At 32.9% G+C, this 71592-nt stretch overlaps 7 protein-coding genes and 1 non-coding gene across 18 annotated transcripts in view; 2 read left to right on the top strand and 6 right to left on the bottom strand.

The window, feature by feature from the left end:
* Positions 1-2124, bottom strand: part of LOC133299498 (MLO-like protein 6) — a 5079-nt gene extending 2955 nt beyond the window's left edge. The window contains exons 1-7 of the mRNA XM_061498962.1: positions 2002-2124; positions 1803-1860; positions 1435-1679; positions 1099-1215; positions 942-1002; positions 614-702; positions 204-278 (exon numbers count right to left, since the gene is read on the bottom strand). Coding sequence (XP_061354946.1) covers positions 204-278; positions 614-702; positions 942-1002; positions 1099-1215; positions 1435-1679; positions 1803-1860; positions 2002-2124 — 768 coding nt within the window. The remainder of the gene's footprint in view (positions 1-203; positions 279-613; positions 703-941; positions 1003-1098; positions 1216-1434; positions 1680-1802; positions 1861-2001) is intronic.
* A 1350-nt stretch (positions 2125-3474) lies between these two features.
* TRNAP-AGG (transfer RNA proline (anticodon AGG)) lies at positions 3475-3546 on the bottom strand. The gene has a single exon. It is a non-coding gene; the product is annotated as a tRNA-Pro (tRNA).
* A 2909-nt stretch (positions 3547-6455) lies between these two features.
* Positions 6456-8706, bottom strand: LOC133299505 (uncharacterized). The gene is made up of 3 exons (XM_061498974.1): positions 8180-8706; positions 7594-7931; positions 6456-7294 (listed from the first exon to the last, which is right to left on the bottom strand). Exons 1-3 carry the CDS (start codon positions 8704-8706, stop codon positions 6456-6458), a joined length of 1704 nt encoding a protein of 567 aa, XP_061354958.1.
* A 17182-nt stretch (positions 8707-25888) lies between these two features.
* On the top strand, positions 25889-31950 carry LOC133299499 (auxin response factor 4). Of its 5 annotated transcripts, none has more exons than XM_061498967.1 (12): positions 25889-26762; positions 26898-26954; positions 27203-27388; positions 27499-27583; positions 27670-27760; positions 28145-28309; positions 29435-29554; positions 29650-29728; positions 30021-30183; positions 30301-31058; positions 31151-31341; positions 31541-31950. In XM_061498967.1, exons 1-12 carry the CDS (start codon positions 26421-26423, stop codon positions 31722-31724), a joined length of 2421 nt encoding a protein of 806 aa, XP_061354951.1. In that variant the 5' UTR covers positions 25889-26420; the 3' UTR covers positions 31725-31950. The 5 variants fall into 5 exon arrangements, with proteins under 5 accessions (XP_061354951.1, XP_061354950.1, XP_061354949.1 ...); XM_061498966.1 differs by having other exon boundaries at positions 30298-31058; XM_061498965.1 differs by having other exon boundaries at positions 30289-31058.
* Positions 31951-33737: 1787 nt separating this feature from the next.
* LOC133299502 (E3 SUMO-protein ligase SIZ1-like) lies at positions 33738-44526 on the bottom strand. Of its 7 annotated transcripts, none has more exons than XR_009749936.1 (19): positions 44417-44526; positions 44074-44191; positions 43427-43507; positions 42957-42999; positions 41954-42026; positions 41576-41738; positions 41261-41391; positions 40405-40473; positions 39822-39909; positions 39657-39732; positions 39361-39434; positions 39063-39170; positions 37525-37686; positions 37320-37424; positions 37148-37228; positions 35821-37048; positions 34457-34551; positions 34227-34343; positions 33738-34127 (listed from the first exon to the last, which is right to left on the bottom strand). XR_009749936.1 is itself a non-coding variant. In XM_061498971.1 (19 exons), the coding sequence occupies exons 2-18, from the start codon at positions 44167-44169 to the stop codon at positions 34223-34225; spliced, it is 2757 nt and encodes a 918-aa protein (XP_061354955.1). In that variant the 5' UTR covers positions 44170-44191; positions 44417-44526; the 3' UTR covers positions 33738-34127; positions 34205-34222. The 7 variants fall into 7 exon arrangements, 4 of the variants coding, with proteins under 4 accessions (XP_061354955.1, XP_061354952.1, XP_061354954.1 ...); XM_061498971.1 differs by having other exon boundaries at positions 34205-34306; XM_061498968.1 differs by having other exon boundaries at positions 34227-34306.
* A 10741-nt stretch (positions 44527-55267) lies between these two features.
* On the bottom strand, positions 55268-55693 carry LOC133299506 (elongation factor 1-alpha-like). Its single transcript, XM_061498975.1, has one exon. It carries the CDS (start codon positions 55691-55693, stop codon positions 55268-55270), a length of 426 nt encoding a protein of 141 aa, XP_061354959.1.
* Positions 55694-58173: 2480 nt separating this feature from the next.
* Positions 58174-60248, top strand: LOC133299508 (elongation factor 1-alpha-like). The gene is made up of 3 exons (XM_061498980.1): positions 58174-58228; positions 58559-59043; positions 59156-60248. The coding sequence occupies exons 2-3, from the start codon at positions 58582-58584 to the stop codon at positions 60035-60037; spliced, it is 1344 nt and encodes a 447-aa protein (XP_061354964.1). The 5' UTR covers positions 58174-58228; positions 58559-58581; the 3' UTR covers positions 60038-60248.
* A 6533-nt stretch (positions 60249-66781) lies between these two features.
* LOC133299514 (uncharacterized) lies at positions 66782-67515 on the bottom strand. The gene is made up of 2 exons (XM_061498986.1): positions 67346-67515; positions 66782-67260 (listed from the first exon to the last, which is right to left on the bottom strand). Exons 1-2 carry the CDS (start codon positions 67420-67422, stop codon positions 67056-67058), a joined length of 282 nt encoding a protein of 93 aa, XP_061354970.1. The 5' UTR covers positions 67423-67515; the 3' UTR covers positions 66782-67055.
* Positions 67516-71592: the final 4077 nt, after the last annotated feature.

Genomic DNA, 71592 nt, shown 5'->3' with positions numbered 1-71592 from the left:
ATGTAAAACACAAAATTGGAAAATGTAATAATCAGCTAATTTGGGCAATGTTGATTTTGTAGGTGAGATCATTTACAAAAAAGAACAACTAAGTTAGAATCTAAATCATTTTGTTCTAGAAATAAAGAGTAATATACCAAACAAGTATCAATGATTAGCTAAAGAAATGGTAGGTAAAATTGGTAAGAATGTAATGTTATTACCGTAATAAATCCATGCCTCAAGGTCAAGTAATCCACTTTGGGAACTGACCGTACAAATTGCCTGAAGAAACAAACCTGCAGATTACAATCAGGTAAAGGAGAGAAAATAGTCAAGTAAATATAATAAGAGGCCAAGTAAAAACCGTTGAATACGCTATCAAAGAAACTGTTGAATACATCGACAAATTCTTATTTTTCTTTCTGGAAATATAAAAAAGAAATACAGAAATTAGAAAATTTTGCTAGCTATAGAGCTTCATAGGTGTATATTCCTCTCTTTTTTGTGGTATTTAAAAAAAAATATATACTATACTGTAGTCCATTAAAATCGATTTTTAAATGAATACACTCACTCAAGGAAACAAAAAAAAAAAAAAAAAACAAAGACCATAGAAATGGGTTTGGCTTACAATCCAAATGAGGACAGGATTTTGGGTCCAGAAACTCAAGTGTCTTCTCCCAAACGACGTCTCCCTAGCAAATCTGAACCGTTCAGGATCTGTGATAAACACACAATGCACCTATAAATGTTAGTTCCCTAGCATTATATATATAAATATTATAGGGAAAGATCCGTTTACAATTTTTTTTTATAAATTACCGGTCATACACTATTGATTGAAATATGACCAGTCAGACATAGTGTAATTTATAAGAGTTTGTAAATAAAAAATTTGTAAATATAATTTTTCCCGTAAACTATATTTATATACATATGTATATATGCAGACGACTAACCCTGTGAAAATTGGTAATGAGATGTCTTGGTTTCCTCTTCCCATCGTTTCCACCTTCTCATCTATTGAATTACAATTCAACGAGACAAGTAATTCGAAGATGTATCCAAAGAGGTATAAAATTTGCTAAAAGAATATATATTGGAATGTGTTTTTACCTTAGCTGTACCCAGAGCCAGAGTGAGTACGCAGTATAGTACATGAAAAACAGCCAGAACGAAGATAAATATATGGATTTGATGAATAGCCTCTGATGACACAAACGGGACTTTACCCTACACATTTATATAATAACCAATCTGAATTAGGCTTTCTACTTATAAACTAAAAGATAAAATATGTTTAAATTAAATGAAAGGATATGCAGAATTAAATTAATAAAGGAATTAGAATCTTTAAAAACAAAATTAAAAAAAAATGATATTTTATAAATGAAAAACAAAAAATCTTAAATCATTCTGAAATAAAATTTAAGACAAGAGAGTTCAACCCACCTGGGCTGCACACATGTCACTTCCTCCCGCCACCAAAATACGCCGGGAATTTTCGCTGTCGGAACCAATGAACGACGATAGTAATCTCCGGCCAATGGTTCTATGCTCTGGCGTATGGTCTTCATGCTCTTTTTTGATTCTGCAGGGATGCCATGTCCCTGCAACCTTTTCTGATATACATATCCTTGATATTGGACCTTGTCCTACCGTTAGGAGCAAAGATATGAACCCCAATAACATAAGCTCTGCCCCAAACCAAACCAAATCAAAAATCAATATCTAACTATAAAGTTTTCATTCTCAATTCAAAGCAAAATAACTTAAACTTAATTTCATTAATTAGAGGTTTAGATGGTTCAAACTCACACCTGATTTGATTTTTTCAAGTGACTCGTATAGAGCTTTTTTGTGCTTCTTCTTCAACCACTGCTCTCATGCACATGGTGCAATAATTAGTGACAAATATTAAATAGTGACACATGTACATAAATGTATATACATTTGCATGCATATATATATATATATATATATATATATATATATATATATATATATACACACACATACCTTTCCTATGAGATGGAAGATGTGCTCGATGATGATAGATATCAAGAGCAAAACAAAGCAAACAACGGCCACGGCCCAAGTAGGTGTTTCCTCTAGGTTTCTTCCTTCGCCTCCACCTGCCATGGTTTCTTGCTTCTTAAGTTACAAGTTGAAGCTCTCTAATATAGAACGGAGAAATTTGAGTGAGAGACACTGTGGTGGAGCTTTTGTGGAGCATAAACTATATAAATATTATAATACTAGGGACTGGGGTGATGTTAAGACAAAGAAGGGTATTTCATTGTTTATTATACTTACATATAATAATGTTGAAAATACTTTACTTGTTCCTATCGATATTGGCTTAGTAGGAGCATATAATTATATAAAATATTCCGAAAGGGTTATCCGGTTATATAATAATAGTTGCAACTTAGTTGACTGATCTTTTACTCGTTTCCTATAGATTCCATGGCTCAACATTTATGAGGTTTAATTGGACCATGATTTGGTGAGATACTTCAATTCCATTGTTTAATTGCCTAATTAAATATTTGCAAATGCTTAAAAGTACCAAAGGAGTTTTCGTGAAACACACCATCATAAAACATTTTTTTTCTTGATTGTGTCCTAGTTATAAAATACTTGTTCTCGATCCCACTCAATTTATCTTAATTAGACCCAATGGGTGCAGCTCAGTGGGTTCCTTGGCGCTGAGTTAGTGGGGTTGGACATGTGTTCGATCTTCGCTGAATGCATTCTTGGGGAGGGGGCTGAACCTTTAGCCATCACTGACCCACGCACTCCGAATTAGTCTCATAGCCGGCTCAAAGAGTCGAAGCTTGTGGAGATACCGGAGGGAGCCAACTCGCCTCAAAGAGGTAATTAGGGTTGGGTAACTCCAAAAAAAAAAAAAAAATTATCTTAATTAGTTAATTATGATTTATAATGCTTTCATAAAATGTTATATATTTGTAGTAAATAATATTGCTCTTAAATATTATACTTGATAAGTATTCTATTTTGAGATATTGCTAGAATATTATTTTGCCTTGTCACGAGATGAAACGAGTACTTTTAACAAATCTTAATTATATTATATTTTATATATGAATATTTTATTTTCCTTATGCATATCTTATACATGTATAATAAATATTGAAAATATTTTTTTATTTTTTAAATATATTTATTAGTAAATATTGCTTATTTTATAAATATAGGAATCAAGCAGACTTGGAATTACTTATCAATCGTTAAAAATAACCGCAACTCCAATATGATTAAAAGCAAACAGGGGTGAACAAGGCCCATAAGAGCTTCTCATAAGATGATTGATGCATAGTACATTATCAATGAGCCCATACATGATGGCCTTGTCTTTCTTTCTTTCTTTTTTGGGTACAATATGACTTTGTATTTTTTTAATCACATGACTTTTTAAGGTTAGAGTTTAACATAGAAAAACGAGTAAAAGAAAAACAGAAAGCCTTGGGGGCATTCCGAGAATTGAACTCGGGACCTCTCGCACCCTAAGCGAGAATCATACCACTAGACCAAATGCCCTGTCATGATTACAAGATTAATTACTCTTTATAAATCTAAATTATTATTAAAAGTATTAAATATAAAATAACCTCGCTAAGCGCACGGGTAATTAATAATAAAATATGCACATCCAAAATATTTGGTACCTTACACTGGCCTTCCAATCAATTTCTCTATTAATCATTGGGAAGAAAAGTTCAGGGTTTGGCGCCAAGTTCTTCATGGATACTGATACCACACTGTAACGGCACAATGCACCAATTGCATTAAATTGATTTTTTATTTTATTATTTAATTGATCTAAGAATTTCTACATATTGCAACTTAAAAATTTCACTGTAATTTCCAAAAAAAAAAAAAAAAAAACACTGTATATTGGAAATGGCCCATTGAATTTGGCATTCATGCAGTTTGAAGTTATGTACAAGTTATATTGGCCCAAAGTACACTAAAGACATCGACCCACTTTGTAGCCAACGACACGTTTAACTTGAAAATCGAAAATTATATCCATTTAAAAAAAATCAAAAAAAAATAAAAATGCATAAAAATCATTAATACAATATAAAAGAAAGTTATAAAAATTGAAGTTGTATTTCTAATTCATCTAAGCTGTGATTTATTGAAATCCAAAGAATCAGTGAATAGAAGTATTGTATTTCTCAATCTATCTAAAGAATACAGAGGACTATTCTATTTATATCTAGACTAATCTGCTAACTAATCAGAAACTAACTCTAAATAAGTTACAAGTCAGTTATGGATAAATAATCAGCTGCTGCACACACATCTGCAGACTTGATATGCCCGAAGGGTTCCAACACCCCCCTCAAGTTGGATAGTGAATGTCTCGAAGACCCAATCTACTGACTAAATGTTTAAAAAGTCCAAGTCCTAATGCCTTGGTGAAGCTATATGCCAGTTGAACCGAAGAAGCAATAGGCAGAAGATGAATAAGCCTTTGATTAATCTTTTCCCGAATCAAGTGACAGTCTATCTCTATATGCTTTGTTCTCTCATGGAAGCTATGATTACGAGCTAGGTAAATTGCTGAGCGATTATCACAATAGATGGGAATAGCTTGTGTCAAATCAATCTGTAAATCAGCAAGGATATACCGAATCCATTGCATTTCACAAGCAAGGGCTGCTAGTGCTCTATATTCAGCTTCTGAAGAGGACCGTGACATTGTTGTCTGCTTCTTTGATCTCCAACCAACTAAGGATGAACCAAGAAAAACACAATATCCAGTGATGGATCTATGTGTATCTGGACAAGTTGCCCAATCAGAATCAGCAAAACCACATGGCTTCAAGTCATTTTTAGCAGAGAAAAATATACCAGTCCCTGGAGCTCCTTTCAAATACTTTAGCACCCGTACTGCAGCCTTCATATGGACATCTGTAGGACAACTCATGTGTTAACTAAGTTGTTGAACCATATAGCAAATATCTGGTCTTGTAGTTGTCAAGTATAAAAGTCTTCCTACAAGTCTCCTATAGCTTCTTGCATCTTCACACAGCTCTCCTTTACCTTGTTAAAGCTTCGTTCCTGGTTCCATGGGTGTTGAATATGACTTCCCACCTAAGACACCACCATCATTGATCAATTCAAGAGCATACTCATATTGATTAACAAACAAACCTTCCTTAGTTCTCAAGATCTCTAATCCGAGAAAATAATGCAAGGACCCAAGGTCTTTAATCTTGAATTCTGCATCTAAAAATCCCTTTACTTTCTTAATCTCTTCCATATCATTTACAGCTAAAACCATATCATCTACATAAATGAGCAATGCAGTGAAAGAGTTTGAGCTGGACTTTATGAGTAATGAGTGATCAGCCTCAGATTGTTTATATCCAATGGAAAGTAAAGCTGAAGTAAGTCTTGAATACCATTGTCTACTTTCCTGCTTCAACCCGTATAAGGACCTTTGCAACTTGCAAACTTGATTATCCTTCTCAGCTTTCATTCCTGGTGGCAACATCATATACACTTCTTCATCTAATTCACCATGAAGAAATGCATTGTAGACATCAAGTTGTTCTAGATGCCACCCCCTCGCAGTGGAAACACTGAGAAGAATTCGAATGGCTGTGACTTTAGCAACCAGAGAGAAAGTATCAAGGAAATCAACACCCCCAAGCTGGGTGTATCCTTTGGCCACAAGCCTGCCTTTGTGTCTTTCTATAGAACCATTTGCTCGGTACTTGACTTTGAAGACCCATTTACAACCTATGGGATGTTTGTGTGGGGGAAGGTCAGTGACAATCAAAGTATTATTTTGGTTTAAAGCAAGAAGCTCAGCTTTCATAGCATCCCTCCAACAAGAGTGTTCAACAGCATCTTCATAAGACTTTAGCTCAACATTGGCACTTAATGCACAACATAAGATGTTATGAGATTGAGGGCAGGTATCAGAAGAAAGCACAGATGATATGGGATATGGTGCTGTTGTAGAGGTAGAAGTAGAGGAAAAATTGCAATGAAAATCTTGAAGATAGGATGGCTGTCTTTTGGAACGACTGGACTTGCGTAGAGGCTCAATGCGAGTAGTTTCAGCATTAATAGGATTAGTAGTAATGGGTTCTGAAACAATAGGCTCAGTAAGAATAACATCAGTGCTAGTGGGTACAGGGTCAGATAAAGGGGTAGTTGTTGGTGTGGTGGGGTCCAAGGTAGGGCATGGGAGGTGGGTCAAGATCTTGGGAATTGGTAGAAATAAGGTCTTGGGAATTGGCATAAGGTAAAGTTAAGGGACTATCATTGTTGGAGGTCAAGTTGTGTAAGAGAAAGATCTATTCATGGAAAACAACATTGCGTGAAATCAGTATTTGATGGGATTGAAGGTCTAAATGCACATATCCTTTTGTACCTTCTCTAAAGCCAAGAAAAAGGCACTTTCGAGCACGGGGAGCAAACTTTGTTCAATGTGAAGACAATGTGCTTGCAAAACAAAAACAACCAAAAACCTTGAGATGTATTAAGGAGGGAGGACAGCCAAACAAGGCTTCATATGGAGTTCTATTATTCAGAACAGTAGTGGTAACTCTGTTGATCAAATGCACAACATGCAATATGCAGAATGACCAATACTTGAGAGATATCTTCGCTTGAAAAAGAAGGCTCATTGCCACATTGAGGATGTGTTGGTGTTTTCTTTCAACTACATCATTTTGCTGTGGACTTTCAACACATGTTCTATGATGAATAATTCCCATTTTATCATAAAAATCTGGCATCAAGAAGTCCATCCCATTATCACTGCGAATTACTTTAACAGAAGCATTGAACTGATTTTTGACAAGCATGAAAAAATTGCGCAAATGATTTCTGGTATCTCCTTTATTTGTCATCAAAATCACCCATGTGAACCTTGAGAAATCATCTACTATTGTTAAGAAATATCTATCACCATTTACATAGGGCACAGAAAATGAACCCCAAATATCTGCATGTACAAGTTCAAAAACTTTGGAAGAGTTGCTAGTACTGGAACCATAGGGAAGCTTTCTTTGTTTGGCTAAATGACATACGTCACAAACAGTCCCATTCTTATTGCAAGACACAAAGGGAAATTTACTACACATATTCTGCATAACAGTATCAGATATATATCCTAAACGATAATGCCATAGCATAGAGGTATCAACAAATGCACTATTACTTTGCCTAGTAAAGTCTACTTCTGACTTCATGAGGGCTTCTTCTGTTGAGTTCAAGACAAACAGTCCATTGTAAAGTTTAGCAGAACCAATCACTTGTCCTGAATGGATCTATTTGATGCAGCAAAGAGAATCACGAAAAATGAGTTCACATTGAATAGAATGTAACAATTTAGTAACTGATATCAGATTCACACAAAATTCTGGAACATAGAATACTTCAGACAACTGTAAAAGTGGAGACAAACGAACTATGCCAGAGTAGTGTGCTGTAACCTTATGTCCATTTGGAAGGGTAATGTCAATTGGCTTGATTTTATTTAGGGAAAGAAGAAACGACCAATGGAGCATATATGATCTGTTGCTCCTGTGTCAAGTATCCAGTGAGAAAGAGGCTTACCAGAGAATTGGTCTGAGTTGACATTGAGAGTCATGTTTTGTGGTTGGGCCATTTGAACAAAATTTGCATGATGGTTAGTTGTGGAGGGAGCAACATTCTGTTCCATCTTCGTTTGCTGCCAAAATTCAAGAAAATTCTTATAGTCTTGCTGTGACACAAGCACCTTATCATCATTCTTGTGTTCTTCAGTATTCACGATCAGATCAGAAACAGTAGCATTAGCTGAACTTGGCCTTGGTCTGTTCCTGAATCCAGGTGGATATCCATGCTTGGCGTAGCATGTATCTACAGTATGATTCGTTCTCCCACAATGTGTACAGAGTCTGGTACCACGTCCTCTACCAGCATTATTCTTGTTTTTTGTTGAACACTGAACGATTCATTTGTTGGTTTGCAATGAACGCCTTTGCATATGCTGAAGCTTCAAAATGAAATTCAAAATTCATTTGCCTCTCTTATTGTGCAACAAGTGAGAAGACTTTGTTCATCCCAGGCAACAGATCCATAAGCATAATCTGTGAGTGTACATGAGTGAATTGATCACTCAAACCTCTCAAAAACCGAATTACTTGATCATGTTCCCTACCTTCCTTTATCTTGCTTGATGCACCACAAAGTGCAATTCAGTAATGGTTGGAGGTTTTCCAACTCATCCCACAGTGATTTCAAGTGAGTGTAGAAGTCACTCACAGAACGCTCTCCTTGTTGAAGGCGTTGAATGTCCTCTTGTAAATCTGCGACTCTGAAGACATCCGATTGTGAGAATCGCTCAAACAAATTCTTCCACACTTCAAAAGCTCGCTCCATCCATAGTATGGATTTTGCGATGGATTCATCAATAAAACGATGCAACCATGATAGTACCATGATATTGCATCTCTCCCAAGCCTTGAACAAGGGATCAGTTTCTGCAGGGACCGTGTAAGTTCCATCAACAAAACATAATTTGTTCTTAGACAATAAGGCCATCTTCATAGCACGCACCCAGCCATGGTAGTTACGTCCATTCAATACTGGAGTAACAAGAACCAACGACGGACTTTCGCTTGGATGCAAATACAGAGGATTCGATGGATTTGACAAATGGTCTGAAAGAGAACTCTGACTCGCCATTGAAACCTTGAATCAAGGTAAAGAATAGTAGCACTTGAAACAGAGAATTTCGAAGAAAGAAGATGAAAAGCGAGATATCAGAGCTCTGATACCATATTGAAATCCAAAGAATCAGTGATTAGAAGCATTGTATTTCTCAATCTATCTAAAGAATACAGAGGACTATTCTATTTATATCTAGACTAATCAGCTAACTAATCTAACTAATCAGAAACTAACTCTAAATAAGTTACAAGTCAGTTATGGATAAATAATCAGCTGCTGCACACACATCTGCAGACTTGATATACATGAAGGGTTCCAACATGATTACTGCTTCTTCTTTTTTCTTTTTAGTTATAAGAGAGGGAAGTTGTGAACCAATTATGTTAACTTGATAAGTATATAATTTGCTAGTCTGGTTGAGTACGTGAAAGTTTAAACCCTTATTCACATCTTATGTTTAAGTTATCTCAGTATATATACTTGACCCTAGAAAATTGAGATTTCCTTCACCATTCCAATTTTATCAATTATATTCTTATATATTAAAGGGTTCATTTTTTCTGTAATTAATGTAAATAGTTATTTGCTTTGAGCCCGAAACGACGTAGTTTTGGGGCGGAAATCAAGGTATTTTTGTAATTTTAATTTATTTCAGGGTTATAATAGTCTTTCTAATTATAATTTTTTAATATTTCAACACCAAAACGACGTTGTTTTGAGAGTAAATACACTACAAATAACTTATCTGCAATAGCTGCAGAAACATTTTTCTGTATATTAAATTAAAATATAATATCTTAAAAGTGATTTAGTTTTTAGTTTATTCTCTCTTGATAAGTGATTTATGTCATTCTTATTTTTTTATTTTTATTTTGAATTTTAATTTATAATTCTTTTGAACTAATTATACATATATATATTTTTATCATTTTTAAATATTTAATTTTAAATTATGTTTAAATTAATTATATATATTTTATAAATTTAATTTTTTTCCTAAACTTTTTCTTTAAAAATATATATTAATTTAATAATATTCCTAAATTGCATAAAATGATTGCTAATCAGTCATGTTGCACAAGTAAATAAGTATGCCAAAAATTTATTATATAAATTTATTGCTTCTTATGCCATACTACAAGGACTAAGGACGACTAGGAAATGTTAAAAATACACATTGCCTTATTTGGTTGATCTTATCTTATTGGAAAACCTCTATATTCTTGGTGAACTTAGGAAACAAAAACATCCATCCATGGCCGTATAGTTGAAGATTATGACCCAATAGTGGACCGTGATTAACATTTGTCAGTTGCCATTAGATTTACATGTTCTAATGGGCAAAAGCACAGTAATAAGAAGCTTTGGTAAAAGATTATCCTTGTCAAAGCACTTTTGAGATGATTTATCATACTAATGTAGTCAAAGTTGTATGGTTCAGTGACGGGATCAGTCCCGTATGGATGGATGACGGGACCAATGGCCACGTAAAATCTGCAAGTCAGTCTCGTGAAATTTGTTGACGCCACTCAATGCCGTTGGAGGGGATGACGATACTAATCCCGTCAAAATGTATGAGGGCACTCTCTAATTTATGTTTTTTCCTCTGTCTATCTTTGATGTTCTAAAGCCTAAACCTTGACGTGGAAGAGAAACTGAAGCAATTCCATACAGAATCAGAGGGCATGGTCCACGTGGCATGTTAAGGGCAAAGTGAAGCGGCTCACTTTTGTTCAGCGACAAGCACAGTTTATTCATATTTTAATTTTCGTAAAAAATATTTTGCACCTAATAGCAATATTCATCCTTGAATAAAAAATTTCTAGTAATTGTTGTTTGGCATATACAATTTAATTTTATAACACTATAATTATGTTAATAATGAGTAATAAATATGTAAAAAATTATTAACAATAATTATATTTTTTGTAGCATGTATGATCATGAACTTATGTATATAGACTAACGTATGTTTTGAGATGTCGATGTATATATGTTGTATATGAGTTATATTCAGGACATGTATAAAAATAGGGAATGGATCCTCTCATGTGAAAAAGTGATCATGTGGTCATGTTATTTGATCACAATCACTCATTGATGATGAGATAAGAATGAGAAAAATATACAATTTTCAAATAAGTGGTTGTGATCAAACAACATGACCACATGATCACTTTTCTACATAAGAGGATTCATTCCCATAAAAATATATGTTGGTTATGAAGCCAACTGTTTGAATCCATAGATGGATTCTAAGTCTATTGATTGGACTATCTGGTATTCTGTTGGATTGGACTTTTCTAAGTTTCAAGTACTCTTTATATGGTGGGAATTATTTCCTGAGTTATCCAGTTTTTAGTTGTTATTCTGTCCGCAAGATTATATTCAAAATAATACAAGTTATCATATATAGAGAGTCATTAACCGTTAATTACAGCTACAGGATTAACAAATAAGAGTTCCGTACAAGTATGAGACTGTACAATTTAAGATAATACGAAAAACAACTTATGAATATCAATACATAAGAAAAGAAAAAAGTTAAGTCACATAATTACATAGAGTAATAGGGATACTTTTAGGGATATGTTATTTTACCTATCATTTTTTTTTTTTGCCTATCTTTGCCTACCACTTTAAAACACCTTTAGATCATAATCTTAACTAAATTTATCTTTCTCTCTCTTCTTGAGATTCTGATCTAACAGTGTTGGAGGGTGGTAGGCAAAGATAGACAGAAAAAATAGTAGGTAGAATAATCAATCCCTACTTTTAGATATATAGTTTCCGCAAGTTAATTTATTATCTTGCGCTTAATACTATATTGCATGTTAACTTACCGATTGCAAACGAGGCGTTACAACTAATATATACATAAGGTATACCGGGTTTGATTTGAGAAAAATTTCCGCAACATTTAAGTCCAATGGACTTTTATGTGAAGAGATATATTAGAAAAGTCTAATATAAATATCATTCTTGAATTTAAACTTTTGGATTGAATTAATTTTTTACAAAAATATCACTATATTTTGGTCTAATTTAGATTTCCCTGAGTTTATTTACACTTTTTCTCAAAATGTGAGTTATTATGTTCAATCATTGTCAGTAAATTACCAATCTAGATTTCATCCAATTCACTCAGCTCAATCAATATAAGGATTTAGGAGTCTTTTAACTCATCAAGCTGAAAAGAACCAGATGAGTAGGTCCGCTTTGATTAAGATAACCTTATCACGATTTAGTGGTAATGAAAGCTCTTGAAACATATCCTAAACCCCAATCCAATGAAATCTTTCATCTATAACTATGCGTGCTTAAAATTAATAATATATCGAAAAGAGAAATAATGACCAGAGGCACCTCTTTTTTTCTTGATGTTTAGTCCAAGCTCAACTTTGATAAAAGCACCTGTTTATGGCTGTGATGCCCCAATTGAAGATCAGTAATCATGGGGATACCCTTTGTCCTCTGTGATGGACCCACCGGCTTTTTGTTTTTTCAAACTAAGCAAAGCATGGGGCACCTTTACCAGGAATACAGTTCTTGTTACACACTAGTATCCACCAATCCTTGCCTAGGCCAGGGTTTATACGAAATATGGGACTAATTACATAATTAGCCATCCAATTATGTTACTTTAAGTTTTTAAATATAACTTGGGTATTCTCAGGCTGAAAATTGAAAATTAATCCTCTCAAGATGTAGAGATTATTGAAATAGATTTTGCATCTATCAACAAATTTTTTTTCATATACACGATCAGGAATCAAATTTCTATTATTATGTGTAAGAGACCCAACTATCTACCAACTGTACTGAATTTATTGATTGTTACTTTAAGTTTTACTTAAAAGAAGTTAGAGTTAATAAGAGCTACAGAAATTCCATATCATGTTAATAAAGTATTATAGTACTATTAGTATGATGCGGGTCATCTAAGCTATTCTCTTCGCTTCAGGTTTAGATTTGAAATTTTAACAATTCAAACTAGAGTTTAGATTTTCAAAAACTATTTATTTCTTTAAATTTATATCTCAGCAAGTAGATATAATTATGAAAATTCTTAGACGAAACATGCACCCACCAACGATACTGGAAATGAGACATGGACATATGATGAAGGGTACGATGAATGCGGGCGATTAATAAGATAAACACGAAACAGGGGAAAGCTGCTTATTGCTAGACAAAGACAAAATCAATCCACCAGACAAAGACACATTGATTAAAGTATATATATATATATAGAGAGAGAGAGAGAGAAAATAATGCTTGAATGGTTTATTTGGTATGCAAAAGGAAGAGAGGGAGAAAAGATTAATCTCGTAATGAGTGTACCCTACATGTTTTCATCCATCTTAATGTTATTATGTTTTTTCTTTCTTTTCTTTTTTTGGGTGAATGATATCAAATAAGGTGAATTATAACTTTCACTTTTTTTTTCTATTATCTTTTCTTCTTCTTTTTTATTATGTTGAGATATATAGTCTCACATTGGTTATATGAGCAACTAATGTGGAGTTTATAAGACCTTGGACACTCTCACCCTTTGAGCTAGCTTTTGGGGTGGTGTATCCCAAGGTTCTTTACATGGTATCAGAGCCTCGCCGCCCCCCACTTTCTCTTGTGGCATTTCTTAGCACAGGTAGGTTGGGCCTGTTGCATTGTCCACTCTTCAAGCCCAATAGGCTCTTGTGTGAGGGGGCGTGTTGAGATATATAGTCCCACATTGGTTATATGAGCAACTAATGTGGAGTTTATAAGACCTTGGACACTCTCACCCTTTGAGCTAGCTTTTGGGGTGGTGTATCCCAAGATTCTTTACATATTATGTATATGAAAATGGATCATTTCACGTAAAAATTTTAAAAATTCTGATCACGTAAAATTTTTATATCTATTTCTTTTTATTAATAATAATTGGATCACATTTATTTAATACAAATAAAAAGAAAAATATATACAAAAATTTCACGTAGTCAAATCATAAAAAAATTTAATATGAGAAAATCCATTCAATGTATACCAAACAAATCCTCAAGAAAAGTTACAAGCATAGCATAAGTCTCGATGGTGGGTAGTTTTTTTTTTTTTTTGAATACAGGGTGGTCTTCTTTTAAACTCATAGATATTGATGGTGATTACTACTAATTAGTAATTAGTGTTCATCCAATCCTACATAAGCCTTTCGAGTTTCACCTTGCACTGTTGTTTTTGGAACATAACTCACTCTCTCACATTCACTCTAACTGTGTTCACGTTTGCAATGAATTGATACTTGTGTCGTGGCTTTAATAAAGTCATTAACACATGTCAATGTCTGTGCAATTGTTACCTAGCTTTCTACTCAGAAAAAAAGTTCAGAGAAAACCACGGGGGGAAAAATAAGAGCATTTTACTGCCGGGCGGCCACGTGTGCTCCCAAATGGTGTGGAAGAAACATCCTTAATTTTCGAGAAAAATAAAAGCGAACAAATCCAAATCATGGATCAACTTTGAAATTATAGTTGTTTTATGGTATGCAGCGCGTCAAATTATGCATCATTCAGTGCTTAATTTTTTCCCCATGAATGATGCAATTCAGCATTTTTTTTAATTGTGCACGAATTGATTATTAAGCTTTTGTTAGAAAATTAAAAAATAAATTATAAGCACAAAATTTGATATGTTAAAGACTTGGTGTTTCTTATATTATTGGAGATAAAATTATTTCATATACATACATAAAAGTATATGGAGCCTATTTGGACCCATATGAAGATAAGAGAAAAAAAGAAGTATGTGCTCCACACATTTTTATAAATGTATAAAAGACAATTTTATATCTTATAACATAATAAACAATAAAACCTATGCTAAATGTTTTTTTTTTTTTTTGAAATATTTCAATCGGTTCATCGCTTCGCGACTAATCCGATTTGGGGCTGATCCAAAATTAAGGCTTTAAACCCCTCCCAAAAGTGGTACTGGAGAGGATCGAACACATGCTCTCACCCCACCTGCTCAGCTCCCATGCAATTTACAACCAACCTATTCACTGTTAATTTTCATCAATCTAATCCTACCTCTACAATTATACAAATCAAGAACTTACAAAATTGGAAGTAAAAAATATAAAGAAATGCAATTAAAAACTAAAATGTTGAATGCAGTTTAATATATATATATATATATATATATATATATGGAATTATTAGTAATAGGAAAGTAAAATTTTCTCTTGCATTAACATCGAAAATAGTAAGTTTTTGGGGGTTTTTTTTTTTTAAAAAAAAGGACCCACAGAACTTTATGTATCCAGAAAGACAGTCACGAACTTCTATTGCATAAAAAAATAAAAGTTATATATATAGGTTTCGATTTTCTTATACGGTAGGAGAAAATTTTCTTATGTTATAGACACATTTTATGTGGAGTTCACATCTATTAAAAAAATAAAAAAGATAAAGAAAATATTGCACGAAAATTGAATGGTCACTAGTAGGAGAAAATAACTCTCCTACAACATGAGAAAATATTTTCCTATATATATATATATATATATATATATATATATATATATAGGGATTTGCATTTATCATTTAACATGACACAAGAAAATTTCCTACACACACAACATTTTGTGGGGTCCACGCTTTTTGAAGCAAAAAAAAAAAACTACGGCACGCAAAATAAATTTTTATAACATTACACAATCATATATATATGTCATTAAAGGATATAATCATATGTCATTTTAGATCTTAACCGTTGATTTCTGTCAATCAACGGTTATAATTTATTGAATCAAAATTATTAATTTATTAATAATAAGTTTGGCACATTAAGTTTGACCCATTAAATTATAATCGTTGATGGACAGAAATCAATGGTTAGAATCTAAAAAGACATAGGATTATATCTTTTAAAATGATTGATGTTTATATATATATATATAACGAACTCAATCGTGAAAGAGTACAACTTTTTCTTTTACTTATTTGAAAAATTAAAAGAATTTAGCTTACCATCACTTGCGGTAAGAAAAGTTTCCTTAAATTGCAATATTCATAATTAGTTAACAGTTTTAACTTTAAATATAATCAATCCTGCATTGACCCCCTACTTAACTAAGAAAAATAATAACCTTAGAAAGGTGTGTTTAATATTTAATGACTTTTAAAAAAAAATTATAAAGGACGCATGCACTTTAAAAGGATGGAATCTCTCCAAGAAGACTGTTATTGTCAGTATCCTGATTCAAGATAAAGGCCCAAAAAATAAAAACGACAATTTAAGTATGTCCATTGTCCAGTACTGAACAGTTTATCAAGCTTTTGATGCAGGGGCCAGGGAATCCACAGTAACTGATTTTAGTTATTGCTTTCCTTCTTTTTTGCACTCTTTTTAGATGTATAGTTCATACCCAATTTTCCAAAACCATCTATACGTTCATAATGTAAATAATTTTAGGGTAAAATATTTCTCCGGTCATTGAAGATAAAGTTATCTCCAGTGAGCTCAAAATGACATCATTTTAAGCTGAAATCATGGTATTTTTGTAATTATAATATATTGCATGGTTATATTAGTCTTTATCATTATAATTTTTTAATATTATAACTCCGACGTCGTTTTGAGCTCACTGGAAATAACTTCATCTCCGGTGACTAGAGAAATACTTTTCCCATAATTTTAACCTGAAATATTAAAAAAACCGTATTTTTCATATTTTACAAAAAAAATATAGTAATTTGGGCGAGCATTATTTTAAATTAATATAAGCTACAATCTCAATATTAGTCATTGATCATCTTATATTTAACGGTTTTAATTTTTTAATTATGAAAATCATTGAATATAAGTGAATTAATAATACAAATAAAGGGAAGAGATGTAAAAATTAGGGGTGTAAATAGGCTAGGCTAGGCTAGACTTTGTCTTAAATAGGTTAAGTCTGTGTAAAAACATCAGGTCTGGCCTGACTTGTTAGATTGTGTAGGCTCCAAATTACAAGTTTAGCTTGACCTATATTTAAAAAATAAAAGCCTTGACCTAGACCTATTAGTCCTTTTAAGCCTATTAAACTTTCAACAATTAAAAGAATAACTAAAATAATATTACTTTATTATTCAAAATTATTAAAATAATAATTTTATTTATTTTATTTAAAATAAATAATATGATATAGGTCGGCCTGTAGGCCTATAGGCCCCATATGTACAAAAAAAATCTCCATATGTACAAAAAAAATCTATGGCCTGTTATCTAAATAGGTTTTTTAAAAGTCTAGGCCTATTCTATTTTACTATTTGTAACAGGCCAAGTCTGACCTAATATAGACTAGGCCGTAGGCACTTATAAGCTGGCCTAGTCCATTTACACCTCTAGTAAAAATAATATGTCCATAGTAATTTTTTATTCCGATATACAAAATGTTAACCGTAAAAATTTAAATATTTTAAGGCCAACTACACGAAATACTGAAAAGTATAGGACAATTGACTCATTAGTATAATTTTTTATTAAAACTAGTTCAAAATTAATTTGTGATAATTAATAAATACCATGTAATTTGATTTCATGTAAAGCAAATAATAAGATACTTCTTGTCGGTGACTCGTAATAAAGCAAAATACAATTGTGGTTTTTTATTTCCCATTTCATATTCGCATCACTGTTTTAAAATTTCACCCCACCTCCCGAGTTGACCCGGGTCAACCATGACCTTTCTCCTCTGAGGGTTGGGGTCACAAGTTGGACCCTATATGTACATCAACCCCTTCGACCCTCAAAACTCCGACCGGGTTTCAGTGACTCCTGGTCAGAGGGGTCAAAATGGGTCACTGCATGTTTTTTTTATAAAAAAATTCATGAAACAACTTCGTTTTATTAAAAAATAAAAAATAAAAATGCTTGCAAACCTATATCTAATAAATTTCTTCTCTCCCAACTATCTAGACGTGTTCAATCTTCACCTCGTTGCCGTGAATCTTTTAGAAAAGGAAATAATTTTACCCATTCAAATGAAATCCCTACAGAGTTACAGTCGTTGATGGAAAACAAAAACGCATTCTTACTTTTTTTAAAACTTCCTTTGTCAATGACCTTCTCAAAAGAGGCAGAACCGGGTCAGCGTAGTGACCCCATTAGAATATGAGTTTTGTACTTTGGTATCTTAATACTTTAATTAGGTTGTGTAATATTGACTTGTGATTGTAATTGGTGAATTATGTTAAGTATATTTTGAATCTTTGATGATTGGTGGTTTGTTTTTTAATATTTTCATATAGGATATATATATTTATAATTTTTTAATATATAAAACTGGGTCAGCATACTGACCCCCGGTTGAACCCGTGACCCCTGGCCTCGGCCGGGTCAATGGTCGGACTGGGTTTTTAAACACTGATTCGCATACCAAAAGAGAAATATCAAGTTAAAAAAAGAAAAAGAAAAAAGAAAGAGAAATATCAAGCCAACTCAAAAAAATTCAGTCAATCTATCCCCACTTTTGATGTGGACTAAACCAACTTTTTATGAAACTTGTATGACTTTAGCACGAGGACGGACAAAACTTTAAGTCATGTCCATATCTAGCTAATTGTCTACTATCCATTTGTAGCCATGTGAACATATATCTATATTCTGTGGGCATCTTTCAGAACGAAGTTAATGCTCTGCAAGAAATATGAGCCATTTATTTCCACAATCGAATGCTAAAATGGAAATCAATAGAGCTTGAAAACAAATTAATTAATTAGAATTGTTGTTACCCATTTAACTAAATATTAAGAAAAGGTCCCTGAGGACTTCGACAGCATCTTTTGGCGGATACTTGCAGCTTTTAGTAAATTGGAAGGGTATGTATAACTTTGCAATGCAAACATATTTTAAGCAAAACTCTGGGTATAAATGCACAGTACCTATACTATTTAAGGAAGAACACCCGTTTTAGATGTATTCCATTGATTTCCTTTTTTCAATGAGAACATAAAAAAATATAAACATCTTAATGAGTAATTCCTTCACATTACCAACTACTAAAACTGATAAGAATACAGTCTTGTTACATTGTTGTGCCATCATGGCTCTTAAGTACAAAAGGGACACAACAGGAAAGATTCATAATTTGAATTTATACTAACAACTAATTCTAATCTTATAATTATGTTAACAATTAATTATATTTAATGCAAAATATTAACATACTAATTATGCTGACAACTAATTCGAATCCTATGCTAACAATGCAAGATATTAACATACTAATTATGCTGACAACTAATTGTAATCCTATCATTATGTATACATTCGATGCAGACTATTTCCAAAATAATGTTTGTTCCTCTAACACTCTCCCTCAAGTTGGAGCATGCAAATTCGAAATGCCCAACTTGGATAAGATACTTTGAAATGAATTGCGGCCTAGTGCTTTAGTAAAGATGTCAACAGGTTGTTGACGTGAACCAATGTGAGTCGTAACTATATCTCGCTCCAATATGTGATCTTTGATGAAATGATAGTCAAGTTCGATATGTTTCCTGCGCTTATGAAAGACTGGATTAGCTGCTATATGCAAAGCAACCTGATTGTCACAATAAAGTTTAGTTGATTGGGAATGATTGACTCCCAAGGAACGTAGAAATGATTTGAGCCAAAGAACTTCAGAAGTAGCAGTAGCCATAGCCCTATATTCTGTTTCAACTGGAGAACGAGAGACCGTGACCTGTTTCTTTGTTTTCCAAGAGAAAGAAGACAAAACGAGAGTAACAAAATATCCAGTAAGAGAGTGACGAGTCACCGGACAGCTAGCCAAATTAGAATCACAATAAGCAAAAAGCTGAAGATCGCAATTAGAACGAAGAAATAAACCTTGTCCGGGATTAAGTTTTATATAAAGCAACCAACATTGTACCGCATCAAAGTGTTCCTCCTTTGGCTCGTGCAAAAATTGAGAGAAACTATGCATCGCATAAGTAATATCAGGGTGCGTAATGGTTAAATATACAAGTTTACCAACAATACGAGGATACCAAGAAAGTACTAAAACAATTTTCCCAGTAGCCAAGGCAAGACTGTGGTTTTGTTCCATGGGAGTCTTGGATGGCTCAGAGCCTAACATCCCTGAATCAGACAGAATTTCTAAAGCATACTTGCGCTGGCGCTTAAGACAAGACTGATGGATTACCAGCCACCTCAATACCAAGAAAATGTTTTAACTTGCCAAGGTCTTTGATCTTGAAACAAGAATGTAAATAAGATTTAACTTGTTCACAACAAGCATGATTACTACCAACAGCAATGATATCATCGACATAAATCAAAAGAGAAACAAAATTGGTGCCAAGCTTAAGTGTAAAAGGTGTATAATCAGCTCGTGACTGAACAAAACCATAACTCAAAAGAGAAGAGTGCAATTTTTCAAACCAATTGCGTGGAGATTGGCGAAGGCCATACAATGATTTTTTGAGCTTACAAACCATGCCTTTTGTATCAAAATGAAAATCAAGAGGACAACACATATAGACTTCCTCGGTGAGATCCCTATTTAAGAAAGCATTATTCACATTAAGCTGGTGAAGCTCCCAATTTTTTGCCACAGCTACAGAGAAATGTACAAACACTGACCATTTTGGTGGCAAGAGCAAACGTCTCATGAAAATGGACTTCTAAAATCTGATTATTACCTGCAATGACAAGTCTAGCCTTGAAACGTTCAATTGTCCTATCAGCCTTATATTTTATGCGAAACACCTATTTACACGGGAGAGCACACTTGCTAAGAGGAAGAGTAGTAAGATCCCAAGTACCGTTTTCTTGAAGAGCCTGAATTTTGGATGCCAATGCTTGCTGCCAACGAAGATCAGTCATGGCTTCTTTGAAAGAAGAAGGCTCTCTGTCAAAAGTAATAGATGCAAGAAATGCTGCATAAGGCTCTGACAGGTTTGTAGTCATATGGCCAAATCATCTTCCTTCAGCATCATACGCAATACTCAACTTCTCCAATGCAATGCGATCAATCCATGCTGCAATTTGTGGGCTTGTTTCTTTAAATTTTTCCAAACCAGCATCAAAATCTAATCGCGAAGTTGTATAGCCTTATCATTAAAACAAATATGAATTACATTTGTAACATGTTAAAATTGACACCAACAAGAAACATATATTGCACAAAAACCATACCTCACATTCTTAAACTTATGATTGAAATTACTCGCAAGATGTCGAAGACAAAACACATGGTAAGATTTTGGTGGTTGCCACCCTACCTCATCATTATTGACAGTAGTCAAGATGCCAATATGCCGATCTGAAACAAGACATATTTCGTCTTTCTGAGTGACATGGATTCGCAACATAGCCAAAAACCAAGACCATTTATCAATAATTTCTCCAGAAACAACAGCGAATGCAACAGGAAAAACATAATTGTTACCATCAACGGCTGTAGCAATCAATAGCGTTCCGCGATATTTCCCATACAAATGTGTCCCATCAATCTGCAGCATAGGCTTGCAATAGTTAAAAGCATCACAACACTGCTTGAATGTCCAAAATACCCTTTTGAACACCTTGTGCAAACCATCGAGACGACCGTCAATCCTATTATCATTCACGTCGAGTTTATAAGCACACCCTGGAGAAAACAACAACATATAATCTAACCATCTCGGAAGAAATGCGTACGGCTTATCTCAATCCCCAAAAACCCTAACAATTGCCTTTTGCTTTTCTTTTCATGCCTTTCTGTATGAGATATGAAATCCTAGACTTGATGCAATCCTTTCCTGGATTAGACCAATTTTAACACTTGGCTCTTCCCGTATCATTTCTGCATTTTTTGTCAAAGAAGAATCATTAGCAATGCAGCAGTATTATTTTTATAAACACAAAAGCTAGTTGACTTACCGATGATCAATGAACAAATGAAATTTGAGTCAAGTTGTTTGTGATCTTGAGAAAGTGAATGACTAACACATGTGTGGGTGTTGTTCCATATACATATAAACCATTCAATACCGCCTTTTTTTAGATATGCCATCATCCTCCATGGACAACCGTCATTGTGATTTTGACAAACCATTATCAGCCTTTTCGTATCACTTTTTTCTACGATGGCTGTGTGATGATTCGCCATACAGTATTGTTTTATTTCCATCTATACATCCTGAATGCTTTCAAACACCTGATCCTTATAGAGCTCTTAACTCATCTGCCAGTTTGGTATTTATGCCCCTTGCATTTCGTCACACTTCTGATCTGGGTGTGCCCAGTTAATATTCGTGTAATGGCTTATTTGTGACTAAAATGGTATAGTATCCTCCCCTGTATAATCCCAACACATGGCATTTCTAATACCATTTTAATTAAAATAAAAACCACCGTAAATACCACTGACCTGCCACTGGTAGTGGGTCATGCGTTCCAACAATGCCCGATGATGGAATCAGTTGACACAATGCACTGGACGGCTCCCTTTCGAAATCACCATCAACGTCTGTATCCGATGAGTCATTATCAGGAACAAGACCTTCATCAACCTCTTCCTCGGAGCTATCAGTACGCCACGAGGGATCATACATGTCATGGGTAGAAATCACATCTGAAGGCATTGTTAGTGGGGGTGATGGTGGCGAGGGTGGTGACACATGCATATCTTCCGCACTATCTAGTGGCTCCCGGTTAATGTCTATGTCGTAATTTCTAGGGACGGAGTTTTGAGTGCTTTCCTCTCCACCAGTGTTTAGTTCCGCATACAACTCGATGTATGAGGACTATCCATGCTATCAAAATGCGTCAACTACAAACGAGATATCTTCATCCTCCACAACTTCCACAGCAACCTACTACATCGGGTTACCGGAGGCACATCTAGCAATCAGTCGAGAGAGGGACTGACCACGTTGTGATCTCAACTTCTTGTATATTATTTTCTTTAGGTCATTATATTTGCAAATGGCACTCATGCGGAACATCTTCGTATCTCCTTTAAACACTTTACCATTCGATCCAAAATATCTCCTCCTATTGTAATATGAAATGGCGATGAAATCATTTGTACTCTCACTCATTTCGTCATGAAATCAGACAAAACTAGGGGAAAACATTTGGTTTCTTTGAAAAACAATCACACCAGAGGAACACATTGCAAGTGGGAAAGGGGGGTTAAATAGCACAAAGTTCACTATAAAGGCTGGCGAACTGTAATTGTCGGCAGGTAGTTCGTTGTCCTATGCAGCGAACTAGCAGGGACCCGCCACGTATCATCAAGTTCTTTGCATGGTACAACGAACTTGGTCAGATGTTGCCACTTGTCACCAAGTTCGCTAGTCAACTCAGCGAACTCTGGGGGTGGTGCCACATGGCACATAGTTCGTCATGCCCCTCATCAAACTGTGTGCATGTGAGACACGTGTCACACCTAGTTCGCTGCCTGTGGCAGCGGACTTGTCCACCGTGTCAGCATTAATTGCTCCAAAGTTTGCTACTGTTGCCAGCGAACTTGGTGTCCACCCGGAACATGACACATCAGCACACCGAGTTCGCTACAGTGCCCAGCGAACTTGCCCACGTGACAGATTGAGAAATAACACTATTAGCGTGACATTTAGACAAATAAGATGGGGAATAATGGCATTTTGGTCATTGTTCCCCCAAGAGGAGGCTTGGCGTGCATTTCAAGAGCTAGCAAAGATACAGACAACTGATATAATTGAAAGGGGAAAAAATGTTAGGGGGCGTTTGGTTGAGGAGAATTTTTTTGAATATTTAGGGAAATGTAATTGATAGGGAAATGGTTGGAAAGTGAGTTTGGTAGGAAAATGTAAAAAAAAGTTGTTTGGTTGGAAAAAAATCTACTGAGCAAATTAGGTAAGATTTATAAAATCTATGTTTGGTTTGAGGTAAAATATAGATGGAAAAATATGTGACAATTACGAAAATATCCGTAATTTTTTTGGTACAGATTATATTTTTTTAGATATTTATAATTTTTTTTTTGGATATTGGTACAGATTATTTTTTAATTTGAATAAAAAGGATACTATTTGCTTTTTTCAGTCTCCTACCTATCCATTTTTCACCACTGAATGATCCAAGACATACTTAAGAGGGTTATTTTTGTCAAAGTTTCCGACGTTAGTTTTCAGCAAAGTTAGAATACTTATATCTAGGTAGTATTTTTGGGTTGAATTTTTGTTTTCATTTTACACTGAAAATGGATTCCTATGCAAATGATAATTGTGGGAAAAAAATTTCACATTTGCTACCAAACATGGTTTTGCCATATTCCCACTTCTCAGTTACCCATCTATCTCCATATTTTCCCCCAACCAAACACCCCCTATAATTCTTAGTTTATCTTAATCCAAATAATTCTAATCTGTATACGTAGAAAAAGAAGAACAAAAAACTAGCCAACCTCTTCTTCAGAGGCCAAAAAAAACTTTAACATTCATGCATGAACCGTTGATAATTACTTCTACTAATTTTTACATCCATTTGAATGTTTAACCAACCAGAGGGAAGGGCTCTTGAATCCATCTCAGTAACTCAAGGAGGTTTAAATTCAAAACCTGCAAATTACTCAAACCTTTCATTATTATTTTACACTTATTGAGCAACCGGTTTTCCCTTTATTTGCTTACTAAAGAGTCAACGTCCAGTACTTTTTTTTTCATACTTCAGCACACCAGAAAATAGCATTTAAAGATCCGATCGTATTTTTTCCTTTTATAACCTTGGAGTACAGTCTCAAAGGTTACCTACTTGTTGGAATAAAGAGTGCATTAAACTTCGCCACTATAAAAAAGAGGAGACTAATCTCTCGTTAAATAAAAAAAAGGTACTTCATGTGAATCTTGTAGTATTTAACTTATTTCATTATGCAAGTTTTGCACATTGTAATATGTACATAAATATTATACAGCGGAATAACGTTTCTTATATGAGCATGACTATATTTATAAAAAAAATGTATATACTTTTACAAACTATATTATGTATTATGGATAGTACATATTATTTGAACATGTACTACCCGTAGTATATAAAATAATTTTTTTAAAAAAATATTTATAAATATAACTTATTCCTTCCTATATTGTATGAGATAAATTTTATTTGCTACATATATAAAAGTGAGTGGGAATCATATTTTATTTTTTTTCTCTCTTCTCCTCACATTATCCCACATAGGACTCACATATTTTATTTTATTTTGGTAAACGGACTCACATATTTTTATATGTACGTAAGTGATATTTTTATATCTTACAACATAACAAAAACTAATCTCTATTATATATTACATGGAATTCAAAGGTTTTAAACACACATTCCCTTAATCAAAAATCTTGAGTTCGAACCCTTGAAATAAAAAAAAAATAAAAAAATTTGAAAGAGCCGCATGAAAGGATACAACAATGCTCAATGGAAATTAGCCTTAAGTTACAGCTGAAGGAATACCCATGACATTACTAACAAAAAAAAAAAAAAAAAAAAGTGATGAGGATGAAGGGTCTATTTTTGCGAAAGAGAAACACACATAAAAGGAGGACAAGTAGGTAAGAAAGTTGCAGGCGCGTAAGATGCAGTTGAAAACATGAAAACTATAAAATATGTAAAAAAGAGAAGAGTTGATGAGACGTGAGATATGTAAAGGATGCAGAGAGAGAGGGCTCCTCAGTCTGAAGTCTGAGCAACTGATGAAGAGTCCTAACTCCTAACAACTAACAACACGCCCACCTTAGTTGCTGCCAAACAAAACCCACACTACACACTCTCTACACTATTCTTTACTTTCATTTAATGAACCTATTTGTCTGATATCCCACACCTCTAAATCAAACCAAGTGGGGGTGAAACAAATTTAATTTATTTTATTTTATTTTTTTACTTATGGTTGGCTAATTAACTTGTTAACAATCAAGTTAAACTGTGTCATTCATTGCCTTAAGTTATCTGATTGTATTTTCTTTAAAATTATGAGGGAAGGAAAAAATGTGGTTAAGATTAAGAGTTTGTTTTATCAATTGAATTGAAACTCTCCCTTACCTTTTTGGGAGTGTTGGTGGAGGGGCCAGGGCCTCCTCACCCACACAAGTAAGAAAGGAAATTATTAATAAAGAAGAAAGGATAAAGCTAAGCTCAAAGCAAATGAGAAGAGGGTGGGGGAGTGTGGGTTCTGTACTGTCTTTGGCCTGTCCCCCCCACCCAACACACACACACACACAAACACAAACACAAACTCTCTCTCTCTATCTCTAACAATCCCAAGTCCAAAAGCCACTACCACATTGGCTTTTTTTGCCTTTTGTTTCTGTGCTTCCTATGCAATTGTCTCTGTCTGCTGCTTCTGTTCCCTCTTCACAGTACCTGCAAATGGGAGAGGAATCATACTTTGAATTTCTTGTTATTATTTGATTTGATTAAATATACTTTTTTTTTTTCTTATTCTCTTTTCCTCTTTGGTGTGTCCTTCCCAGCATGTCTTTGTTGATATGGTTCCACTCATACCCAGTTTTTACCTTTGTGGTGTCCCTCCAAATATGATTCCTTTTTCGTGATTTGACCTCATTTTTCCATTTTGTTACAGTTTCCGCTTTCTGGGTTTCCCTTTTTAAATCCACTTGATTAAACTCTCTTCAGCCTCCTTTATCTTCTTTTTTTATTTTTTTTAATATTCTGTTTTGGTTTTTCCATTTGAGTCCATTGAGAACCAAACAACACTTGGGGTGTTCATGGAAATTGATCTGAACGATGCAGTGACTGAGGTTGAGAAGAATGCATCTTGTAATGGGGACTGTGAGAAAGGTGTTTGTGTTTGTGTTTGTTGTTTGTCATCTCCAACTTGTTCATCTTCTAGTTCCTCTTCAGCTCGTGTGTCTTCTTCTTATCTCGAGCTATGGCATGCTTGTGCTGGACCCCTCACTTCCCTGCGAAAGAAAGGGAATGTTGTAGTCTATTTTCCACAAGGTCACTTAGAACAAGTTGCATCTTTCTCTCCCTTCTCGCCAATGGAGATGCCTACCTATGATCTTCAGCCACAGATCTTTTGCAGAGTTGTCAATGTCCAACTACTTGTGAGCACTGAAATTCACTGAACTCTTTCCTCTTTGATTCACTTGTGTTAGCTTAATTTATATAAAGTTGCACCCTTGTATTGTTTCTATTCATTTGGTTTGGCTTAATTGTCTTTATTTGTTTTCTATCAACAGGCCAATAAGGAGAATGATGAGGTTTATACACAGGTTACTTTGCTTCCACAGGCTGAGGTTGGTTTTCATTTGTCAAGTTATTTCTGTTTTGGTGCATCTATAGTTAACTTTGGTTTGAATTTCTTCTTGGGAAGTATAAAAGTTCTAGTGAAGAATTGGATTGTTATTACTTTGAGCTTCATTCATGGTGAGACTTTATTCCTTTATTGAAGGAAGGGTACTAGCTTGAAATGTTATGTGATGCTGCAATTTGCTCCTTTGTCCCCATCCCATAAAGTAACTCTAAATCTTGGGTTGTCTTTCAGTTTGCAGGGATGTATTTGGAGGGTAAAGAGCTTGAGGAATTGGGATCAGATGAAGAAGGAAATGGAAGAACACCAACAAAATCAACCCCTCACATGTTCTGCAAAACGCTTACTGCCTCTGATACAAGCACTCATGGGGGATTCTCTGTGCCTCGTAGAGCTGCTGAAGACTGTTTTCCTCCTTTGGTGTGACACCGTGCTCTAGTTTGCACTGATATTTTCTAACATAAGACTATTCAAAATGTTGAATTTATAGTCTCCCTGAAGGTGATGAATTCCTTTTATTTTTACCACAGGATTATAAGCAGCAAAGACCCTCTCAAGAGCTTGTTGCAAAAGACCTGCATGGTGTGGAATGGAAATTTCGCCATATTTACAGAGGTAATTGAAACAAAAAAACTGTGTCTGAGTGGCTTCAAATGTTCACTATAAATGATACAGAAAGTGCATGTGGTAATTTTTGTCAGGTCAGCCAAGGCGGCATCTGCTCACTACTGGCTGGAGTATTTTTGTTAGCCAAAAGAATCTTATATCTGGCGATGCAGTGCTCTTTCTAAGGTGAATATGTATATATATATATATATATATATATATATATGATGAACTGTGAATTTTTTAAATTGGCATTAATCTGTGTAGGACAGATTTTTATGTAATGATCTTGCAATCAATTTCATGTTTATATATTTAGCAGAAAGTAATAATCAACTGCCAAATAAAGTAACAAACTAGCAAAAAGAATCCTTGGAAAAAAAATCTTCACATAGAACAAATGTCTAAACCCCTGACTTCTTGTGTACATGAGAACGTAGAATTTATGTTGAAAGCATGAAAAATGAGTGATAATAGTATCCGGATACCAACTTGAGATTCTTTATACCTGTCTCTAAGGAAGAGGAGTCTATCAATCTAGTACCTTACTGGTCACTAATTTCATTGTAGGGGTGAAAATGGAGAATTGAGATTGGGAATCAGAAGAGCTGCTCGACCGAGAAACGGTCTCCCTGAATCCATTGTTGGTAACCAGAGTTGTTATCCCAATTTCCTTTCTTCTGTGGCTAATGCTATATCCGCAAAAAGCATGTTTCATGTTTTCTACAGTCCAAGGTACTAACTAGTTTAATGGGTCAGATTTTATTTTTGTTTGTTGTTTAGCCAAATGTATGAAATTCACACTCTAACTATTTAGCCTTTGATTTTCATTTTGTTGTGGCTATTATAGATGAAATAAAACACTGGTTTCCTGTTATTTCTATCAATTTTATGTATGCCATGATAACAGCAAGGTGGCATAGATGTATAATATCAGCGAAAATCCAACCCATTTTATTTTTACAAATCCCCGATAGCTTATCTGTCAGTTTGTAATAACTCTTAGTCAAAAAAATTAGCTTGGATCTTGCATACTGAGAGTGATAGTATTATTGAAGTTGACATGGTTAGTTAGGGAGAACAAAGTAAAGTGACTATCTTGGATAGCTATTGAAGCGGATGTTTACCCAGTAACAACATTTGTTTGAGACTTAGATATAACAAGTAGTTCCTTTAGCCCCCATGTTTATTAAATGTCTCCTAGTTGTCTGCTATTTTTCCAATGTGATGCTGTGACTATAACAGACAAATCCAGTTTAGGGCTTTCCATCCATATCAGCCAAGGGATTTAATGTTCATAGGCAAGTAGGCTTTATCAGCCAATATATCCATATCAATCATCTCAGTAAAAAAAAAAAAGTCACCTTCCCATTAAACCCCAACTTGCGAGGGTGGGGTGATGGCAATCTATACACACGACCTTACTCTTGCATATTTGCAAAGAGGTTGTTTCTCGAATTCAAACTCATGACCTTTCAGTCATAAAAGAGCATTACCACTGCTCCAAGCTTCCCCTCTATCAATCATCTGAGTATTGCCCAAAATACTTTCTAAGATAGGAATGGACTAGTGAAGTGAAACTCCTTATGATGTGTGGGATCTGACACAAACAGATTTTCCTTGATCTTAATGAAGAAATCTTTTCTTTCATCTTAATAAATACATCTTTTATCAATTTTCTTTCATCAGATGATCAGAATCTGTCCATATGACCTGTAACTTTTTATGTTTTTTTTGTTATATTGTTTTATGTTCTTATGAATAGTTCTGTTTCTTGCTTGATAAGGATTTCAGCGGACTAATGATTGGCGTATGAATCTCGCAATAAATTGGTAACGTTTTTTATTTGGTATAATACAGAGCAAGTCATGCAGATTTTGTTGTCCACTACCAAAAATATGTCAAAAGCATCAAGAATCCAGTGACCATCGGGACAAGATTCAAAATGAAATTTGAAATGGATGAATCTCCAGAAAGAAGGTCAACTACAGCACAGTTATAAATCTTTAACCATTGTCTTCCTTGAACCAAAAAATATCGTGTGAGGAATATGATATCATCTTCGTGTCTTGCAGGTGTAGTGGTGGTATAGTGACTGGAATGAGTGATTTGGATCCCTATAAATGGCCTAAATCTAAATGGAGGTGCTTGATGGTACATTTTCTATTTTTCTTTATACACTCTGCAGTATTGTTTTGAACATACTATTATACATTTAGCATTTGCCCTGGATTTTGTTCTCTTCCAACTTTGCCAGTGAAGCATATACTTTACCAACCGAACTTAAAAAAAGAGCTTGGTATCGACATTCTTAGTTGTTTGGTCCCTGTATTTAGAGTACATTTAATAGAAACAAACTGAAATTTTGTGAAGCCACTTTATTTGATACATCAATGACCAAATGGTGACAGCTTGGTTAATATAAGCATGCTGTGATACTCAACAGGTCAGATGGGATGAAGATATTGAGACTAATCATGAAGATAGAGTATCTCCTTGGGAGATTGATCCTTCTGCTTCCCTCCCTCCATTGAGCATTCAATCTTCCCGAAGGCTGAAGAAACTGCGGACAGGTCTGCAGGCGGCCTCACCTAGTCACCCCATCACTGGTATGAATCCTAATGCTGAGATAGCTAAAGTAGCATAATTCAGTGAACTTAATGCCTCCTAATTGTCCTCTCTTCTTTATTTCTTTTGTGGCTTCTGGATGGAAGGGGTGGCAGCAGAAGGCAGTGGGTTTATGGACTTTGAGGAGTCTGTAAGATCACCCAAGGTCTTGCAAGGTCAAGAAAATACAGGTTTTATGTCACTATATTATGGATGTGACACAATAACTAAGCAGCCAGAATTTGAGATCAGGTCTACAAGTCATCCTAATCTTGCATCAACTGGACTAAGAAAGATTACTGCTGCTGAGCTTCTGAGGGTTCACCCTTCTAGTTATGCAGGCTTCGCGGAAACTAACAGGTTTCCCAAGGTCTTGCAAGGTCAAGAAATATGTCCATTGAGATCCCTGACAGGAAAGGCTGATTTAATAAACCTTGGTTCTTGGGGCAAACCCAATATCAGTAGCACAAATTACAACCTGCATCAAGCAACCAAACCTAACTTTCACTCTTCAGGACCAGAAGTTCTTCAAACTGCATATTTTCCTTATGGTGATATTCACAAACCTGGTCAAGGTAGCAGCTTGTTGTGCTCTAAACCAACTAATTTCCAACGGGAGAATTTCCCATTTAACACACCTTCTACTCAGCCGGGGATCATGAGAAATGAAGTTGGACGGTCAGATCACACAACCCCAAATGAGCAGAAGCTACAGGACAATATTTCTGGTGCTGCTTCTTTAGGGGCAAACATGAGGATTCCAAATGATGACACTTTCAAGGGGAAGGTGAATGCTTGTAAACTATTTGGTTTTCCCTTGTCCGGGGAAACTACCAACCAAAATTCACAGAACTCTGCTAAAAGAAGTTGCACAAAGGTGAGAGATGATAGCAACAGAGTTATATTGTAATAATGCCTTTTTCTCTTCCTTTGACAATTTGTCCACCCATGTAACATAACTGAATGAAGGTCCACAAGCAAGGTAGCTTAGTTGGAAGGGCCATTGATCTCTCAAGATTGAGCAGCTACAATGACCTGCTGAGTGAACTAGAGAGACTATTTGGCATGGAAGGTCTTCTAAGAGATCCTGATAAGGGATGGAGAATCCTTTACACTGACAGTGAAAATGACATTATGGTTGTTGGGGATGACCCATGGCAGTAAGTAGTCATCTTCCTGGACTCAACTTCTATTTTTTCAAATGCTGCTTTGCCACCTTTTACTGAGTTGTCATTGGCCATCACCTTGACATATTCATTTACTGATGGGACAGAACCTGATAAGTGATACCTATTTAATTCCTATCTAACATTATGGGTGATACATACTAAAATATGCATATTCCCCTTTTGGCTGCAGTGAGTTCAATGATGTGGTATCCAAGATCCATATATATACACAAGAAGAAGTGGATAAGATGACAATTGGGATGATGAATGATGATACCCAGAGCTGTTTGGAACAGACACCAATGATTATGGAGGCTTCTAAATCTTCCTCAGTGGGTCAGCCAGATTCTTCTCCAACAATAGTTAGAATCTAGTTTCACGGTTGTCTTAAGTATTATGTTGGCCCTGTTTCTATGCAATATCATCAATACTATTTGCATATATGTTGATGCCATGATTGATTGCTATCTTTGAACTAGAAACCCTGAAAGAAAAAAAATTAAAAAAAATAAAATTGTCAGCGCTAGGAAGACTAACAGTTGTGCCCTCTAGCCTTGAAAAATAAGGGCACCATACTGTCCTGGCACTATGTAACAAGTCGTTACCGCTTATGACTTTATATTTAACACGTTTCCTCTTCAAGAATACTTTTAAACTTGAAACAACATTGTACGAACCTGCTTACTTATAATGAAATTCAAATTCTATTTAAAACAATAAAAATAACAAGAATCGAATTCTAAACTATAAAAGCTTTCATAACCATCAAGAATTAAGTCTCCCAAAAGCTTGTATTATTGAATAAAAAGACTCATAATCATTTTATATCTAAACATAAACCAATGTAGATAAGTTTATTTCAAGTGGCCTAGATGAAAGCAGCTTTAGGACGAGAAACGTGCATAAAGTTTCTTCTAAGAATAAGGAGGTCGAGAAAGCAGCACACAGTTTTCCATTCTGAAAACCGCTGAAGAAACGAAAATTGCTGTGTTGATTTAACACATTATCCGCGTGGGAAGAGGAACATTAGCTTCTATATGAACAAAAACAAACTAATAATCATCACAGAATGGCCAAACACAAACATAAGCATTTTTCTGTTTTCAAATAGAGGCGTGGTATAAATTTCACAGAACAATCTGTAAGTTTATGAAAAGAAGTAAAATTCATCACTATTTTCAAAGAGAGACAGTACAATTTTCATCTAAAAATGATCATGGCACAATTTTTTTTTAAATTTATTCAAAAGTTTAATTAAAAAAGGGATTTGAGTAAACACAATAACCAATTGAAAGGGCCAAGAAAAGATAAAACTGAGTATGAATAAGATAAAACTATTACTGATTTTACTACTGAATCTGCTGGCTTAACATTTGACGGTTAATTGCTCTCAGCAGAGACAAAATTGCTGATATAATATTCTTAACGGGAACTGCATCTAGAAGTTGGAACCATCATATCTATATGTTTGAATGTCCATCTGGAAGACGTAGCAGCACATCTCACACTTGAGTTTCCATGCCTCCATATTAACAGATTTAGGTGGTCCAAGTAAAGACTAGAATAACTATCACTAATGGATTAAGCTATAACTATAATAATAAGTGAAATTGACACCACGACAACATTTTAACACTACATGCTCTTACTAGTTACTATTTGTCTCACATTATCCTTCTAGGCACTCAAACAACTTACATTCACTGTTTTTCACTATTCTCTCGTACACAGGAAATCAATAAAATTAACAAGGATATATAATCTTCCAACATTAATTCACCATTTATATCATATCTACAATATCAATTAAGAGGGGATATAATCATCCACTGTTAACTCAGCAAATTATATTAGCCCCGAAAAGAAAGCAAGCCCCCGGTAATTGCAAAACATGCTCCAACATTAGATGTTCCATCAAATGATGTTAAATACTCCATCAAAAACCTCTTTAAATTGCTATGGGGGAACATCACATGTCACCCAACAACCCAAAGCAACATCCTAAGCCATTGTATCAGTTATGAGAGAAATTAATATCACCACGCTGCAAATGAACCAATGCATCTGACACATCCATTTCAGAATTGAATAATCCCTGCCTGATTTCCAGATTGCAATGGCCATAGGGCATGCATCCCAAAATCATTTGCTGTATATATTGAACGTGATGTTACCTGTGAAAAGGATCTGAGTAAACCTCGAGATGATTTCATTTTTTTCTAAGATTTTCCGTCCTTTTTTTTTCCCTTGTTAATGGCGGGATTCCTGATCATCCTGCTACATACTTTTCTTTCATCTTAATAAATACATCTGCAATAAATATTTCCACTATATTGAAGCTAATTTCAACTATTTACCTCCCGATGCGCAAACAGCTCAAAAGAATGTCAAGACGGTGAGCTATAACTAAATACAAAGGCAAACGGCAAAAATGTTTATCCTCACCAGGATTTACAAGACAGGATGCAACTTTAATGCCTAAATATATTACAAATATTGGCAATCATATATTACAAAGTTGGACGTCTACCTGGGTGTGAATAAGATAAAACTATTTTTGATTTTACGATTGAATCTGTCGGTTTAACATTTACAGATTAATTGTTCTAAGCAGAGACAAAATTGCAGATATAAAATTTCTTAACGGGGAACTTCCAACCACATCAGGAAGTTTGAACCATCAGATCTATATGTTTGAATGTCCATCTGGAAGACGTACTACACCAGTACCATCAGATCATGGATGTAAACTGGGGAATAATACCCATGCGCCTGACCTGTCACCATTTGTCATAAGGACAACTTTGAATATCAAGCATAAAGAATTGAGAATCTTTGAAGCAAACATCTTTACCAATGGGGAAACGATAACCTACAGGTGCAAGCATTTTGGCTGGGCAACTTTCGTAGCTATGCTCCACCGGAGATGCCTCAAGACCAAATCAACTTCCATTTCCTGAGGACCAAAAATGCTGCTCAACTTTCTTCAGTTTCTAAATACAAAATGCAGCGTTAAGAAGGGCATCTTAAGTTATTAGAAATACAAGGTCTAATAATACCTCTACTCCGAATCTGAATCAATAGAAAGATACAAGCGGGGCCTTACTGAACGTTTTTGGCGGGGAAATGAGAAAGGGCTATCTGTTCTTTGCCTACTTGCCTTGTCAGATCTCACATCATTCATACCAAGAAGCAAAGAAGCTGCGAAAGGAGGAATAATAAGTCAAGAAAGTTGGAGAAAAAATGTCATACTGCATTAAGAATCACTGACCTAGAACTGGAACATAGTCAAAATACTTGTGTTGTAGAGCAATTTAGCATATAAATGTCTGTAATTAGGATCAAAATAGAGAATGCACCATCACATACAGCTAACCTCCTCACCTTTGTGTTAGATGTTAGCTTCTCCACATTTTCAAGGTGCACAAAGTAACCATTGACATTTTATACAGATGCAAACATTTATAGCCATTTAGGCCTTTTTTATGAAAAAAACCTCTCTAGAAGATTTAATATAATCCTCTATCCTTGTCCCTACTCTATCTTTGTCATAGACAAGTAAAATGGCTAACCTTAGAAAGCAACAAAGAGCATGCCTTTACACAAACACACAGACTAATCAACGTGGATTTAGTTGTAGAACTTGAAAACAGCATAGAAATGCAAATCATATTAACAGTCATTCCAAGAAACCAGAATAAAGTTCTTCAACCAATTAGTTAATGGGATTTCTTCAATCACCATTGAGTATATCTCTGATTTAGTTATAGCCATTATTTCCTTTTATGCTATTGCTTTCAACTTATGAGTTGGATTAGACAATATGATATGATGCAGAAACCGAATTATGCAAGAATTTTGACTAGTTCACAACCCCTATCCCATAGCAACCACCAACACAATAGCATATATATGATGTTCCAACAAACTAATTTGAGGTTCCTAACATTTAACAGAACCTCATGCAAAGAAAATGAAATAGCCAGTTTCCAATCCTCGTTCATAACCTCCACAAAAAAACTTGATATGGAGCTAAGAAAAATCATAATAATCACGCATGTTAAGGAATTATGGAGTAAAAATTCTCTTTCTCAAGAACTTAATAAAAACATGTTCATTTACAGGAGTGAAAGGCTTAGAAACAGAGGGACAAAGCAAGAGAATAGTATTGGAAGATGAAAAAAATTATTATTTTAAGAATTTCTCTATTCCTACAAAGACCTTAATATATTTGCTTTTGTAGAATAAGTAAATCGTCATTTGTGCACATGAAAATATGGAGGATACTAATCTCCACATGTGGGTGTCTTAAACGTCTTGAATCCTGATATATTATGAGGATAAGTTCAAAAAAATAATCTCCCCAGCTAACGACGTTATGTCAGTGGACTGACATACAATGAAAGTTTACATGAGTAACTTTCACCAAAAAAATAAGTGATGCAGATTTAAGTTCAGAAAGTAACAAACCAGTATCAGTCAAAGAATCTGTGGCACCTTCTCTGGATGTAATTTGCGGTTTGGAATACAACCTATTTGGAGTAGAACCATCACCATTACTGCCAACCGCACCTCCTCCAAGCCTAAGAGAGATCCAATCCTCGCCGCAGACACCATTTGACACATCTGCATGATCTCTCAATTCATGCTGCACAGATGATTCTGCTGGTCTTGTAGGGAGAAAGATCTGAAGCGACGGATCTTCTCCAGCAAATGCCAATGGATTGTCAACCAAGCCACCATTTAAATCAGCATCAGGTCGACCTGCAGAGGAATCTGCTATAAGAGTACTAGATCCCAAAGCAGCATCTGAAGCCAATGTATAATCATTCAGTGATGAAGAGCAATTAATATCACCATGCTGCAAATGAACCAATGCATCTGACACATCAACATCAGAACTGAATAATTGGAAACCTGAGCCTGCCTGATTTCCAGAATGCAATGGCGGCCAGAGGGCGTGCATCCCAAAATCATCTTCACTTGGATTATTAAAAACTCCCAAGCATGGATTTCCACCAAGATTATGATCTTCTATATATGGATCGATAATGGCAGGTGGTGGCATCGAGTAAACATCAACTGCAGCACGAGTTTGATTATTTCTGTACCCAATCGCAGGAGATACCAATATATCATTGTCTTCTTCTGAATCACTAAGAACAATAACTTCAGCATCACCCGCCGGAGCAGAAGTGTTATGAACAGTATATCCATAAGCTGAATCAACATTATTGTGACACACAGAATCCATCTCAATCCCATTGGTAGTAGAATAATCAATATGCCCACCACCACCCTGATTTACGCTAGGATCATCACCATCCCGGCCACTTCCAGTGGCACTGCTGCTCATTGGAATAACCACATGTTCATCATTTCCAAAATCCTCATTCAGTCTATTACCAGAATAAGTGTTTGTGTCCTCTGCTTTACTGAATTCCCAAACTCCATTACGGTTCTTCCTGATGCCAAGTACTAAACCAGTAGGACTGTCTGAAACACATTCCTGTTTGAGCTTCGCAGTTTCTACTCTCTTGAGGTCTCCATCAGTAGAAACAGAGAGGGATCCATCAGGACAGTGCCACTGAGCAAGATTCCCCAACTCCCGGCGCTCACTTTCACTCTTAGTCTTGACACGCCAATAACCATCAGGCTTCACCTCAACCTCTGTAACCTCTTCTCCACAATTTTTCATCTGTACCAGCAAACCAATTTAAGAAATAACTACCGGTTCATCAAACTCAAATATGAGCTTTATGAAGAGAGAAATGAAGAACAAAGGGGAAAAAACTACCATAGAAGTGATGCGATTGAAATAAGGATCAATTATGATATTCTCCAACGCATAGTTTTGAAGACATATGGGGCACTGCCACTGCAGAAACAATTAATACTTCATCAAACATTTTAAAAAATTAAAAAAGGAAGGAATCAGAACAGTAATACACAATGGGTGAGAATCTTACCTTCCTTGAACGTTGATTCAATTCCACAAAAATTTCAAGATCGAAACAACCCATGTGAACACAAGGTTTGAATCTTCCTGCAATCTTCATTCTTGAACCACTCATCTAAAAATTTCACGAGGGCATGGGAATGTGTTAAGACTTTGGGAACTGATTTGTGAAACTCCATGAGCAAATAAAAAACTACAATACATGAAAGCCTTACTGGACAACGAAGGTTGATGCTAAAAGTATCCGAAACCACTTCCAAATCACTGTCACTATCAGCATTGTCAGTTGCATTTCCTCCCCCGACACAACAACAGACACGTGCAAGAGCATCTTCGAAACGCTCACCATCAGATTCCTTTGGAATCATGTCTAGGATCTATACACAAGAGACTAAATCATTTAATTTTATGGCACTGACGGAAGATAAGCATACGTAAAAATATTCAATCAAGATATAGCCACTTTAAAAATTCAACATACATGCAAATGACATTCCAACAAAATATAGACCCAAAAACACATCCTTCGTGGATTAAAATTTTATCTGACAAGGGGATAAGATTACAATTTTTTGCCTCTGGAATTCAGCACTTCTGCCTGTGGTTGTTTCAACAGTGTAGCGATCTCTAACACAGACATTGGAGCAGCCTTTCTGGTTGCTGCATTCTTAGATTTCCTGTTCTTTATTTGTTTTCTCCCTTGTGTTTCTTTATTTGTTTTAGAGGATACCTTATCCTCAACCCATTGTACTTACCTATATGATCTATCTACTACAATTTCTTTTTTCCATAAAAGAACACATTTATTTAGAGAGTGAAGTTTGATGTGGTCATTACCATTAGGATCCATGCACACGACCTCTCCACATTTAAATGGTTAAGAGAATTGGTGCATTTTGCAAAATGAACTTGGGCCAAACAAAATTTAGATCACTAACTTAACCACCTATGGATGATAGATAAAAAATAAGAGTATAACACCATATTTGCTTTGTTTGGAAACACCAAATCTTCATCAAAAACATATTTTAGTATGATCAAAATGCAGCTTGATGAAAACAGCCATGCCAAATAAAATATAGAGAACGGAGATTGAAAGGGTTAATATATCCACACAAAAAAAGGAGAAGTTAGCATCCTCAACAAGCTCTTCCAATCTTGGCTTTATCACTACGTAAAACACTAGGATTCAGATATAAAAACCAAACCACCAAGATTCATATTTAATTGAACAGGTTAGTACACCCAACCCTTCTTAACTTTGTTATATATGGAACAGTAAGTTAAATCATGGAAAACTCAAAAGCAATAAGTCAATAACAACAAAGCATGAAACTACAAAAGCATAAGAACTCAATGATAAAGACAATTCTTCTGTCAGATACAATAACAAGACAAATGCATTTGATTATTCAAATGAGTGCTAAATGGAAAGATCAGCAAGTAATATAATATCAAGCCACAGAACTATGTAAACAATTCAAAACAACCATGGCTCCTCAATACTTGCCTCAATCAATCAAGTTTTAATCAAAATTGACAAAAGAGAATCATACAAGCATTCCAAATTTTGCAAATTTCAAATTTTTCAGAAATCAACCAAACAGGATCAGTCTCAGAAACTTTGGACTGATATCATACAGGGAGATTCTTAACATCAAACATGACTATCCCAATAAGCCTGGATTAAAGGAACCAACAGTCATCCAGAATACTAAACTTAGAAATTAAGCAGGTTCAGAATGCAATCTACCTGTTGCATGCTGCACCTTCTAACAATACGAACCCCTAAACAGAAAATGCGATTATCACACCCTGCTAACGAAATCTTATTAATTCCGTCTTTTGTATATGGCGTGATCTGACATAGGAGAAAAAAAATAAGAAATTGAATAAAACCAATGTCAACGAAACTTAATTAACACTGCTAAAAAGATTAAAATAAAACTAGCACCGAGACTTAAATATATACATTTAAAATACAAGCACTCTAAACAAGACAGTAGCAGAAAATTCTCAATAGGTATAACCATAGATGACAATAAACTCACAATTGGACCATCGTCACGACCATTAGCACCAAGCACTTGTGAACCAGGTCTGTTAATTGCACGAACAGGAAGACCTATATGATTATAGTCAAAACAATTGAATCAGATTCAATAAAACTGCAAAATTCAAGAATTCCATGAAGAAAATTTTGATGTTTTACTTAAAAATTAGGTACTTCTAACTACACACATAATAATAGAATATGCAAACTAGAACAAGACCCACAACATGAAACAAATTTCTCAAAAGGAACCGAAAAACAACATTAAGGAGATCAAGACTTGTAATAACATACCATTAACCTGTAGGTCAGTATATTGAGGCCATTGCATCCGGAATGAAACTTTGTCATTTAGAAGCATACACCAAGCCTATATATGATGTCATTTGGCATACATCAACAAACTACCTAGATAAAAGGTTATGCATTAAACTACAAGCACTGAAAAACAAAACCAACCTGAACATCAAATTCCGATTTTGACAACAAGTCCTTGTCTTCTCTTGTAAGTTGAAATGTTCTCTCCACACTTATTATTGGATTGGTTCTGAACAATTCAAACAGAAATATGGCTATGTCATTCAAGCAGAAAGGCACTATAAAAACTAGGTTTTAACCACAGTAGAAGATGAATGTTAAGACAAGAAAAGAAAAACTCAAGAAAGAAGAGGGGAAAGGTTTAAATTTTCAATAGATTATTGTCCTTAGAGAATTTTCACCTCAGAGAAACAAATTCAACAACCAGAGAATTTTAATTCACATAAATAGGAAAAATCACTAACATTATGATCCCTCCAAAATAGAACAAAATAACAGAATGTAGAACATATATAGAAGGCAACCAGATGAAATGGATAGTAGTAAAACCAAAATGAAGGACATCAGAGTCTCTTACAAATAACTTAAGCAACAAAATATCTCTTTAGTGGAAAATAAGATATAACATATTTAAACAAGACATTCATTTTGTTCAAAGACAAATGAACCCAGTTACACAGAGTCACAAACTATGTCTAACAACAAATCCACATAATGTCCTCACCCATCAGTTGGAATATTGGTTGTAATCAACTTCACAGGAAACAAAAGGTGCTTTTCTGAAACCCAAAACCTGCAATGTAGAGAAGAGCAAAAAATGGAAATTGAGTGATGGGCTAATGAAAATGATAAATAATAAATGGATCGGGAATGTATTTCAATTACAAGAGAATAAAAAAAAAAAGAGAGGAAAAAGGCATCCATCATGTAGACAATAAAATTAACACACTGCAACCATAGTAGTTAATTGCGCCGCAATAGCGGCGCTCTGCACCTGAACGCAATAGCGGCCATTGCGATCGCATTTGCGGCCATTGCGATCGCATTTGCGGCCAAATTGCTGACATAAGACAAAATGTCAATTTTGTCCTAAATTTAAATGTGTAACAGAAAAATTTAAGGGTTTTTAGTCTATCCGCGTCTCTCTCTGTCACTTCTGCTATCTCTGTCTTTAAAACATATTTTTTTTTTGTCATTATTTCTGTCATATATCTATTCCGCTATTTCCGCAACCGCAACCCACTATAACGCTATAGCGTTTTTCGGAGTTAGCCGCGACATGCCGCAATCTGCATTTGATAGCTATAACTCCAACATGTTATCATATGACAGCTACTAAGCTCAGTTCTTTGCACCAATAGCTAAGACAATCATATCAACCAACACAACACACACCCCCCCCCCACCCCCCCCAAAAAAAAAAAAAAACAAACCCCATGGACAATACATAAACAAAAAAAAATGGCTCTTGAAGTAAACATAAAAAATATTTAGCACTAAACTATGAAGAAAAACTTCTAAACAATCCCCCCCTCCCAAAAAAAAACGTATAAGCTAAAATAAGAATGAACATGACATACGGGTCTGCACGACTTAGACGACATATTTCGCAATAAAATTTATCAGGATCTGGCGGGATTCCTTCCATAGGTTTCTCCGGAATAATAACACAGTTGAAGTGCTGCCACACATAGCATCTTGTACCTTCACACTGCAATTAGATGAAAAGAAATAAAATTGCTTACTATCAAATATAAGTTGTCATTGGAGATCTTAATGAAATGTATATGTCATCAAGGAAACAATGGACATCATCAGCAAAATCATACGAGCATGTAAAAAGGCATATGATTTTATATATCATGAGGATAGAAGAAATCTATTGAATATTTCACCTTGATCAATGGCTCTATTTCCGATAAACTTCCACAGAGACAGCGAATCTTTGTATCTGATTGAAAGGAATCATCGATTTCACCTTTAATTTTCACATTACTGCTATCTGAGGTAACCTGTCCCTTTGATGCTAGATCAGTGGCCCCAGACACTGATAATTTTCTGGGCAAAAAGAAAACACAGATCGTCAAGAAAGAAAAATAATAAAGTAAGGAGTTTATAGCATATATATACTAGTATAATTAACCGAAAGCAAATCAGCAAATCATGCTTAAACTATAAGCTAATCCAAAAATTTTGAGCCATTACATTCATCTTAAGCAAACCAAAGCTAGATGTAGTAAATGTCGACAACAGCATTGTCTCTTAACACTCACCTATATGTGTCATCCACTAATTTCGCCACCTGTTCTTTTCCAACAGCATTCTTCTTGGCCCACATTTTGGAAACTTAAAAAAAAAAGTAACAAGTTGCTCAGTTTAAAGGAGAAAAGAGGAAGGAAATACAAAAGGCAAATTGACATATTAAAATCACAAAATGGAATTAGATACATAATTACTAAATATTCTGATTTCATATTCAATTAACTATGCCCTTATAGAAGCTGCCACTCCAAACATCAAGTAGGAAATGTAATCAAAACAGAAATCAGCCGGTTTGGAGCACAGCCAGAGAACCAGCCGGTTTTCCGAGCCAGCAAGTTGATGAATATTTTTAAAAAAGAAAATCATGATTTGTGACCATGTCTTCCATGACAGAGAAAGAAAAGAATGAGAAACACAACAGCAGCACCACCGCCCTCACACTCTGATTAAGGGCACAAACACAAAAGCCCAGGTGAAAAGAAACAGCCAAGACTCATCTGTTTAATAAGAAAGGTTTACTATTTGGTTCAAATAAAAAAATTCACTGCATTTTTCAAGGATACCCATCTAATTTGAATGGATTTGGATCCTCTCATGTGAAAAAGTGGTCATGTTATTTGATCACAACCACTCATTTCCACTCATTGATGATGAGATAAGAGAGAGAAAAGTGTATGCTTTTTAAATGAGAGGTTGTGATCAAATAACATGACCATTTTTTCACATGAGAGGATCCAAATCCAATTTGAATTAAAGTAGATTAATACACATACTTCAATTGATAACTGCAATGAAATATTTAAATCAATAACATTTGCGAGTTGCGACATCTGTACTTTGATGAATTTAATTAATAACTCAATTATGCAGATACAGTCTAAAACTTCGAATATTTAAGCTTGCTCACAACCTAAACAGAAATATTATGAAAACAGTACAGAATACAAGATAGAATTAGAACCAAAGGTTGAGTCATGTATGTGTGTGTGTGTCATAGAGAGAGTATAATCATACCTTGTTCATCTGAGAGAATAGATAGTATCCTATCAACGAGATCCTACAGATAAATGAAGAATTGGCATCATTATATCATCCCAAAACTCCAAAAAAATATAGCACGAAGTTAAGCAATAAAAAAAATAACCCATTAGCCAAAAACCAAAGTTACAATAATCATGAAAGTTCATGTCACAGATTAACAATATTCATCTTTTCTAAGAATTTCAAACTCATATTCTTCATTACTACAGATTAAAAATATTCATCTTTTCTAAGAATTTCAAACTCATATTCTTCATTACTAAATACAGCAATTCAAGTTGCATATAATCTAGTGAGAAAAGGAGTATAAAAAGTGTCATATAAAAAATAACAAGTAATCAGTCAACGAACACCATTCAATGATGCTCAATACTAGCATTGAGGTTTCAAAGAAAAGGCCTAACATTGAAGAAACATAATCAGTGATATTTTTCTTATCTCACCTGCTTCTTTCCCTGCTTCGAAAGTCCTAACTGAGTAAGCACATCTTTGAGCTCTTTTATACGAAAATATGTCAATTTTTCCTATAAGAAAAGCCACAGATCAGTAAAGTAGAACACCATACTCCATGGTTAATATTTTATAGCATAAAACCTGTACTAAACACCTGGTTAACAATGTTTGGTGATAAGTAAACCAAGCTAAACAAAAACTGAAAGTCCAATCAATAAGCAGGGGACAAACAATGCTTGCCAGAGAAATTCCTTTGCCTTTCCTAGCTGCCTCTAGCTTCAAAACCTTATATTGCTAATTACCAGTAAATTCAGATGTGTACTCTTAATTAACATCTTGACAATAAGAAACTAAGCCGACACAATTTACAAAAATAGGTAAACAAATTATCTATTACGTTAGGCACCATTCAAACAAAAATAAAATAAAAAAATAAAAAATCCCCCTTCTGGTTCACCAATAGCAGTACGCAAAAGCAAATTACAATATGTGACAATGCTATCATAAAAGGCTAATTTGACATATGTTCAAGACTAAAAACACTTCGGTTAAAAAAAATAAAAAATCTTCAAAAACAAATAATGACGAAAAAGTGCTGACCATACACTAGAATCCCCTTAAAAATTTGAATGTATACCTTGCAACTGGATACTATATCCATTTTGCACAGAATCTTCAGCAATAACAAGCAGCAAGCAGCAAGCAGCAAGTAAAGCAACGGAAGCAAGCACATGCTACCCTGAGTAATGATCCATCTACTCAAATTTTAAAAAAAAAAAAAAAAAAAAAAAAAATCAGTAGAATTCAGATGCTACATTAAAAAAATAGAAGTAAAACTCATAACTGATGGTTGCAATTAGGGCGAGCGAAGGGGAAATTAACCGCGAATAAGAGAATACAAATCATGGAAACAAATCAAAATAGTGGGGCAATAACGAAAATAGAAAGAGACAATGAAGATTAGGGTTTCCGAAGCTTACTTACTCCTCGTCTGCACTCGTCCCTGTTCATTCGCTTGTCTGCGTTTCTTTTTCACCCACAAAACCAAATCTACATTTTAAAGCTCGGACCTATCGCCGATTATCCAATCCAGTTTCTTAACGGGAACACGTCCGGGTTAGGTTTCAGTGCGGTCGCGTCTAAATTCAATGAACACTTTTTCCTTTTCTTTGTTTTTGCATGGTCTTTTTTTTAGACTCTTTAAAATAATTTCATTTTACATTAAAAAAATTTAGAGATCCTACGTACATAATATATGAGTGAGTCTTATTTTGATTTTTTTTATCTTCTTACATTTTTGTAATCCCCACTGCATAAAAAAAATTCATGTAAATATAAAATAGAAAATTAATCCCCATCATTATATTATTATATATTACGCAGACTTATAAGATATTCAAGTCATATATACAAATAATTAGATATTGTTGTGAAAGGAGCACGGCACGTAGAGCTTGGCTAACGGAAGCGTCAAACAATAAACGAAAAGAAAAGCAGAGATGAATAGTAGAGAATATACAATAATTTTTAGGAAATGTATTTATTCTTTTATAATTTGTGTCATTTCACTCTCGTTAAGAAGTGAGATTTATACTTTTATTTATTTTATTGGCTATTTTTTTTTTTATGATTTATTTTTTTCTCTCGCTTAAAATGACACATAATTTTTTCTTAATTTTAACGTGAAAAATATGTTAAATGTGAAGAGTAAAAACTATAAACTTAGTCCAGAGAACTTCAATGATAGATGCGATTAAAAGATTGTCTCTTTGGTTTGGAAATTAATGCGATGGCTTACAAAATAGGGTTCTCTTCTCTCCGTAGGGAATAAGATTCCTTCTCTTTAGATTCTCAACTGTGCTGAATTTCTTCAACAGCGGGAATGTGTCTCTTTCAAGTTTCAATATTATCGTTGATATATATATGGGTTTTATTAATCTCCTTTTACATAAGATAGGTATCTTATGTTGTAGAGAGAAACTAGGTGGGTTCCACCATTACAAGAAAAGAAAAAAAGAAAAAAAGTGAGGTGCGGAAATCGAAGTGAGAGAATATGAGATAAGCTACCTCTTGTAAAAGGAGACTAAGATATATATATATATATATATATATATATATATATATATATATATATATATATGAGAAAAGTTATACTTACAATTTTCTTTTTATAACTTCTTACAATCATATCTTAACACTGTTGATTCCCGCCAATCAACGGTTATGATTTTCGTAAATTAAACTCATTAATTAATTATTAATTCACAATAAATAATAACCGTTGATTGGCGAAAATCAACGGTATTAAGATATGGTTGTAAAAAAAAAGTTGTAAGTATGACCTTCCTCTATATATATATAAAATCATTAATGTAGTCTCACCCAAAATCTTAAGTTTTTGGGTTCGTTTTTGAGTTGAATTGGTTCTTTATATGGTATCAGAGTCTCAGTGTACCCGGGTTCGATTCTTACCGTCTCACACTTTTTTTCTAGTGGAATTTCGCATGTGCATTATCCACCCTTCAAGCCTAGTGAGCTCTCGTATGAGGGCACATATTAAAATATATAAAATCATTAATGTAGTCTTGTCTCATAATTTAAATTTTTTGGTTGAATTGATTCTTTACGATTATCGTGTGTTTCGAATTCAACAAATCTCCTCCTTTGTAGCCATGAGGAAGGATATCTAAGCTTTCACCCTATTCGGCTTAATTTGACGCGTTCGAATGCTACAACCCAAATTTGACAAAAATGGGTTTACAAATCCGACTACATGAAAGGGTTGCAAATATCAATTGTTTGTGAGAGTACATATTAGTTGTTTTGTTAAGATTCACTGGCCTGTTGAAGTTTAAATTTTGGCTTGCAAATATTAATTGTTTGTGAGAGTACTACCACTGCTGAGTAAAACCTTTCTGAGTTTAATTAGTTAGTAATTGATTTACCAAGATTTGTTTTCTTATGAGTGTTTGAAAGACTGAATAATAATAATAATAATAATAATAATAATAATAATAATAATCAAACGAAAATAAACAAAGTCGCAAGTTTCATCTTGGAAAAAGTTCAAAACTCCGTGGGGTATTGCTTTGAATTACTTACCCTTTTATGTTTTTTTTTAATCACTTAGTCCACTGTAATTTTTTCATCCATATCCCTTTCTAAGTATATATATTCTAGACTTTTTAGAAGAAGAAAATAAAATGAGAAAAAAGAAAAAAATAAGACCAAATGTTATAAAAAAATTAAAACACTTAACAAAAGACTAAAAAATAAAAATAGTAAAAAAAATCAAATGTGTCTGAATAAAAAAAGTGAATAAGAAAAGAAAAATCGAATAAGAAAAAAAATAGAAGCAAAAGAAATTACAGTTATGAATTTTCAATATATTGACTTTTATTTGTTTTTTGTTTTTTTGTCCCTGGTCTATTTATTCTTTCTATTTAAATATGTTTGGTCTTTTATATATCTCTATTTTATTCTCTCTCTCTTTAACATTTTTTAAAAAAATCTTTAGTAAATTAGGTGGAACAAAACTAAAAAAAAAGTTGAGAAAAAAATTAGAATAAGATAGATAAAAAAAATAAAAGTAAAAATAAAAATAGAAAAAAAATCAAACATATCTAAATAAAAAAGAATAAAATAGACCAAGGACAAAAATAAGAAAATATAAAACTAAATATATTGAAAACTCACAACTGTGGCTTTTTTTATCTTAAATTTTTCTTTTTTCATTTGGACTATTTTCATTGTTTTTAATTTTAGCTTTTTTCTATATTTTTTTTTTTAAATCACAGGTATCCTCCACGGAAAAAAAATCCTATTTGGGACGAGTCCAAAATTAAAGCTAAACCCTTTTCAAAAATGAACTGAGAGCATCGAACACATACTCTCACCTCACCTGCTCAACTCTTATGCAGCAACTGAGCTACCATCATTTGGTTTCTTCAATATTTTTGTTCTTATTCTATTTTTTTATATACTTTTTTTTGACACATTTGATTTTTTTTACTATTTTTTTAGTCTTTTATTAAGTGTTCTAAATTTTCATTACATTTGGTCTTATTGTTTTTTTAATCACTTTATTTTTTCTTCTAAAAAGGGTATAAAAGGTATACTTAGTTAAATGTTTAACAAAATAAACGAGGGGTGTGGATAAAAAAACCACAAGGGATTAAGCGATTAAAATAAAAGCATATAGGTGTAAGTGATTCAAAGTAATACTACGAGATTTTTTTGAACTTTTCCCAAAAAGATAAGAGGAGAGTTATTGTGAACACCCAATTTTGTCTAAAATATTTAAAAATTACAAAATAAAAAATAAAAAGAAAAGAAAAAATTTAAGTTTTGAACACATCTTTTTGTCTTTCAATAAAGCAAAAAAGAAGAGAGCAATCAAATAGATGGAAAAAGGGAAGGAGGAATATTTTAGAAAAAATAACATCTTTGAGTAGGACTTGATCCAGCCGCGATATCTCTTTCATCCACCGTCCGATCGAGCTAAAATATTTTAGCAAGATCTTGACTCATTCTCCTTAAAATTGACGGGTGGATTTCTTGATTCGAGGTCTATATCATTCCCAGAACCGGAACAGTTCTCTTGGAAGTTTCTGCAACGAGCAGCGACTTTGTGAGGGGCATTACTCCCAAATAAACCGTTGGATCGTCCTCAAAATTTGTCAGCATATTCCTCTCCTATAATCCTACAATCTGACAAGACAAATTTCTGAACTGACTTCTCTGGTTTGAGATATAAATGTCGAAAGAGGACTGTTCATTTTTAAGACCACCACACTATTTTGGGTAGCAGTTTTCCGAGAGCTATTTCTCTCAATTGAACTGTTGGATAATCCTCAAATTTGGTTGGCATATTCCTCTCATATGATACTTCAATCTGACTGGACCGATTTTCAAGCTATGCCCTCTAGTGTGAGATATGGTTGTCGAAAAATGTTTGTCCACTAAAAAAAAAATAGCTTTCCTAAGAAGTCTCAGGTTGCCCACTTCTTATTCCTTCCTCCTCCCTTCCCTCTATATAAAGAGCCAATTTCCCTTTCTTCCAACACACATGCTTGAATATAACAAAATCAAAATAAATAAAAAACACTTCAACTTTATATTAAAGCTTGTGTTATAGTAATATTTTTTAAAGACACTTGGGCTTCGTATTAAAACCAAGCTAGTGTTATAGTAAAAATTTTGTTCTTGAGTAGAATTAGGGTGATTTGTTAATTTAGCCGTGATGACTTGTTAACTTAGTTACATGTGAGGATTAATTTAGTTGTGACGGCTTGTTAATCTCATAGTATATTTTTGGAGCATCAAGATTGTTGAGTTGATACAACTCTCCACAACTTGGCTCCGTACATCGATTTTTGTCATCTTTGAGGCATAGTTGTAAAACCCGGCTTGGTCGACCCAGAACTCGACAAACCGGTCATCGGACCGATTCGGGTCAAGTATTGGACCAGTCATGCATCGACCATGTCAAACCCTGTCAAAATCTGGACAAAACCGGCCAAACCCAGTGACCCGGTCAGGTCATGCAATTTAAAAAACAAAAAATCAAAATTGTTTCATCTTGTCAAAAAAAATGTAGAACTCACTTTAAATACTTTATGTAATTTTATTTTCTAGTATACTTTTATACAATGACCTCAAATTTCAGCTTCTTATATTGAAGCAAATTGCGGAATAATAAGTTAAGAGAATGTGACATATGTCATTTTTGTTGAATTTGAAAAATACGCGTTCAATGTCATTGAGAGGTATATTTACGGAGATTCTGAATTGCAATTTAAATTGATATAGTAATAACATGCATTTTTATTTATTTATGTTTCTTATTTTTTAGCTTATTTAATGAAACTTGTTTAATTCATTTTAGATATGAATAATATAATTGAATTTATATGTTCATATTTATATATCTATATATACCTGGGTCAACTGGTCCAACCAGTGACCCAGTAACCCAGTACCCCAACCGGATGGATCCCCGGGTCGGGTTCAATAACACTGCTTTGAGATAATTCTGCTTACCTTTTCCCTTAGTTAATAGTTGCCTATTTTTTATATGCTATTTATTTGCTTTATTAGCTTATAATTGTCTGTTTTTATGCTCTTTATTTGTTTTTTAATTTATAATTGTCTATTTTTTTTGCATTTTTTATGCTCTTTATTTGTTTTATTAGAAATTTCCTTATAATTGTTTATTTCTTTTGTATGTTTTTTTTGCTCTTTATTTGTTTTATTATAATTTTTCTTATGTAGTTTAAAAACTTAATTAGGGATTAATTTAGCCGTGACGACTTATTAATCTCATAATTTTTTGGGTTATTTTATCTGTGACAGCTTGATACCCAAGCTTATTTTAAATTATTATTTTGTATTAATTTATTTTTTCCCTAATTAAGAATTACTTTAACAGTGACAAATTATTAATCTCAGTATTTTTTGGGTTATTTTAGTTGTGACAACTAAATAATCTGAAACCTTTAAAATGAGTTTTTTTAAAATTATTTTCAAAAATTAAAACCAACTAGCACACAAATTTTTTTTTAGAACGAGGTAGCTTTGAATTCATCATTGCATCGTCGAAGGATATGTAGGAGCAGAACTCTTTATGTCAAGCTAAAATAAATTTTTAATAATTTAGTTTTATTACTTTCTAAATAATCATATTTATTTTTTAGGGATAAAGCAAATATTTTTAAAAGTTATTAACAATTTGCAAAATTAATTTAAGGTAACTTTTCTTGAATGGATGTGTCAGGGGTGCCGTGCGATTAAGTTTTCACTATTCCTTGAACATAATTAGACTCCTGAACCTTGATCTAAAATTTAAAAAGATCAATTTGCAACAAAATGTTTTCCAATTTTTTCCATTTAAATAAAATTGGTTTTCCAATTTTTTCTAAAATTTTATTTATTTTCAAATAATTTTGGGTCATTACAATTTCATGATAATTTTTTTTTACAAACTTACAAACTACATTATGTTTTACCTCTAAGACTTCACTCAAGAGTGTCTTACTAGTAAGACATAGTATAGTTTGTAAACAAATTTTTTATAAATATAAGATTTATCAAATAATAATAATAACAAAAAAATAAATAAATATTTATGTTGCTCTTCAACTTAACTTTAGTGGTTCATTTACATGTTACACTAAAATTCATTCGTAGTTAGTATTATTAATTTTAAGGACTACTTTAATATCACTGCAAGAATAAATTTAATGACATAAATTGATATTTAAAGATCATTTTAATATATTCATGAACATAATATTAATTTGATGAAACATATATATTTAAAATATCAAATAAATATTTACTTTGAGAAAAAATTAATGGTTTTGATTTAATTAGGGTAAGTCTTTGTCACTTCCTCTCTGAATTTTATTGTGCTCCACAAAATTTGGAATGATGATCTTTTCTACTTGAATTTTTATTTCTGGATTGTTTATGGTTATGTGGGACTGAGGAAGGAGAAGGGATCACATGGAGAACGATCACTAGTCACTATGTCCCCTTCCCACTCGCCATCTTCCATGAAAGGTCAATTACAATCCAAATAACAGTTGATTTGGATGGATTTTGAAATAAAAAGTTTTTGTATCTACATCTTTTTATGTTAAAAAAAATGATATGGTCATGTAGGGAATTATAATCATACAAAGGTAGATCAATAATAATAAAGGAAGAAAAAAAATATATTAAAATAAGTAGTTACAATCCATAACCGTCGATTCATGTTTGTATGGTTGTAATTTTTTCACATGACCATGACATATTTTATTTAACATTAGAGATTCATTTTCAAGCATTTTATAATTTGCTTTTGAAGAAGAATTTTTTTGAAAAGTTAAAATTATTTTATGTCCGAATGAAATACATAAACAAAAATTTAAATAAAAAAGTTACTTGGGTATTAAAATAAAATCGGAAAAATATTTGTTCTTTTAAAGAATATAACTTTGTGTCATTTTAGATCTTAATCGTTGATCTTCGTCAATCAACGGTTAAGATTTATTGATTTTATTACGAATTACTAATTAATTAACAAGTTTAACCCAATAAATTCTAACCGTTGATTGACGAAAATCAATGGTTATGATTTAAAATAACATAAAGTCATATCCTTTAAAAAGACAAATATTTTTCCCTATTATTCCCCAAATCCTAGTACGAGTCATTTTGAGTTTGAGAAAACAAAAGTACATTATGTTTTTTTGAAAATTTTATGTTGCAAGAGAGCCTTTATTTATTTATATTTTCTCTTTATTTACCATTTCAGAAAAAATGTTCGAGCTTGATGATATTTCAAGCTAAAAGTATGTTCAAAGTATAAAAATAAAAAAGTAAAATAAAAAATAATACTCATAATTAATATAAAAATAAAAAATCTAATTATATTTATTAAATATTCAAAAGCTATTTAACACGAATAATTTCAAGTACATGTTAGTTACATGGTCTAACGCGATATTTTTTTTTTCAAACAATTTCTTCACACATATAATAATAAGATAAGTTTTTAATTACAGGCGATGGAGTTTTTTATTTTATATTTTTTTTAAATATATCTACCGAATTATTAATTATCCGATTAATTTAGTTTGAATACTATCATATCCATTATTGGTACGGCTCTCCAATATCATTTTCTTCGTTTGTTTTTTCTGTAATCACTGTAGATAGATTATTTGCAGTAAGTTCAATATGACGTCGTTTTTGGGTGAAAATCATGGTATTTTGAAATTTTAATTTATTTCAGAGTTATTATAGTCTTCATAATTATACTTTTTTAATTTTTTAATCTCAAAATGTTGTTATTTTGAGAATAAATGCGGATAACTTATCTGCAATAATTACAGAAATATTTTTCTGTTATCATATTTTATAATGTTTTTTCTCCTCTCCTTTAAGACTCCAAACTGTTAGATATTTTATATCTCAATTTCAGTTAATACTGTACAATTTTTTCTCAAGGGAAGTTGGAAAACATGCCTAAATGTTTTGTGTTATATACATTATGGAAAATAAGCAAAACTTGAGTGCAGCCCATTGGTATTTCCTTTTTCCAATTCTGGAAGAAGAAAAAAATCCATTCTACTTTTTTTTTTCTATTTTATGCAAGTCTCTAAAAAGTTTCTTCTTTTGGACGAGAAAAGTTAATATGGACCGAGTGCATCTTTATTAGGTGTTCCACTTTCCAAAAATAGAATTTTTTTGTGATATTTTTATCCATGTCATTTTACTTATTTTCTTTCATGTCCTGATTTTTTTTCACTTTTGATAAATGTACTTCTGCACCCGGTCCATATTAACTTTTTTCTTTTTGGACATGTATACCATACATCCGTGCACTGGCGGACCTAGTCATGCTCCAATGATCGCAAGTGCGGACATGAAGTTTTGAAAAAATATTTGATGAATTTTTTTTTATGGATGCTTTGCTTTGTCCAACACCACCTGACCAACATAATGATTCATTTGTAAAGCTTTTAAAATTAAAGAAAGCTAGAGTTCTTGGTTTTGCCTTTGTATCTGCATATGCGAAAATGACCAAGTTCGAGAAGTTGGGTCGACCCATCGCATGTCCATGCTCAGGTTTATAATTTCAATTCAAAGCTTCTTTTTTTGTCCGCGAAGATGCTGAATTGCGGGTAATTAAATCCCATTTGGTTTTCCTTATTTAGAACCATGGTCTCGCAGTTGGGGAAGCACGAACGCATTGAAACTACTATTACGAAGGTACTAACAAAAATGACCATAGCCATGTGTATTGTTTTGGTTTTAAGAACGTGTCATTTTTTCCCTTGTTTTCAAAAAGAAAAAAAAAATTAAAGAAATGACACATTCCTCTCCCAATATTTTTTCGTACCTTATGAGTTAATTACAAAAATCATTTTGTCCTTTTTTGGATGAGAAATATAACAATTTTATATTATACTAAGTGGCTACCATTGTGGGAGGTTTATGGAAGTAGAAGGAAATTCTTCAAATGAATCAACATGAACAAATACTTAAAAGAATTGCTTGCCATAAAATACCAATCAAAAAATGTTTAAATCAAGAGATAACTTAAGGCGACCTGGAGATACTTGTTGGGGTTCTTATTTTGGTACAGTTACAAGTGTTTTTTAATGCATTTAAGATTTTTTTTTTTTAATTCGAGGGCACTACTCCACAATCTCCATCACTAAGTGTGCGGACATAAACAAAAAATTCTGAATCCGCCACCACATCCATGGCATGAAAGATTTTTTCCAGAAAAATTTGTTCTATGGCAGATTGTACTATCAACTGATAAAAGTCTCTAACAATGTTTTACTAAAAAAAAGATAACGGGTTTAGTGTTTATCATTTCAAATGATATAAAATTATGTCATTTTAAATGAATGAAATATACAAGTAATAAAAAATATGGGAGAAAAAGTGAGTGATTTCTTTTATAAATTTAAATTTTATATTAAAAATACTAAGTTGTGTCTTCATTTCACTTAAATTGACACAATACATGTCCTTTAAAAAAAATATTTTTCCCAAAATTAATTTATGTATTATCGTACTACCTTATAACGTGTTCTTTGTATTTTCGTAGTATTCGTAACAAAATGAACCGCGGGCATGCTAGAATTCAGTTCTCAAAAATAAATTTTTGATTTTCAAAATAAAAAATAATTGTTTGATAATGTTTGTTTTGTAAAAATGGTTCTAAAAATTATAATTATTTTTTAGTTTTTATAATCAAATTTATAGAACATATCTGAGTTATTTTTATTTTGTGTTTTGACTTTTAACTTTCAAAACAAACAAAACACAGAAAATACATATTTTATTAACTATTATATAAAACAACTTTAAGAATAAAAAAAATAAGAATACAATCAAACAGGTCCTGAGAGTATACTTGAAATTTCTTTTTTAAAATAATTTTTTAATTTTTAGAAAAAAAAAACATGTTTGATAAGGTGTGTCTTGTAAAAATAGTTCTAAAAATTATAACTATTTTTTAGTTTTTAGAATCAAATTTAGAGAATATATGTAAGTTATTTTTATTTTGTGTTTTGACTTTTAACTTTAAAAATAAAAAACAAAAAAATATTTATTTCATTAACTACTCTACGAAATAGTTTAAAAAAAAAGAAAGAATAAAATCAAACATGCCCTAATATGTTAAATAAGTTGAAGCATTAAAAATATGAATTTTTTAAAGATATTTTTTTGTACGCATGAATGTTGAGATTAAATTCAGAACCAAATCTTTAAGATTTATCAACTCCAATGAACACATGATAATATAAATTTATCTTTAAAAATATGAAATTTTAAAAGATTTTTTTTTTATACGCTTGAATGTTGAGATTAAATTCAGAATCAAATCTTTAAGATTTATCCACTCCAAAACACATGTTAATATAATTTCCTCTTTAAAAATATGAATTTTTAAAAGATAATTTTTTTATACGCATGAATGTTGAGATTAAATTCAGAATGCAATCTTTAAGAGATTTATCCACTTCAATGAACACATGTTAATATAATTTCATCTTTAAAAATATGATTTTGAAAAGATATTTTTTCTTATACGCATGAACGTTGAGATTAAACTCAGAATTAAATCTTTAAAAAGATTCATCCACTCCGGTGACACATATCAATAGATTCAGTACAATTTTGTATATATAAAAAAAAAGATTCAGTACAATTTTAGTAAGACATTATAATAATGATAAGAAATAAAATAATAAAAAATATTCCTTTATTAATGTTTCAAATAAGGAAAAAAATAGTAGGTAGGGCTTGTTTAAAGTCTGTTTTCAACAACAACAAATCATTTGCTTGACACCAAGAGTGAAAGCAAGAAGAGCATGCTCACGGGTTTGGCCATCCTTGGAGATTCCAGCCTCAAAACCTCCGGTGGTGGAATCAATAATCAAGACAGCACAATCTGCCTGACTGGTTCCAGGTGCATCAATCACAGTGCAGTAGTATTTGGTGGTCTCAAACTTCCACAAGGCAATGTCAATAGTGATTCCACGTTCACGCTCTGCCTTCAACTTGTCCAACACCCACGCGTACTTGAATGAACGCTTGTTCATCTCAGCAGCTTCTTTCTCAAACCTTTCGATCACACGCTTGTCAATGCCTCCAAGCTTGTAAATCAGATGACCAGTGGTCGTCGACTTTCCAGAGTCGACATGGCCAATCACAACAATGTTAATGTGAACCTTCTCTTTACCCATTGTTACAAAAACGCACAAAGAAACTGCACCAAACAGAACCACCGTCGCTAATTCCCAAAAAAAAAAAACAAAAATTCCAAACCATTTACATGATGACACAACAAAATTAACCTTCGAGCAAAATTCATTAATCTTCAAGATATAAGATTGAACAGAACAACATTTACAAAATCAGAAATCAGAAATTGATGTTAACTTATTCAATGTAGCATGAAGATTCTGAAAATTCAGAAACATTCTATGTTTTTTTTTTTTTTTAAAAAAAAAAGATATCAATCGAAACCTTGTTCTGGCAATTGAAGAAGTAACAGAACAACAACAATGAAGGAAAAAAGAGAAAGGAAGGAGAGGCTTCACCTCAGAATGGAGAGGCCTCGAAGAAACCCTAACCGCAGAGAATAGAAGAGAGGCCTGAAACTGCGAATGAAGAGAAAGGTTAGTGCAGCACTGATACTTATAGCATAACAGTCTTTGCGTTGTGAGACTGAGCTCCGTTTGATTCTTGTTTTTTAAAACAGTTTTTTAATTTTTTTTTTTAAAAAAAAAAAACTAAAAAACTTGTTTGAAAAGATCTATTTTATAAAAAATATTTTGAAAATTATAACTAATTTTTTATTTTTAGAATCAAATTTAGAGAATATGTTTGAATTGTCGTTTTGAACACGCCCCATAAGGACGTGATCACTTGGAGACACACACCCAATGTTGGGCGTGACCGAGGAGAGAGACACGCCCAATGTTGGGCGTGTTTCACCAGATGCTGCCACGTGGCACAAAAACCAACAGTTTGACCGTAAAACTTTGAAAGTCCATAACTTTTGACTCGGGTATCCAAATTAGGTAATTTTTTTTTGAATCCATATAACTTTTCGAGATCTACGTAATGACACATCATTTGACATATTTTGTCTCTTACAAAAAAATTGAATTTACAATAATGATACCATAAAAACGTTCAAACAAAAATTAATGGACAGAAAACCACTGTTATGATTAGAAACATTCATAATAAAGATCCTTATGATTATGGTAAGTTATGATAAGGTTAATTATGTATGTTATTGAGATATATATTAAAATTTTGAATGAAGAATTTTATGAAATTTATAATTAATAAAAGTTAACATTTGTCGGTGACAGAATATCGAATAGTTTATATTAAAAAGTTAAGTGAGTGCTTTTCGTTTTATTTTTATTTTTAAGTTTTTTGTTCATGATTATAAAAATGTTAGATTATTTTTAGTAATAATTATAAGGTAACAAAGTCATGTCATTTTTAATAATTATGGTATCATTGTTGTAAATTCAAATTTTTTTGTGAGAGACAAAATAGGTCAAATTAGGTGTCATTACGTAGATCTCGAAAAGTTATGTGGAATCAAAAAAAAAATTACCTAATTCGGATACCCGAGTCAAAAGTTATGGACTTCCAAAGTTTTACGGTCAAATTATTGACTTTTGTGACACGTGGCAGCACCTGGTGAAACACGCACAACATTGGGCGTGTCTCTCTCCAAATTGGTCACGCCCCATGTGGGCGTGAGTCATGCTTAGGTCACGTCCAACATTGGGCGTGTCTCTCTCCGACTGGTCACGCCTTATAGGGCGTGTTTGACTGCTATATTTTCGTAATTAATTTCAAAACGATTATTTATTCGTAATTTTTATTAAAAAAACAATAAATTAATTTTTTTGCCATTATTCTACAAATCAATTTTTTTTTTTTTCATTTCGGCTCACTCTTATTTAGTGCACTCTGTTCCGTTAATAACAAAAGACCCTTACACAGTGTAAAAATAAGTCTTAACCAATAAGTTAAGAGAATAAAATAACATTATTATTTAGAAATAGGTTGTACTTATAATTTTATTTTTCTACAATAACTGAATTATTATTGAATTAATTTCTCTCATTTGATATTCTTTTATAATTGTTAATTTATTTTAATTCAATAATAAAAAATAATGACAAGAGATTATAAAGAAAAAAATCGTAATTAGGAGTATCATTAGGGAAATCAAATCACCCACCTCAGAGATTTCGTTGGGGGTCCACGCAAGTCCTGCGCCGCAACTATCTTAGAACATCGTTATTAGAAAACCCTAAATTCGAATTTAGATTCTGTTTGATTATGTTATGGTTTTTTTCGTTTTTAAAGTTATTTTATAAATTAATTATGGAAACAGTTATTTTTTATAATTTTTTATTTTTGAAGTTAAAAACAAAAACAAAAAATAAAAACAACTCAGATATATTTTTTAAATTTGATTCTAAAAATAAAAAAATAGTTATAATTTTCAAAATATTTTTTATAAAATAGGTCTTTTCAAACAAGTTTTTTAGTTTTTTTTTTTTAAAAAAATAAATTAAAAAACTGTTTTAAAAAACAAGAATCAAACGGAGCTCAGTCTCACAACACAAAGACTGTTATGCTATAAGTATCAGTGCTGCACTAACCTTTCTCTTCATTCGCAGTTTCAGGCCTCTCTTCTATTCTTTGCGATTAGGGTTTCTTCGAGGCCTCTCCATTCTGAGGTGAAGCCTCTCCTTCCTTTCTCTTTTTTCCTTCATTGTTGTTGTTCTGTTACTTCTTCAATTGCCAGAACAAGGTTTCGATTGATATTTTTTTTTTTTTTTAAAAAAAAAAAACATAGAATGTTTCTGAATTTTCAGAATCTTCATGCTACATTGAATAATGTTAACATCAATTTCTGATTTATGATTTTGTAAATGTTGTTCTGTTCAATCTGATATCTTGAAGATTAATGAATTTTGCTCGAAGGTTAATTTTGTTGTGTCATGTAAATGGTTTGGAATTTTTTTTTTTTTTTTTGGAATTAACGGCGGTGGTTCTGTTTGGTGCAGTTTCTTTGTGCGTTTTTGTAACAATGGGTAAAGAGAAGGTTCACATTAACATTGTTGTGATTGGCCACGTCGACTCTGGAAAGTCGACGACCACTGGTCATCTGATTTACAAGCTTGGAGGCATTGACAAGCGTGTGATCGAAAGGTTTGAGAAAGAAGCTGCTGAGATGAACAAGCGTTCATTCAAGTACGCGTGGGTGTTGGACAAGTTGAAGGCAGAGCGTGAACGTGGAATCACTATTGACATTGCCTTGTGGAAGTTTGAGACCACCAAATACTACTGCACTGTGATTGATGCACCTGGTCACCGTGATTTTATTAAGAACATGATCACTGGAACCAGTCAGGCAGATTGTGCTGTCTTGATTATTGATTCCACCACTGGAGGTTTTGAGGCTGGAATCTCCAAGGATGGCCAAACCCGTGAGCATGCTCTCCTTGCTTTCACTCTTGGTGTCAAGCAAATGATTTGTTGTTGCAACAAGGTAATAGGATTTTCGTTGGTATTGTTGATTGTCTCTGTTTATTTTGTTGGTGCCAAAGATGGATCTTTTATTGTTTTGTGTTAAAAGTATTTGTGGTTCATGCATTTTGCAGATGGATGCAACAACCCCGAAGTACTCTAAGGCCAGGTTTGATGAAATTGTCAAGGAAGTTTCATCCTATTTGAAGAAGGTGGGTTACAACCCTGAAAAGATTCCTTTTGTTCCAATTTCTGGATTTGAGGGGGACAACATGATTGAGAGATCCACCAATCTTGATTGGTACAAGGGTCCCACCCTCCTTGAGGCTCTGGACCAGATCAATGAGCCCAAGAGGCCCACTGATAAGCCTCTACGATTACCACTTCAAGATGTCTATAAGATTGGTGGTATTGGAACTGTGCCAGTAGGTCGTGTTGAAACTGGTGTTCTCAAGCCTGGTATGGTCGTGACCTTTGGCCCCTCTGGACTACAAACTGAAGTTAAGTCCGTGGAGATGCACCATGAAGCTCTTCCGGAGGCTGTTCCTGGAGATAATGTTGGTTTTAACGTGAAGAATGTTGCTGTCAAGGATTTGAAGCGTGGTTATGTTGCTTCTAACTCCAAGGATGATCCCGCCAAGGAAGCTGCTAACTTCACATCTCAGGTTATCATCATGAACCACCCTGGCCAGATTGGTAACGGTTATGCTCCAGTGCTTGACTGCCACACTTCACACATTGCTGTGAAGTTTTCTGAGCTCTTGACCAAGATTGATAGGCGATCAGGTAAAGAGCTTGAGAAAGAGCCCAAGTTCCTGAAGAATGGTGATGCAGGGATGGTGAAAATGGTTCCCACCAAGCCTATGGTTGTTGAGACTTTCTCCGAGTACCCTCCGCTAGGTAGGTTTGCTGTTAGGGACATGCGTCAAACAGTGGCAGTTGGAGTCATCAAGAGTGTGGAAAAGAAGGATCCAAGTGGTGCCAAGGTGACCAAGTCTGCTGCGAAGAAAAAGTGAACCATGGTGGTTCATCCTCGGATTTCAGCATTAACAATTTATCTTAGGACTAGTAGTTTTGATGTCTTGATTTTTAGTAGGAGTTCCATAGTTTGTTGCTTGCTTTGTTTTTTGTGTCGTAGTTTTTTGTCATCTTAATTGGGTTGCCAGGCTCAGAATTGGGTGCTTGATAGACGGTAATTTGGGTATTTTTTGTTGGGTTTATGCTTATTCAGTGTGTAAAGAACCTTGCGATATACCACCCCAAGGTGTTTCAGTTTATGCTGAAGCGGCTCAACAGTTTTGTTTGTTGTTCAGAGTTTAAAGGCTAGATAATTGTCTTTCTTAATTCTCAAATTTTTTTTCTTTCATACATCATTTCGTTTTTACTTCGTTTGTTTTGCATACGGGATTTGGTGGTCAAAAAGTGTTTGCGCTGCAGGTTAATCTCACGTAGAATTTTGTTTACATACCGTGAAATATTCCAAAAAATTTTAGTTATGAACTTTTAATCTAAAATAAATTTTACATGTCTAACTATTTTTCTCTTAACATTTAACCGGAAGCTACAGAGTGTGGTTGATTTTAGATTTCGGCACGCCTCCTCAAATTTTGAGTTCTAAAATTGATTTAAGAGGGTAATTTTTTTATTTTTTTTGGTTTAAATAATTTATTGAAGTATGTACATTTAAAAAAATTAGTTTTATTAATATTTTAGAAATAATTTATTTTATTATAAAAAATATTTCTTTAATATTATTTAAATTTTTTTTTTGGTGAACAATATTATTTAAATATTACGTTTAAACAAAAATTCATTCTTTTTAACGTTTTTTTTAATTGATTATTTTTACATCAAATATAATGTAAATAGTTTAATCTAAATATATAATAATAGTTTAATTTGCTGCAATGTCCCGTCTTGATTGGTGATTGGTCAACCACTGTTTGACATAACATGTTATAAAAATCTATTTTGCCTAAGGAATAGTAGATAAAGCTTCCAGAACTACACATGTTAAGCATCACAACTTAATACTTGCGTTTATTATGCTCAATAGCTCTTTTGTTTTAGGGTTTTATTAGCCTTCTTTCACATAAGATAGTTATCTTATGTTGTAGAGAAAAAATGAGTGAGTCTCACAATTATAAAAAAAAAAATTAAGGTGCAAAAATCGAAGTGAGAGAGCATGAGAAAAATTATCTTAAGTAAAAGAAGAGTAATATTTCACTTTGTTTTAAGCGTAATACTGATTTTCCTCAATTGAAATAAAACTTAACGACGATAAAGAGTTAATGGAAACATCATGTTTACCCTCCACTAATTAAAATCCAAAGATTAAATGAAGATGAAGCACAATAGTTTTTTTTTTTTTTTTTGCATAAAAAATTAGATTAGGGGAGACATGTTCTTATTCAAGATTAAAAAAGATCACTAATTATATTGAGAATTTAATTTGCTAGAGGGTGTCCTGGTGTAACTGCTTGTTGGGGTTTGTTTCGTAATTCTCATCGATCTTGGTTTGTTGATTTTCGTCTCGTATTTGTTAAATAATCCTCGTTGATATTGGCTTGTTGGGATTTTGTATCGTATTGCTGTCTGCAATGCGCTTACTGTTCATCTAGTTTTTTGAGTGATTCTACTTCGGTAGTTGCTTTACTCACAAAAAATAGTGATGCAACTCGTGGGTCTCGTTTAATGACTCAAATACAAGCACTCCTCAATCGTCTAGTGACAGATTACGATTGTTCATGCTTTTCGTGAGGCCAATAGTTGTGCTGATTTTTTAGCTAATTTTTCCCTTAACAATTCTGAATTACCTGTGATGCTGTTATCTTTGCCCAGCCTCCTGGCTTGCTGAAGCTTTTCTCCAGGCAGATGCCGCAGACATTTCTCATCCTCAGAAAGACAAGACCTAGTCTTTTATTTAGTTATGTGGTTCTTTAGTTGTTGTTTTTGCTGTTTTTTCTTATTCTATTAAAAAAAAAATTCCAAGTCATGTGCGGAATAATCCATTGGCACATAATAAGCTAACTTGATATGACGTCTTAGTGAAAGAGAGATTGGTGTACCTTGTCCATATTCTTTACTTTTCTTCAACTTTACCTTCTTTTATCAAAACTCTTTGTTGCCATGGGGCCGCCATATTTATGTCCCTAATCTCGTGTTGGTTAGAGGCAATGTGATGTTAATATCTGAGCTGGATTTGTCACAAGATTGAGGTTTGCAACGACAAGGGAGATGTAGTAGAGGATCTCATTTACAATGTTATATTATATGGGAGTAGGTATTTCTTTATTAAAATAGAAAAAAAAATTATGAATGAAAATACCAAAAAATTAGGATATAGTAAATATATTATTTTTATTATATTTGATAAATAATATACCGAGTATTCGGTACTCCACTGAAAATAATTTTATAGTTGAGAGATAGGTAGTGTTTATTAATTAGAGTGTGACATTTGGATATGATAACAGTGGTTACAACTTTCTGGGTTTCAGTGGTCAGTATGAATTTGCTTGTAGAGTAGAAAATGATGTAGTGGTTTGCTCTTTGAAAAGTTGGTAAACGTTATGTTTTTGAGCAATTGACAGGGATCGCATCTTAAGTGAATTTTTTTTTATGTGAAAAAGTGTTTGTGTGATTATGTTATTTGATTACAACTATTTATTTAAAAATTATATATTTTTTTCTCTCTTATCTCATCATTAATGAATAATTGTGATTAAATAACATGATCACATAATCACTTTTTAACATGAGAGGATTCATTCCCTCTCATCTTCTGTATTACAAGTGCACCAATCATTGGATACAATGATAATATATAATGTAAAATACAAAAATTATTTTCCTTTTTTTCTTCTTCAATACAATAACAACTGACATGGCGCGTTCCTATGGATCCGCTATACCTACTCGAGTAATATACTACATATATCGCTTGACTGGGGAGACATGCAAATGTACAATTCCTTTCTCCAATTTATATTAGTTAAAAATTTAAGGTGAAAAATTTTCACCTTTATTCTTGACAAACTTGGTGTTCATATGCCTGATGATTCCTGTATTGGCTTTAGTTGCTAGGAGTATTTAGATAATTATTGTTTCATTATTGGGTATGGTTTGGTTGAGGAATGCCATGTTTTAAGAAACGCGATAAAAAAAAATCGAATATAGATTAACAGCTAAAAACATCAAAATTTAATTGAAAATTTTTCTGTTAGTTATTATTTTGTTAACACGGATAAAACTGTCATTTCGTGCAAGGAGACAAGTGCATCTGTTTGTTTTAGGTGATTAAAGGAGATAACTATAACAACAAATATGTATTACGTGAGGGCGATATTATTTACCAAAGAAAAGAGATATCAAACCTAATCCAAGGGGTGCAGCTCACTTGGTTCTTTAGCGCTGAGTTAGTGGGGTTGAACATGTGTTCGATTCCCGCTGAATGCATTCTTGGGGAGGGGGCTGAACCTTTAGTTATCACTGACCCCCGCACTCCGGATTAGTCTCATAGCCGGCTCAAAGAGTCGAAGCTTGTGGGGATACCGGAGGGAGCCAACTCGCCTCAAAGAGGTAATTAGGGTTGGGTAACTCAAAAAAAAAAAAAAAAGAGATATCAAACCTACCAGGTATAAACTTTAAAGAAAAATCAATAAATTTGAGTCAACATTTTTAAAAATATTTTGATCTATCAAATAATTTTTTAGTAATATTTTTAGAAAATTCACTTTTCCAGCATATTTTCAGTAATCATGATTACCAAAAATAAAATAATTTCTCCTCTAAGAAATGTACCCTTAATGTACCAAGAGGTAAAATCAAGGATATATATATATATATATATATATATATATATATATATATATATATATATATATATAGGAGAAAATGTAAAGAATATAGTAATAAAAAAAATTAACTGGAAATATAAAAGAAAGTAAAACCGGCCGGAGAGATACCATACACAAAATTTACGGGATAAATCCAATATGAGAGGAAAATCACGAGGAATACACTGTGTAAAGGTTTTTAATACAACCAAGTTATGTTGCACGACACTAGGATATGAGACATTATACGTTGATACGTTAATTTTAAAAATTATTATATTTTGATATATTAAGACACGTTTTGATATTAAATAATATTTTTAATGTATATAATATAATTTATATTTAATACAATAATATCTCACAATAAGTCATATAACTAATTAAATGTTCAAATTGCATAACATAAATATAAAACAAATATAATTTTTCGTATATTGTTAATTTTTCATGTCAAATTTCATAACAGAAAAAAATTGATTTATAAATTATTTTTTCATATTTAGTTAATAAAATAAAATTTAGATCTAAAAAAAAACATGTTGGATGCGTGTCGGAGCGTTAATCACGTGTAAAAAAAGTTGACCGCGTATCGGAACGTGTCGGTGTCCTACACACATTTTTTTTAAAAAAATTGTGTGTCGGTGTCCTACACACATTTTTTTTAAAAAAATTGTGTGTCGGTGCTTTGTTAGTGGTGGTAGTTCAGTTGGTAGCAAAGAAGCTGAGCAAGTGAAAAAAAAAATGGCCTCGGTTCGATTCTCACATGCCTAATAAATCTTTAGTGCATCAGATGCACTGAGCTCAGTACATCTGTCTATTCATTTTGTGACACGTGGATCAAAAATATCAAATCATCTTAAAAAAGCACATGATGTGATATTTTTTTTTACACATTTCACAAAATAATTGGGTAGATGAATCGATGCACTAAAGAATTATTCAGACATCTCACTTTTGTGAGAGATTTAAATATCTTTAATTTTTATCCATCTCGCACTTCAGATTAGTCCCATAACCAGCTCAAATAGTCAAAACTTATGAAGATATAAGGAGAAATAACTCGCCTCAAATAAGCCTTAGAGTAAAAGGTTTTTAATACAATTTGAAAAACATCATAAGAGCCCTCTCTCTATATATAAAAGGCTGTAGGGACAAAGATCAAATTGATACATTTTTCAAAATAAATTAATCAAATGTCATGTTTCATGTATTTTATTTTTGTCAAAATGTCATATTTTAAGACCCATTCTTAGTGTATGCAGATCCAGTTTGTTACGTCTCATTTGAACAAGAATACATTGTCAGAAATAACAAGTACATGATATGTTGTTTCTAACAATGAATTCCTATATGTGATAAACAATACATTTTTAGGAAAAATGTTTCTCTTTTTAAACGATATAATTTGTGTCATTTCACTCTCACAAAGAGATGAGATCCATACATTTATATTTTTTTGTCCATTCTCTCTCTCCTCCTTTATCTATCTCTTTCTCTCACTTAAAATAACACAACTTTACGTCCTTTAAAATTATACACATTTTTATGTAATTATGTTATTGTTATGCCCTATATAAACAATACATTAATTATTTATACTCAATATATAAGGGTAAACATTTCGGCAGCCACTTTAGATAAGGTTATCTACACCATTTTTAACTATGTTCTCCCGGGAGAACATAGTTATAACAATAAAGTTACTTTTTTTCTCTCTCCTCAGTTACTTTTCATAACCTGTTTGCTGACGTAGAGAGAGAAAAAAAAACAACTTTAATGTTATAACTATGTTTTCCCGAGAGAACATAGTTAAAAATGATGGTTGTAGATAACCTTATCTAGAGTGACTGTAGAAATACTTTTCTCCAATATATAATAACTTAAAGCTTTTAAATATAAATAGATTAATAATTAAAATGTAATGTAAAATTTATTATTCCATATATATAAATAATATATTTACACTAAAAAATATTATCTAATCACTCACTTTCTTGGTTTTTCCTTCTAATTTAATTTTCATTCTCATCATTTTGTGCTTTATTTTTATTTTACTTCCCCTCACAGTAGACCAATGCCCACTTTCTTTTTTTCAATATTCTGTTTCGAATCAATTGTTAGAGCCAATATCTTAAGCTTTTGAGTTAAATTAACATTTTATATGATTTTAGAGCCTTGTTGTCACATACAAGTTCAATTCTCACCACATTTTTTTAATTAGTAATTAATTAAGTATTGTGAAGTTTGTTAAACACGTTATATTATCCATCATTCAAATTTAATAAACTTTTATATAAGAGGGCGACATGCATATTGTCCATCATTCAAATTGAATAAACTTTTATATAAGAGGGGCGTGTTAAAAAATAAAACAATTCATTAATGTAGTTACGCAACAGCTTTATCTTTTGGGTTAAAGGAAATTTAGGATTTAAAAAATAGTAAATGGACCAACATGCTCTTACCCAAGTACAAAATGAGTGACTCAATCTAAATGATGCATACTTTAATCAATGTCATACAAATATTTTAGGTGGTGTTTGGTTGAAAGCTTTTTAGGGGATATCTATCTTTCTCAAGTATGGCTTTTAGAAACACCACGTTTGTTTCAAAGTTTTTCACCAAAAACCCATCTATCCAATTTGTCTGGATTTATGAAAAACATAAATATCCGCACTGTTTAGAAACCCAATTTGAAGGTAGGATTTTTTGGAAAACCGGTTATCTGACTTTTAATGCACTGTTGATTTCATAAAGTTGCATAATTTTCCCAGTAAAGTTTTTCCCCACCAAACAACTTTTTTTTACATTTTTCTAGCTATCTCACTTTATCTATCTTTCCAATCATTTCTCTATCTATCTCATTTCTCTACTATTCCAAAGAAATTTCCTCAACCAAACGCCCCTTAAGGGGGGACAGAATCCAACTGTAGGGAATTTAAATTAACATACGGCAGTTTTGAGGTTGAATTGAAGTGCCTGCCACACACAACATGAACAATGCATTATGCATATATGCAACATCATGAGAAGAATTAACCACAGGAGCAGGAATACAAGAGGAGGATCCACATAGTTAAAGAAAACAAATTTAGAAACATAACAAAGAAGAGCCAAATGGGAACATAATAAAATTACGTAAGAAGCCAGACAATCAAGTTCACAAAGTAGTAGTGAGATTTTGGTTAAGAAGCTAAGCAGCTCTTGCAGTTAAACCCATGTTAATTTGGAACAGATCATGCAAGATGTCATCCAGATCTTCACCTTTGACCACTAGAAAGTCTCTAACAAAGTTAATCTGGCTACCCATTTCTTGATTTGCATGATGAATACCCTCTATGAAGAGTGATCTTTGTCTCCTCATCATGGCCTGTCTCCTACGGTCGTGATCTGCCATCCTACACACAACCAAGAACAGATAGATGTTAGAGAGAAAGAGTGGAATCAGAGATGGTGGTGTATAGAACAAGGGAAAGGGGTTACTCATGAGAAAGTGGAAGAGGGTGGAGTGTCCCTGAAAGACACAGAGGAACTCCATGGGTAGCACGGATGTTTAACATGGACGGCACTATTTTGGTTTCTTTGTAACAGGGAAAGGACAAGTGTGTCTTGTTTTGTTGAGCAATTGGGCTTTATCTCATAGTTTCATGACATCAATGCTGTAAATATGTAACTTTGCTTCTGTTTTTCCATTGCCTTTTACTTATTTGTCTGTTTTTTTTTTTTAAGGGTTGTCACTATCATTTTCTTTGAACTTATCTCTTCATCTAATCAGATAAGCATTAAATAACATTTGAGTTTAACATATAATAATGGGATGAAATGGATGTTATATATTAGGCTTAACTGCATTTCTTTTTTCGATTTTATTATATTTTATGTATAATTTTAATCTTTTAATAATTTCTTATAGTAATTAGATTTCCTAACTTTTTTTAATTAAAAAAATTAGGTCTATCCTTCAGAAATAGATTTTCTCATGTAAAAAAAAAATATAGTTACGTGAGAAGATCACAATCATATAAAAATGAATCAACAGTTATGATTTTGTAATTACCTATTTTAATATATTTTTTTTCTCTTTTATATTACCATTGATCCACATTTATATAGTTATGATTTGTCGTATAATAATATATATTTTTTAATATGAAAGAAATTAATGATTTACATGCCTGACATGACACTTTCCAATAATTACATTAGGGTGGAAGATATTCTCATCATATAGCATCTGTACACCAGTAGAGGAGAATTTTTAATATGATTCATATTACTATGATCTTTTTATTAAAAAATTAACACGCGGATTTTTTTTTCCTCCTTCTCTCTCCTCAATCTTTTCTCTTTTTCTCTCACCTTCACCCAACCAATTTATATATATATATATATATATATATATATATATATATATATATAGAAAAAATATATATTTCTCAAGCTGCTTGAGAGATATTTATCTCCAGTCATTTCAAAATTACGTCATTTTATTTATTTATTTTCTTATATTAATTGATTCACCTTTGAATGGTTATGATTCTCTTTTTCTCTTTTTCTCTCTCTTCTTTTATTATCATTGATCAATAATATTAGAGACGAGTAGATAAAATAATATTTAGAGATGAGTAGATAAAATAAACATATAGATATAATATTCTATCTCCACCTTAATATATTTATGTCATTTTTTGTGGGGAAAAGTGTGTATAATTTTGAAGGATGTAAAGTTGTGTCATTTTAAGAGAGAGAAAGAGATAGATAAAGGAGGAGAGAGAGTTGACAAAAAAAATAAAGTTGTGGGTCCCACCTCTTTGTGAGAGTGAAAGGATGTAAGTTGTGTAATTTAAATGTATAGACACTTTTCCCTTTTTTGTGAAAGAGCGGGCATGAAATTTACAGAAGAAAGCAATCAAAGCTTTTTAGTAAGAAATCCAAAAAAGTACTTGCTCTTTCACTGATTCGTCTTAAATTCACACCAAATGTTATAGCCATTTCAGTAAGTAGTTGGACGCTATTTAATACCTCCGTACCTTATTTTCGATAATTAATTATGAAAAAAGTGTTTGTTGACATAAGATTCTGTTATTTTAATAGAGAGACAGACACATAATTTTTTATTTAAATTTTAAATTAAAAAAAATCATTCATTTTTTCTCTCTTATAATTTTTGTTTTTTTGTATTTATCTCACTCTTAAAATGACATATTTTATATCATTTAAAATGACAAATATCAAACCCATTAATTATAGAAGCTCTGTCAAGTATAATATTGGGCAGGTGGTAGAATAATAGCACCCGAATTCTATTCATGCTGACTGGGTTATAGTACTTTGTAGTAAGACAGTAGTGAAGGTCCTCTACTTGGACATAATAATAGCGAAACACAATCAAGGAGGCATTCTACTTTCAATTGATTGAGTTATTAGCCTAACTAATAATTGTGATTGCGGAAGGTAAACTTCTATTATACACAAATAAGGTAAACCTTGTTTATTGTTATTGTCCCGAGTGTTCACTCATTTCCAGATATTCACACACATATACAAACACACCTCTGATATATACTTTTGGGGGTCGTTTGGTATATGGATTTTTTTTGAATTTCCGGAAAATTAAAATTTTTAAAATTTTAAATTTTCAGATATTATTGTAAATTGAATGTAAAAATTATATTTTTAAAAATCGAGATTCCCGGACAAATAAAAATTTCTCCTGTACCAAACATCCCGAGTATTGGTTGGAGATACTGTTATACCCTTTGTCAGTCATCTCTATCTTTGCACCATAAATATAGCTACTAACTCTATAACTAGATATTATCGTTCACCTTCCGAACACCTTTCCATATAAACTTTTAAATTTCGAAAAAAGAAAGAAAAAAGGGCCAGTTCTACAATTGTTTTATTTTCGTCAGAAGTTTTATGAGTGTGAATTAATGTTGTGAGAGAAAGCATCAAATCATTAAGTAACCTTTAAGCATATTAAATATTTCCCTTCAAATCATTGAAAAGAATGGTAAGGCAAAATAGTACTAGCATTTTGTATTTCTAATATCATGTCCACGTCATCTAGTCACTAAATTGAATGGGTTGTAACTGCGAGCAAACCATGCTTAATGTTGCTTTTATTTTCATTCTTCAGTTATTCCACTAAGATAATTTGAGAGAGTATAGGAGGTGGCAAAGCTAACCATTTTAATTCTCGTCAACTCAAAGTAGCAGTCTCAGCGGATTCTAAAGCAGAAGAAAGCCATTTAAAATGATAATGTGCACACACCTGCCTAAAGGACTTTCGTGTGTGGTATTTTAATCTCTTCAATAAACTCTCGTTCTGAGCAAATCAATTCTTTTGAGTGCCTTTACATAATAGGGTGGTTCAAATTTGCAATTTACATATATGGTCAGGATATATGCCTTTAGATATAATGTTATATAAATGTTCATTACTCCTTTTCCAATTTCAGTCCCCTCATGGTTATAAACAGAATCTGAATGTTATTGCGTGATTCCAAAGGACCCAGCTACATGAAAAAGAAAGACTTGGTAAACTGTGACAAAAATATAAAGTTATTAATATAATTTCATCTAATATCATAAATTTTTGGGTTAAATTAATTTTTTATATGATATTAAAGTCTCAGTAATTAAATGGTCATGAGAGCATGATGCATTATCCACTCATCAAGTCTAATAAACTTTTATATAAAAATGTGTATTAAAAAAATATAAAGTGATAAATATAACCTTAACTAACAATTTAAGTTTTTGAATTGTTCATTATTTACGTGAAGATCATATTCATATAGATGCTTTATGCACCCCTAAGGCTGCTGCAATTTGTGGACGTTAGATGTGGCAGCTGCTGACGTTCGGCTATGACCTCATCAGAATTGGCACATCTTTAAGGCATTGGAATTCAGACCACATACAACAACAACAAACAAAGCTTTGCTAGACAACTTGAATTAAACAGTTATATTGTATTTTATCCAAAACCATTAGTTTAAATCTGGACCACATATTAATAAAAACTCGAGCCTAACCTGACTTTGACACCGCTTGTCAGGAGGGTCCAGAGGAAGTCCATGGCGGGGGATCTCCACCAATGGGCTAAGTTTAGACCAATTATATCAAGTGGATTCGACACTATCTCTCGACCAAAAATTCTAAGACATTGGGTTCATAGGTTCATCCACTTCACTTAGCCTATTATCAACAAATGTGAGACTCATCACACTTGAATATCCTAACACCCAGTACCACTTTAGGAGGGGTTTAAAACTTAATTCTGGATCCATTCCGAACAGAATTGCCTTCCGTAAAGAGTACTCGTAGTTTATCAAAATAAAATACAATAATACCATGCACCTTTGTGCTTAGAATTTAGTAAATGCAGCGAGAGAGTCCAGAGTTTAAAAATTCAAGTATAAGTAATAAATTCCAATATTACTTAGGAATGAACTAAGTAATAATTATATAAGCTAAAAAAAAAACTCATACTGTACCAAAAAACAAATAAACTCATAAATTCAGTCTCAAGAATTTTGGTCAAGATCTAGTCTATAATTTACTATAGTGTGCTTATAAACTTTTTTTTATAAACTTACAAATTATATTAAATATGACTTATTAGACTTCAATTAAGAATATATGACCGGTCAGATATAATATAATTTATAAAAGTTTATAAATTTTTTTTTATAAATATAACATTTCCCTTGTGGCTAACC

This window comes from Gastrolobium bilobum, unplaced genomic scaffold, assembly GCF_033153095.1.
Source record: "Gastrolobium bilobum isolate Gb01-03AN ecotype WA unplaced genomic scaffold, APGP_CSIRO_Gbil_v1 utg12016, whole genome shotgun sequence".
In the NCBI taxonomy this organism is placed as follows: Eukaryota; Viridiplantae; Streptophyta; class Magnoliopsida; order Fabales; family Fabaceae; genus Gastrolobium; species Gastrolobium bilobum.
Note: the sequence above shows the minus strand (reverse complement) of the source record. Positions and strands in the feature narration are given on the sequence as shown.

Bases quoted from the DNA above. Each gene is read 5' to 3' on its own strand.
- LOC133299506 (XM_061498975.1), bottom strand. From the start codon at position 55,693: ATGGGTAAAGAGAAGGTTCACATTAACATTGTTGTGATTGGCCATGTC.
- LOC133299508 (XM_061498980.1), top strand. From the start codon at position 58,582: ATGGGTAAAGAGAAGGTTCACATTAACATTGTTGTGATTGGCCACGTC. The intron at 59,044-59,155 runs GTAATAGGATTT...TGCATTTTGCAG, and splicing joins TGATTTGTTGTTGCAACAAG to ATGGATGCAACAACCCCGAA.
- LOC133299514 (XM_061498986.1), bottom strand. From the start codon at position 67,422: ATGTTAAACATCCGTGCTACCCATGGAGTTCCTCTGTGTCTTTCAGGG. The intron at 67,261-67,345 runs GTAACCCCTTTC...GGTTGTGTGTAG, and splicing joins CCTCTTCCACTTTCTCATGA to GATGGCAGATCACGACCGTA.
- LOC133299499 (XM_061498963.1), top strand. From the start codon at position 26,421: ATGGAAATTGATCTGAACGATGCAGTGACTGAGGTTGAGAAGAATGCA. The intron at 27,584-27,669 runs GTAATTGAAACA...AATTTTTGTCAG, and splicing joins ATTTCGCCATATTTACAGAG to GTCAGCCAAGGCGGCATCTG. The intron at 27,761-28,144 runs GTGAATATGTAT...ATTTCATTGTAG, and splicing joins GATGCAGTGCTCTTTCTAAG to GGGTGAAAATGGAGAATTGA.
- LOC133299505 (XM_061498974.1), bottom strand. From the start codon at position 8,706: ATGGCGAGTCAGAGTTCTCTTTCAGACCATTTGTCAAATCCATCGAAT. The intron at 7,932-8,179 runs GTAGGGAACATG...TAATGCTGGTAG, and splicing joins ATCAAGCAAGATAAAGGAAG to AGGACGTGGTACCAGACTCT. The intron at 7,295-7,593 runs GTAAGCCTCTTT...AGATCCATTCAG, and splicing joins CAACTCAGACCAATTCTCTG to GACAAGTGATTGGTTCTGCT.
- LOC133299502 (XM_061498968.1), bottom strand. From the start codon at position 44,169: ATGTGCTTGCTTCCGTTGCTTTACTTGCTGCTTGCTGCTTGCTGCTTG. The intron at 41,739-41,953 runs GTGAGTGTTAAG...CTTTTTGCCCAG, and splicing joins TTAGTGGATGACACATATAG to AAAATTATCAGTGTCTGGGG. The intron at 39,435-39,656 runs GTATGTTATTAC...ATAATCATATAG, and splicing joins TACTGACCTACAGGTTAATG to GTCTTCCTGTTCGTGCAATT.